Below are 72,089 nucleotides of genomic sequence, written 5' to 3'. Positions count from 1 at the left end.
CATAGAATACATAAACAACTTCCAGAAATCTTGCCTGTGCTATAATTGCAAAACATTCCGTGTGATAGTCCTATGCATTATGAAGATTGTCAAACTGAAACTGTCAATATCTACTCTCGCTGAATGTTTGTGCTGCAATCGCGCACATTTGCGATTCAGTGAGATATTCTCATGTCCGACGGTAATAAACCTCGCGGTTGTCGCGCTTGACTTTTTTTTTTTTTGCAAACTGAATTCATGTCGAGTTGTAACTCATCTGGCATTCTAACTCTGAGAACAACTGTCAAATCGCCGTGTGCCAGTGCTGTAGGTTCTAGATAGGCATATCCAGTAGCCTGGCTCTGCTGAGGGCTGCGCCTACTACGCGCAGAGCTCCTCCCTCTCTTAAAGGAGCCGCTGCTCCTTTTAACAGTCAGTGGCAGATTCTCTCTCTCTCTCTCTCTCTCTCTCTCTCTCTCCCCATTAGAAATGCTGAATTGTTGAGGTAATATTGTTTAAATAGCCTAAATGTTTGATAGATTTATCTGTATTTGCCTCTACAACTTATAGCGCTGTTCATTTTGAAATTTCAGTATGTTATAACTGTAAATGCTTCCTAACATATTGGACACACTTTACACATATTGCTGTGATTTTTTCATCTCCAAGTATCAACATGACCATTTTTTGAAGATGAGATGCATTTTTGAAAAAAAAAGATGAGCTCTTGTCTAATGCGCCATCTGTCTTAAGAAACCCCAAGGTTTTTTCGGCATTATTTCGCTATCGTGCCTATTCTGAATGAGCCATTTTGATATAGATTAATCATAATTACAGTGAGATTAATCTAGATTAAAAAAAATAATCTATGCCCACCCCTAATCATTATTCATTTTTGATGTGTAATTTGAATATATGGGTCCATTACTACAATTGGACCATTTCTCCATTCACTTCAATGCATTTTTTACGAGATCATAATTTCAACATTTTGCATTACATTTTCAAAATTGCAAGTAAAACCCGTTTCTTAAGGCAATATCTTTGTCTTGAAGTAAAACAACTTGTGTGTTTTGTTAAACGATCATCGTGGTATGCTTTGTAAGTTTCCCTATGGAGCAAATGCATTGATGTCTGACTTCCTGCCACCGCCGGATGGTGCTTATTTGTTTCATCAGATTTAGCACGATCTCTCTGCAACACTGTGTAAAAATATAAACTCTTCCTTGATTAATTGCACAAAGCAAGTGTTCAAATTAAAGGATGTAGAGTTATATTTCGGAAATTTGTACACAAACCTTATGCAATTTGACGAAATCTCAGCGTCGGTCAGGGAAACCGCTTCTACCCCATTTTCCTGTTTTTCGCCGAGCTGTGGTCAACTTGTTGTCGACCGCTGCTCTCTTGTGGCGGTTTCCGTGTACTGCAGGACGTTTGGAAATGACACGCAGGATGTTTTTGAGATGGATTTTTTTGTGTGTCAGCGTGGAGAGGGCTTTGAATTTGATGAGACATATATGATGCATCCGGCGCGATAGGGTTAATTCATCAAAGTCTTGATGTCTAAGCGGCCGGACATCTTGGAGCATGAAACATATTTCTGGTTGGGCTAAGGCAGGGGTGGGAAGCCTTTGTCATTCAAGGGGCCACTTCAAATTCAAATTTTATCAAATCCTCCAAGGGCCATACTATGAACACCAACCAGGATTCCCCCAGCACTTTAGGCCTTTATTGAAGGTGACCACCTTTACAACAGACCCCACCTTCACTATGTCCCCTGAAACTATGACTTAATTGTATTGCAATTGTAATTTCTAACATTCCTTAACAAAAAATGTCATATTTCATGTGAAACTGTGGAACATTAAAATCATGTCGGGGGCCGGATAAGAATGCACCAAGGACTGTAAACGGCCTTCGAGACATAGGTTCCCTACCCCTGGTCTAAGGGGAGGCTGGGAGTGTTTTGCCCAAGTAGGGCAGATACAACCCACACTTTCAGGGAATTACTGATGCCATTTTCTAGAATTGGCACCCTTTGCCAGAAGTAAGTGTGCCGTCAAGGGGAGAAAGGGCCGCTGGAAGGATGCTGATAACATCATTTGACATTTTGGGGGACCAAAATTAGAATTTTTCATCTGGCCCAACATTTTTAACGGCACCCTTTGCCAGAAGTAACTGATGATCTCCATCTCCATAAATTCTAAAAAAACACATGGAGACATTACATCTCATCAAATTTGAAATTCCATTGATTTCTATTGCCATAAATCTACACGAAACATGTTCCCAATCTTTACAATATAATAATTCAACACCACTGTTTATGTCTTGTACAATACCCAGCAGGGCTGCATTTGCAAAACTCTTTCTCTACCACTACTCTTATGTATAATTGTAATCTCACAGTAACATTTTGAAGTGACCCTTCGAATTAAAAAGGTTCATCACCCCTGCTTTTGAGGGAAAACATCAATGTGCTTGGCCACTCTGGTTTTTAAATGATTTTGAACTAAAGCAAGGCTTGTTCAAGGAAGTTCAAAATAGACAGTCTCTGTTTAAATTAGTTCTACACCAAGCCTTTAGGTGGCAGTAGAACTAATTCCCACAATGCAAATTCCACACACAAGCTACAAAGAAGCCATCAACCGCGGCCAACAACACCTTTCTGATTGAACAGAACCACACGCTGTCTGTGTGGTTTCACTGTCACAAGTTTTTTGGCGATATGGGGGGAAAGTTCCTCACATACCAACGGAAAATGGGCTTCACATACATGTAAGTACATTTTACTCAACTGTGGTTTAAAGTTTCAGTACTCAAGAGCGATTGAATAGCTCCTCTGAACACAGATCCGCCATTGCTAAGTTGTAGCACAGCCAGTTTACATAGCTGGTAGCTCAAGTCCCCTCAATAAATGTGAGTGACTACTCTAGTTGCTGCTGTACGCTAGTAAATTCTGATGACTTGCGAGCATCGTAATGACAAAATGCAGTGGTGAAACTGTGAATATGTTAAGTATACTTGTTGATGGTAAATTGTTTGACATTGCTCGTTCTCAGTTGCCTTTCCCCTGCCTAAAGATAGACAAAGGCTACCGTTAGCATGCTATTGCGTTAGCTCATCAACTAGATGCTGGGCACTGCTCATTTTTCACGTCTGCCCGGCATTTCGCTGATGAACTAACGCTTAGACGTCTTGCCAATGTATTTTACAGCGGCAAAAATGCATCTAGGCGACGTTGGCAAGACTGGTGTGCCGTCTGGGTATGTTGCTTTTCAGTGCTGGGCAGTAGCGAAGCGACTAGTTTAATTACATTCCCTAGTAGCTTGGTCGTAGCGTCACTACTATGTATCGACTAACGTCCCTGTAGTTAAGCTATTTTTCCTCAAGTAGCGACGTAGTCTACAAAAGCTACAATTTGTCCCGCATCGATGTTACTCAATGATTTTTGTTTTACTTTCTCTATCCTGAAACCTAGGCAGTCACAGGGGTTCCAAGACCCACCTGCGTGAAATCAAGTCAAAGGTGGGATATAATTTAGTTCCATGCTACTTTGAAACACCTTGCCCTTTCAGCAAACTGACCGATTCTTCCTTGTTACGTTCTATATTATGAAAGCTAACCGTGAGTAGTTCTGGCGGCAGCTCTCAGTAACGAGAGCTCAATGTATCAGCGCGAGCTCAATGTCGACCAGAGTGGTCAAGTTAATAGAGCACGCCACCCCGAAATCAATGTGAAATACCCTGGCATTTGCAACAGTAGGCAACCTGTCCTTAAAAAGTATGGGTCCTCAAAACAGCACTTGTTGCACAAATAAGTGTAGCTGGCCTCTTCAAGAAATTGAAATTATGCATGGTCACTTTTTCTTATTGTTTCACGTGGAGGTCTACTGACATTGTCTAAATAATGTAGGCTAGTTTATGTCCATGTATTATATTAGGACCCAAGGTTAATGGGTTATTCTATTTACCATGTTTACCATCATTTGAAAATGATTTCAAGTCCCACTTGGAATACAGTAAGGGCCAGGCCTAAAGTTCGAGAATCATTGATCTAGTCCATATACTTTCTAAAGGTCTACATACTCTAGATGTGATATAATATGCATTGGGACAACTCCCAATTTCCTACATTCCTCTACAACACATTTCTGTAATATACTTTGCATTACATTGCAATGCATTGGTTTTCATTCAAATCCATTGGACAATTATGAGTTCTAAACCTAAAATAGCAGCATACCTTATATTAGGCGATCAAACACATGTATTTTCTGATAGCACGGAGTCTCCAGATATGATATAGCAAAAGTTGCAATCCATCCCCCTGGGGTCTCCCAACTTCCTCTATCCGTACATAAGTTCTGTAAAGTACATTGTACTTTGAAATACATTGATTTTTAATGGACGGCCATGAGGTGTGGTATAAAATAACTGTTAAAAATAACTGTTAAAAATAATTTCTATTAAGCTATTCAATCCATTTATTTTCCGAGGTCTACACACTCTAGATGTGATATAATGTGCATTGTGACACCTCCCAACTTCCTACATTTCTCTATACCTTAGTTATGTAATGCGTTTGGGATTACATTGAAATGCATTGATTTCCATTGAAATCCATTAGACAGTTATGGGTTTTTGGCCTAAATTCGTTTATAATTTATATGAAACTAGCAAACCCATATATTTTCTGAAAGCCCACACTCTACAGATATGATATAGCAAGTATAAGGATTTGACCCACCCTCCAACAGGCTTCTGCATCAATCTAACCTTGTATTATATTGCTGAAAAAGTGTTTGACTGATATCTTTTGACCTATATAATTCGTAGGAAAGTACATTGTCCATCAAAACTGTATATTTTTAAAATCCATAAGATGTCTACATGTGATGTAACATCAATAAAAATATATCCCATCATCACAGACACTTGCATACGCCTACATCCATATATAGGCATGCATTGCAAAATGCACTGGGTGTCATTATAAAATTGAGAAAATGTTAAGAAATCTACCACTTCCAGAGGGCTATCATACCAAATAATGTCCCTCAGGCATGGAGGATTACAAAAAATATTGATAGACTTTCCCACCCCAGGTGATACCAACTTCTGCTCCGGCCCATGGACTAAAAGCCATATTCAGTCCAGATGGACTCTGATGAAGATGGCTTTCCATCTAAACGTATCAGATATATGTATGCTTTTAGAATCTTAACACATAATAAAAAGAGCTGAATACATGTGTTTCAAGGGGTCAGAAGAACTTTCAAAGTTGAATTCTCTGTTTTCTACTTCAAGAAGTCAATACATTCAGGTCTCAATATGCCCCTGGGACTACCTGCTGCCTGTTTAAAGATGAACCAGTCACATATACCAGCCAATACATAAAACACAACTGACCTCAATATCTCCAGTTTGCAGTTTGGGCTCAGAAGAGAAGACAAAAGCTTCTTTCCTGACTTCAGCAGGTTATTACCACTGAGGTCCAACTCTCTTAAGGGGGAGTTTGCAGCCTGCAGAGCTGAGGCCACAGTCTCACAAGACTTCTCTGTTAGTCCACAGTCAGCAAGGCTGTAGATTGGATATTTATTATCACATTGACACAAATGCATACANTTTCTCCTTTGATTACATTCCATTAATAATAATCAATTAATTAATATTATTTATAATTTATAAATATATTATTTTTATTAAATATTAATAATCAATGTTAAGCAGCAGTAATAGGGAAATAAACATACAATGAATACCCATTTTGTTAAAATGATGATGACCATCAGTATGTCATTTTCCAACTGTTTTCATGGCTAACTGAGATATTACGTCAAATCACATTAAGATAACATTATGTAGGCCTACTGTACAACTTTAAACAGTTATAAATTGCAGTTGTTGCAGACATTGCTTCTACTCACATTGCCTTTCTGCAACATCTGACAGCTGGGATCAGTCTTCTACGACCTTCTGGAGTAGTTTTGTATTTCTTCAGATCAAACTCATCCAGCACCTCATCAGACATCAGAAGAACATGGGCCAAGGCAGAGCAGTGGGCAAGTGAAAGCTGTTTGACTGAATACGTCTTTGTCTTGAGAAGAGCCTGGATTTCATCATGCACAGAGGAGTCATGCATTTCCACCAGGCAATGGGAAAGATTTATGTATCTCTCAGGGGAGATGTTTGGTCTTTGCATCACCTTCAGGTTCTTGATTGTTTTCTTCACACTCTCTGGGCTGCTGTGGATCTGTGGCAGGACGCTTAGAAGGAGTCTCTGATTTGACTCCAATGAAATGCCATGAAGGAAGCGCACAAACAAATCAAGGTGTCCATTCTTGCTTTCCAAGGCTTTGTTCACTGCACCCTTCAACAGCTCATCGAGAGGCACTTCTGAATCTGCTGTAACCTTGGCCTTTCTTTTCAAGAAATATCCTATCACCACCCTATTCTTGTTCAGATAGAGAGAGAACACGTGTAATGCAGCAAGAAATTCCTGGATGCTCAGATGGACAAAGCAATAGACTTTCCTGTGGCCAAATACGCGTTCCTCCTTAAAAATCTCTGTGCACATACCAGAGTACACTGATGCTTCACTGACATCAATGCCACACTTTCTCAGGTCATCTTCATAGAACATGAGGTTGCCATTCTCCAGATGTGTGAATGCCAGCTCTGCCAGTTTCAATATCACATCCTTGTGTAATTCCAGGTGCCCATCTCTCTCAACTTCCTCTTTATACTTCTGGTCCTTCCTTGTGGTCTGGATACGTAGGAAATGTATGAACATCTCTGTCAGAGTTTTGGGAGCTTTCTTCCCATCATCATGTTCCAGTATCATCTGAAGTACAGTGGCTGCAATCCAGCAGAAGACGGGCATGTGGCACATGATGTGGAGGCTCCTGGTTGTCGTGATGTGTGTGATGATTCTGTTGGCTATATTTGGGTCGCTGATCCTCTTCTTGAAGTACTCTTCCTTCTGAGGGTCATTGAACCCTCTAACTTCTGTCACCAGATTGACACAATGGGAAGGGATCTGATTGGCTGCAGCTGGTCTAGAGGTTATCCAGATTCGTGCAGATGTTAGCAAGGTTCCCTGAATCAGGCTCGTCATAAGCACATCCATTGATGCTGTGTGACTGACATCAGACAACTTCTGGTTCTTCTGGAAATGAAGTGGTAGCCGACTCTCATCCAGCCCATCAAAGATGAACACAATATTGCAGTCTCTATATTCAGCATTCTCTAATCGCCTAAGCTCAGGGTGGAAGTCAAGAAGGAGCCTGTGAAGACTGTACAGATCATGTTTAACCAGATTCAGCTCACGGAATGGAAGTACAAACATAAAGTCTACATCCTGATTAGCTTTCTCCTCTGCCCAGTCAAGGATGAACTTCTGCACTGAGACAGTTTTTCCAATGCCAGCAATCCCTTTGGTCATGACAGTTCTTATGTGTTCCTCCTGTCCAGGTAATGGCTTAAAGATGTCATTGCAGTTGATGGCTGTGTCGTCTGTAGTTTGTGGTCGGGATGCTGCTTCTACCTGCCAAACCTCATGTTCATTATTCACCCCTTCGCTTTCTCCCTCAGTGATGTAGAGCTCTGTGTAGATCTTGTTCAGGAGTGTTTGGGCACCTGGCCTTATGATGCCTTCGCATATGTTCTCAAATCTTTTCTTCATATTGGCTTTGTGGCTCTTCAGTACTTCATTCAAAATATTGTCATCTGTTTCATCACAAACAAATAAATAGATTGGTTTTAAATAAAGCTGACTTATGTTATTGAATCAATAATGATACATCCCCTCACTATCTGAATTGAAAATTGATACTGTATTGCCTGTTACATGCTATAAAACAAAGTAATATATTTCTCACCTGTTCGTTTGACTTTTTTGACTGGAGGGTCCTCTGAGTGGAGATGGTTGGTGCTTGCTGTGTGTTCAGTCTCTGCCATGGTTGTGTCAGGGTTGGTAATGGGTTGTGTTCTGGATCTTTTCCTGCACAGGGGGCAGCTGTAGTCTCCTGATGGACCAGACTGGCTCCAGTAGTTGCTGATGCACTCCCTGCAGAAACTGTGTCCACAGGTGATGCTGATTGGGAAACTTGGTAGCTGCTCACACACACCACATCTTTGATCCTGGGTCCTGCTGAAGGATGGCCACACTGTTAGTCATGTGTGTGTGTCTGTGCATATTTGTGTATGTGTATGTGAATGCAGTGTTTAAATTGGGGGAGCCTTCATTCGCTGTCAAAATAAGTTTTTCTACATTGTCCCTTCAGGCTAACAAATGTATTATATCAAGTTACTGCCTATAATTAATATGTTCCATCAATCAATGTGTCTGTTCACAAACACCACTTCTGGACAGATCATGGGTGGACCTACGCCTACACCAATGTGAAGACAACAGTATACCAACTACATTACCACAAAGCAAGATTTCCTTCTGAACACTGAAGGACAGTTGATCACACAAAGCATTTTCTCTTGCGTATAAAGGTTTGTTTTCATAATGCTGATCTTACTTTGAGTCTGGAGGTCCACAGCTGAAATTAGGACCATCCCCTTTGGATCTGTCACTCCTCATGGAGACACAGCTGGACACTGGAGAGCCTGCTCTGGATGGCCTGGGCCTGGTACATTGGGGAGACAAAGAGCAAAAACATGAGGGCATAACTTTCTCAAAGACAGATTTAAGTTTTTCTACAAACCGCATCCTCTGACTATTTATTACCTCCGCCAAGGAGGTTTTGTTTTTACCTCCGCCAAGGAGGTTATGTTTTCAGCTGTGTTGGTTTGTCTGTCTGCTTTTTTTGTTTGCCTGTCAGCAGGATAACTCAAAAAGTTATGAACGGATATGGATGAAATCTTGTTGGAAATGACCATAGGAACAAGTGATTACATTTTGGTGGTGATCCGGACCAGGATTTTTTTTAAAGATCCTTTACCATTGCGGGATGGGGCTAATTGTGACATTCCAGTTTCTAATTCCACCAAAAGAAGACAGAAAGACTTAGGGTGGAAAAATAGGGTGTAACATAGTCAAATGTTTGGTCAAACAGCTTCTTCGGCGGAGGTCTGCACTCTGAGTGCGTTTCTAGTTTGACTACTTATTTACTTCTCATTACTCCATAATGACAAGCATGGCACATAGTGTACCTTCAAACATGGGATTTTGATAAGGTTTTGCCAAATATAATGCACACTGTTACACCTTTATTGAACTAGTGAAGTTCATCTAAGCTCATCCAAAGCGCATAAAAAAAAATCATTTTCATACTGACATCCCTGATATGGATTTCTCCCCCTTGTATCATCCAGTTAATTCATGGAAAACTGACAAAGGTGTGTTACACTCATGTTTACTACTGAAGGTTGTTTGGCATTGCTGCACACTGGCTAAATGCAGTCAACTAACCATCAAGTGTACATTCTATTATCTTAACTCCCATCCCGACCTGTGCTTGTGGTCTTGTGCTTTGCAGATGCCCCGCCTCCATGGAGAAAACAACTAAGTTTCCCTGCTGTCAGCCCAGCCACAGCAACTTTTGGGGGACATTTCACCATTCAACATCCGAATGCAAATGAGACAATTACCTTTGAAATGCACTTTTTCGAGAAGTTGAATTAAGAGACAAAATTCTTTCTATTATGCTCATCCTTGGAATTGAGAATTAAAATATCGCCGCCTTTTTCCCTATTCCTGTTTCACCTGGTATTTATGTTTCACTCCCATATTTTAATCTTAAATGGGTTTGCAACAGCTACCAAATATTGTTTATGCAATAATTCGGTATTTTGACATCTCACATTCAAATTGTTATATTGACAAACGCCTAGGCATACTGTGATACCATGAGAGGCTGGTTATCAGCAGGGCAGTTCAAAGTAGTGCAAGGACACAGGTTTTCAAAATAATTGCAAGTTTTTAATGTGGTACTGGGAGAATTAACAATGGAAAGGGGGGGGGTCTCAGAGGCAAACGTTCAACTAAGATGGTCTTCTTATTAAACTTCAACATAAATCAAGGCCCGTGGCTCTAAAAAGGGAACTAAAAAGTCTTTTCATAATCAGGTGACTCTTCAACAGAAAGTCCTCTTCACATGAGTTTCAGCAAACAGTCACTCACACGTTTCGTCTTTGGGTAATGGTCTTCAAGTAAGTATTCCTTCCAAGGCTCTCCAGGTAAGTATTTTCCTCTCCAGGTAAGTATTTTCTGCAAGTCCAGAACAGATGAAGCACTCTTCAAACAATGCTCTCCTCTGAGAGAGTGCAGCCAGGAGCTCCCCAAACTCCAGACTGATTCTGAGTACGATACTCGCTCTCTCTAGCTCCTCAGCTGCTCAAGCCCTCATCAGGCACAGCTGTGGCCTAATCGGTGACTGCAGCTGTGGTGCTGTTAAGGAGTGCAGTTCCCGGTTCCGCCACCAGATGGAGCCATAGAGGGCAGTGTTTGCAGCCATCTTGAGGGAATGTAGCGCCCCTCCAGCACACAGCCTCTCGTGATGTCACACATCCCCCCCCTCGGGATCGACGTCCTCGTCGGGCTGAAGGACGCGAAGAGAGCATCTCGGCGGGAGAGGCCATCAGCGTTGCCGTGGCTCTTGCCAGCTCTGTGGGCGACAGAAAAGTTAAAGGCCTGCAAACTCAGAAACCATCTGGTGATTCTACTGTTAGTTTCTTTATTTCTGGCCATCCACTGTAGAGGTGCATGGTCAGAGACGACAGTGAAACGCCGGCCCAGGAGATAATAGCGCAGAGATTCCAGGGCCCAGGTAATGGCAAGGCATTCCTTCTCTACAGTTGAATAATTCTTCTCTCTTGGGAGCAATTTCCTGCTTAGATACAGAATAGGGTGTTCCTCACCTCGGTGCACTTGGGCAAGTACAGCTCCCAGACCCACCTCCGAAGCATCCGTCTGGACAATGAATTCTCGCTTGAAATCGGGCGCCACCAGGACTGGACTGGAACACAGGGCTTCCTTCAAGCCGATGAAGGCTGCCTCCGCCGCAGGGTTCCACCCCACCATTCTCGAGTGGCGCTTGGTAGTCAACTCTGTGAGGGGAGCAGCTATAGAAGCAAAATTGGAAATGAATCGTCTATAATAGCCGGCTAGGCCCAAGAATGCTCTCACCTGCTTCTTGGTGATGGGCCGTGGCCAATCCTGTATGGCCCGCAGTTTGGCTTCCTGGGGCTTGACCAGCCCCCGGCCAATGGTGTACCCCAGGTAGTTGGTCTCGCTGAAGGCTAGCCGACACTTCTTTGGGTTCGCCGTGAGACCAGCCTCCCTGAGGGAATTGAGCACAGCTTGCACACGGGGTAAGTGGCTATCCCAATCAGGACTCTGGATAACAACATCATCTAAAAATGCTGCTGCATACCTCTTATGTGGAGCGAGGACACGATCCATCAATCGCTGGAAAGTGGCTGGTGCCCCATGGAGACCAAAGGGGAGTCGGGTGTACTGGTAGAGCCCCCCTGGGGTGGCGAAGGCAGTCTTCTCTTTGGCCGCCGTGGTCAGAGGAACCTGCCAGTAGCCTTTTGTAAGGTCAAGAGTTGTTAGGAAGCGAGCCTGTCCTAAAGCATCCACCATGTCATCAACACGAGCCATTGGGTATGCATCAAACTCAGATACTTCATTCAATTTTCTGTAATCGTTGCAAAATCTCACCGACCCGTCAGGCTTGGGTACCAGTACAATGGGACTTGCCCATGCGCTTTTTGATTCCTCAATGACCCCCAACTCCAGCATTTTCTTTACCTCCTCCTCGATGATTGCTTTCCGAGCCTCTGGGACACGGTAGGGTCGCTGAGTTACCGTCCGACCAGGTATGGTTCGGATGTCATGTTGGACCACCTCTGTGTGTCCAGGGAGGGAGGAGAAGACGTCCCGGTTACGATCCACTAGCTCCAGGGTCATCTGCCGTTGATGTGGGGATAGGCTTGGACCCACTTGAACCTCTTCTCTGGCTGGTTCCATAGATTCTGTAGGGGGCAGACAACTAAACAGCGCCTCTCTGGCATGCCACTTTTTTAGTAGATTGACATGATATATTTGTTCAGGTTTTCTTTTGCCTGGTTGTCTCACCTTGTAGTTGACCGGTCCAACCTTTTCGATGACCTCATATGGACCTTGCCAGGTTGCCAAGAATTTGCACTCCACTGTTGGTACCAGAACCAGCACTCGGTCTCCAGGCTTGAACTCTCTGGGTTGGGCTGGTCGGTTATAGGCAGCTTGCTGTTGACGTTGAGCGTTTTCCATATGCTCACGTACAATAGGGTAGATGGCCTTCATCCTTTCTTTCATCGCCCCAACATGCTCTATTAAGGTTCTCTGTCTGCAGGGTTGCTCCTCCCAAGCCTCCTTGGCAATATCCAGCAGCCCTCTGGGTCTGTAGGAAAGCAGAAGCTCAAACGGAGAAAAGCCTGTAGAAGACTGGGGTACCTCTCTTATGGCGAACATTAGGTAGGGTATCAGCTGATCCCAGTTTCGCCCATCCTCTTCGATTGCCTTCCGCAGCATGGCTTTCAATGTCTTGTTAAAGCGCTCAACTAGGCCATCGGTCTGGGGGTGGTAGACCGATGTTCTCAGCTGTTTGATTTTCAACAGAGTGCAGAGCTCCTTCATCACTCTGGACATGAATGGGCTCCCTTGGTCTGTTAGGATCTCCTTTGGGAGGCCCAGGCTAGTGGAGAGCAAGAACAGCTCTTTTGCTATTTGTTTGGAGGTAGCCTTCCTCAGTGGAATGGCCTCCGGGTATCGGGTTGCATAATCCAGTATGACAAGGATGTACTGGTGCCCTCTGGAACTCCTTGGTAAAGGGCCCACTATATCTAGCCCAATTCTTTCGAAAGGTGTTTCAATGACTGGCAAGGGAATGAGTGGACTTCTATATGAGGGTTTGGGGGCCCTTAGCTGACATTCAGGGCAACTGCGACAATAGTTCTCTATCTCCTTGTGTATCCCGGGCCAATAGAACCGTTTCAAGATCCTCTCCTTTGTTTTCTCCACTCCTAAGTGGGCCCCAAGTGGATGGGTGTGGGCTAGGTTGAGCACTGTGTCACGATATGGCTGGGGCACAAGAAGCTGCTCATTGACTTCATTATTCTCTTCCACCATTTGATACAGTAGGCCGCGGTGAACCGCAAAATGGGGGAAGGTAGCATTTGTCCTATTCCCTAGCACTGTCCCTTCTAACATCTGCACATTTCGTAGCGCATTTGCAAGAGTAGGATCCTGCAATTGGGCCATGCCATACTGGCCTGTGAGCGGGGGAAGCTCTTCGGTGCCTTGGACTTCTTCGTCGTTGGGGCTCGGTGCACTCTGCAGGATCAAGTTTTCCTCTCCGGTGTCCGTGCCTGGCTCAGTGTCTACATGTGGGTCTGCCATTCCTGCGAGGGCAGAAGAATGCATGAGGGGTTCTAAGTGTTGCACTGGTGTGTCCATTGGAGGGGTCTTACCTCTCTTCCTCCGAGGAACCCGAGTTAGCCTCTCCTGTGTCTCTCTCCAGAGTGAGAGAAAGGCTGGGCAGTCCCGGCCTATTAGGACAGGCACGGGTAGGGACTCGACAACACCTGCCGTTATATGTATGGTTCCGCGGGTAGTGGTCACTGCAAGGTCAGTGGTGGGGTACTCTCGGGTCTCTCCATGGACACATGACACTGGAAGTACACCGGCAGTAGCGAGACATGAGGGATCTACCAAGTCTTTACGTATCAGTGTAATGCGGCTACCTGAATCCAGCAGGGCTTCCACGTCATGATGATTCACTGTTACTGGGCAGATTGGGGGCTTATCTGGAGTGCCATCTGTGTACCCGACAAGTGATGCGAATAGGTGGGCAGATGAGTGAGAGGAGGGTGCCGTCGGCATGGGTTCATCCAAGGGTTTCGTGCACTGCCAGGAGAAGTGCCCCACCTCACCACATCGGTAGCACCGCAGGATTTCACCATCTTGCCGGCCTCTTCCTAATCCAGACTGGCTTCTGGCTCCACCTGGAGTATGGCTAGGTTCTGTGGCAGCTGCATTGAAGGTCCTTGGGCGTTTGGGCCGGTTTCCACCAGTCTGCTGCGGGGGTGCAGCCCTGGAGTCTTTCCTGGAGGTACGGAGCATTTCGGTTGTGGCCTGGTGCTTTTCCACCGCCTCTACTGTGAGTTCGGCTGTGGTCAGGGCCAGTTGACTTATGAGGCGTTTTGCCTCATATGGCAGGGCTCGTAGGTAATTGTCCACAACAATAGCTTCAACTACCGCTGCAGCTGTATTTTTTTCTGGCTCTAGCCATTTTCTTGCAATCCGGGCCAGCTCATGCATCTGCGCACGAGGGGGCTGGTCAGGATTGAACGTCCAGCTGTGGAACCGCTGGGCCATACTAAATTTGGTGAGCCCGTGTCTGCTAAGTATTTCAGTTTTTAGGACATCATAGTCCGTCACCTTATCTGGAGGAAGGTCTCGGACTGCATTTAATGCTTCTCCGGTTAAAAAGGGGGCTAACAGTCCTACCCACTGTGCTTTGGGCCATGCCTCTCTGGTAGCTGTGGCTTCAAATGTATGTAAGTAGGCCTCCACATCATCAGTAGGTCCCATCTTGGATAGGAAATCACTGGCCTTAACCTGGGGCATATTACAGTTAGCCATTTGCTTTTGGAGCTTTATTTCCTCTGCCTTTAGGATATTGGCTTTCTTCTGCTCCTCTAGCAGTGCCGCGCTTGCTTGAATTTGGGCCTGTTGGCCTGCAATAATGGCTCTCAAAATGTCCTCCATTTCGTTGCGTGGTGAGCTTGGTCAATTGTCAAAAAGTGGAAAAAAAATACTGTGTCCTCTCAAATATGCACTATGAATGTTTGAACTGCCCGCGTCCTCCACCATATGTGATACCATGAGAGGCTGGTTATCAGCAGGGCAGTTCAAAGTAGTGCAAGGACACAGGTTTTCAAAATAATTGCAAGTTTTTAATGTGGTACTGGGAGAATTAACAATGGAAAGGGGGGGGGTCTCAGAGGCAAACGTTCAACTAAGATGGTCTTCTTATTAAACTTCAACATAAATCAAGGCCCGTGGCTCTTAACACATTCACTACCAAGTCACGTAAAAATACGTTTAGCCTCCCAAACGTTGGCTCCCAAACCGTAAAATTACGTTTTTACATTTTTTTTATTGGATTCTGAATCTACACATTCTAATGCACATTCTGTGTGATTTTCGTAATAATCTGATGAACAGAAATGACATAGATCATGAAAACTCCTACAAAGTCAAAACTCCTACAAAGTCAAAACTCCTACAAAGTCAGGATCTGGACTTTTCATCATCTGTGCATTTTATTACACACAGTATTTGAGTTTTATTATAGCCAGTCAAACCACTTCCTGATCACGTCACGTCATGTCTCGAGATACTTCCTGGGCTGGAGAATCAAAACACACTTGCCTTGCTAGCTAGCCTATTCCGAAACATATGGAAGGATTAGGAGTTTTGCTGCCATCAGGATAGGTGTAAAATGGAAGGTTGTAATGAAAAACAGCATGCAACACAGCAGGAAGTAACCTACTTTTGGGTGAGTACTTTGGCACGTCTACTTTTATCTACAGAACGAAAACTGCCAGTCAAGTGACATTAGCCAGCTAGCATTTCAGATGCTCTGAACTGCCTGACCAGGTGATTTTTGCACCAAAATAGTTTACTTGGAAGCTACTGGAGTTGTTCTTTGGCCGCGAAAATGCATTTAGACCCGCAATTTAAACTCGGAGAGTCAGAGCGCACCTGTCACAAAAAAGGCTTTGTCTCAGTTCGAATTTTCAAAATTGCTATTTTTACCTAAACCAGTGCTCACTTAAAAATAACTTCGGAATGGAACAAGCTAGAAACAAACCGTAAAAATATAGACAGCTGAGACCTTGGGCTTTCGAACAAGCCCTGACATGTGTCTGTGGGTTAAAGACAAAATATTCGGTGGTTATTCAAAAAATGACATAAAATGATGAAATTGGTTGGGAGTCTACGGCTGAATTCCAAAAAACGGCTGGTATTGAATGTGTTAAAAAGGGAACTAAAAAGTCTTTTCATAATCAGGTGCCTCTTCAACAGAAAGTCCTCTTCACATGAGTTTCAGCAAACAGTCACTCACACGTTTCGTCTTTGGGTAATGGTCTTCAAGTAAGTATTCCTTCCAAGGCTCTCCAGGTAAGTATTTTCCTCTCCAGGGGCCTCATGTACGAAGCTCACTTACGGACAAAAAAGCTACTTAAGTTGTTTTCCACGGCCACGGTCAGATGTACTAAAACAGACTAGACGTGGAAAACTGCGGATCTCCACGCGAATTTCAGGGCTGCTGTGGAAGTTTCCGTAAGCGTGGAAGTTGTCGTAAGTGGTGCATTGCGTCTTTTTGGCGGCACTCAGAGGCATGCAGCGCAACTACATGTGTTGTACGCGGTCGGAAATATTGCAGAGATGCAGCCAGTTAAACGTGGATTTTAATGTTGAGGCGCGTGATTTAAAAAATGAAGAAAACCACCTCAATCATATTATTGTTGAGGCAGCTGGTTAAAATGAAACGGACTCATGGAACTATCCTGGAATTACAACGAAATTGGATGCCCATCAGCAGTATTATTTCAAGTATTTGGCAGCTATTAGGTCCTAAACATTGAATATTTTCTGGATCTGCGTGTCTTCTTGCATTTGTTGGGAACGTCCTCACCGCAGTACTTGTCTTTATCTTTTAATAACACTAGGCCTACTGTAAAATTAGTCCATTAACAGGTGATTTTATAGGCTAACTGAGTATTGGCTGCAAGTTATTCATAGGCCTACATGTGGCGTAGCCTACATGTGTCATCTTTCATATTTATACCCGACATAAATGTTTATTTCTCTGAAGCCTTGGCGACTGCCTGTTTGATGTAGCCTAATGCCTTGTAAATATCAATTGTTGTATTGGGAAACCATTGTAGGCCTACTGCAGTAGGCCATAACATGACAGATTTTTCTGCAGTCCTCACATTAAGTATTAGGCTACCGATGCCTGATTTTATACACGCCAAAGTAATGTTGTAAGGCGCAGCCGTTTTCCTTTTAAATTGGCTACCTCCGACACAGCGCCTTCACCTCGCATGAAATATATTTCCCGCGTTCCCCTTCCCGCGTTCCCTTTCCAATTCTATCAACCAATGAATGCACATGAATGGGTCTGTTCATACTAATTAGAATATTCATATAGAATATTTAAGGGAGGAGGCAAGGCGGAGACTTGGGCCCGTGTGTGCTCGTGCATGTGCGCAAGATTTCACGTCAAAACCTGGTTACGCACTTATTGATACATCCGGATTTTTTTGTCCGTAAGTAACTTCCAAGATTTTCGCGTCCGCACTTTCTTGGTAGGAAATCCACGCACTTCTTTGTACATGAGGCCCCTGGTAAGTATTTTCTGCAAGTCCAGGGGCCTCATGTACAAAGAAGTGCGTGGATTTCCTACCAAGAAAGTGCGGGCGCAAAAATCTTGAAAGTTACTTACGGACAAAAAATCTGGATGTACCATTAAGTGCCTAACCAGGTTTTGCCATGAAATCTTGCGCAAAGGCACAAGCACAAGCGGCCCAAGTCTCCGCCTTGCCTCCTCCCTTAAATATTCTATATGAATATTCGGTAACACTTTACAATAATGGTGCATGAATTATAACGGAATAATGTTGGAAGTAATGTATGATTTATGGTGAATTAACACATGATTTATGTACATAGTGATATTTAATCTATCATTAGTTAATAAGGAGTCATGACATGAGTGATGAGGACTTACCATTAAGTAAATGTGGTAGATCAAAGGGAAATTCGTGGTGTGAATTACAAGGTTAACATATCATGTATTAACATGACTGATGAAAATCCTGTCAGATCAACCCAGTCATACATGAATCCAACCTTAGTTAATGTTGCCTTTCCAGCAATAATGGAATAATGTTGTAGTCATTAAATGACACTCAGGCTAAGCGGTTCCCAAACTTTTTCCCCGCGCACCCCCTTGTACATTTCATTGTGGCTCGCGCATCCCCTTAGCGAATATTTTGGTGTGCTGATGGCCACGCAAGTATGGATTCACTGTGCATTCATGCACATTATGCACAGTTTTGAATAATCCTCTTTTCCAAGTTCTGGAGTTAAACTGCACTTCAAATGGACCCTTCCAGCATACAATTAAAAACTACTTAAAGTTCATTGATGCTGTATAAAAAACTCTCACCATTGCTCTATTCAGCTCGCGCACCCCCTTATGGCAGGCTGCGCAACCCCAGGGGTGCACGGACCACAGTTTGGGAAACCCTGGCCTAGCAACCAGGCAATCTCAACCAGGCAATGGGCAACTTCAGAGAAGCTACAGAGCATTGTCAGGAACAGCGGCTGTGGCGTTCGACACTTCCTTCGTCACCTGCAGACTGCGCCTTGAAGCAACCTCCCCAGGCCATCATAGTAGCCTACACCCCCTCCCCGCAAACACAGGGAGTCACGTTTCATTCTTATTACCTGCTCCCGTCTTAATGTAACGTTTCGTTTCCCACCATAGCATTCTTTTAGCGGCTTATTTAAGGTGTCTCTCGTTCCGATGTGTGGTCATTAGCCAGCCATCACCAACGCCCTGAAGGGAGCCAGCCGAAGGAGTTTCTGTGGCGCTGCAGCGACGACTTCCACATTTAGTCAGTTTTTTTTTTCACGATTTCAATGACCTTACTTCTTTATAATGTATAAACGTATTTCAGTTCAAACCGTAACCAAATATAGGCTATTATATTAATAGGCTAGCTTACAATTAGAGAATGATAAGACCCTTAGGTAGGCCAAACGCCAAGTCACCACTTCTCAAAACTGATAATCATACTTAGACTACCCAGTGACGTGATTGTGCCCAATGAAACAGGAGGCCTCGATTCGTGCAGAAGATAAGGTACGTAACTGGGATATAAAATATGTATATGTTAGAAAACTATTTAACCTCATAGACTAACCTTGTATACGGTACATTCTAACAACATATTTCTTAAGTTTTGAGTCATTCACGTTCATTTGAAGCGTAATCCCCCCCCCTACTGTGGCTAGTTTGGATGAGACGACTTGACCCTAGCTAGCACAACATAAATGACAGCTAGCTCTACACTATTTCGGCCATTCGTTAACGATCAGTGTTCAGATAACTAGCGCAAACGTGCCAAGATATATTGTATTCTCAAAAAAACGCTTGTGTTGTGCCATGGCTTATACGGTGATGACGTTTGAGATTGTAAATTTACGGGCCACTCGTAAGGCCCATAAGCTTAGATGTGTCTATGGTAAGGCCGACCTGACGAGATAGCTGCCTACTGAGGTTTGATTGGATATGGACATTGTTTATTTCAGAAGGAAAATGTTTGGAGTGGAATTGTTTGGAAGACAATCTTGGGACAATTTTGCTCTTTGGGTCTTTGTGCCAACCATGCCAGCTATCGTAGGGTGCTCTGGGAACTTCTTAGATCTGTTTACTGTATGTACAGAAATACGCATTTTGTTTACATAAAATCCCTTGTCATTTCACCACTAGGTTTGAAACCCAGACAGCACGAAGCATCTTGCCGACGTCAAAATCAGATCAACAGACAGGGACATCAGCCTTCTCTTGGGAATAGGCCAGATATGCCAGAACAAGAAATGGTAAGTCTATCACTACATAAGATCCATAACAAAAATACTCCTAGTTAAATCTTAAATGTGACCTGGTGGCATTATTGCGTGAATGCTTATGTTGAACACTTAATAAATAAGATCCTCAAGTGTGTAGAGTTCGTTATTTATTTACATTTTCCTCAGCATAACTGTACAGCTGACACCACTGCCTTCTGTATCATAACAAAGCCTGTCACTTCCACGTTTCGTTCTTCTTATGTGACCGAAGTCACTGGCTACTGCACCAGAGAGGGTCTCTGCACTCATTGCTGGTCCTATGATGCCATCTATTGGCGAAAACGTGCAACAGCATAATTAAACTAAAAGACAACTTCTGACAGGACAACAAAAAGACAGGGAGTGAGAATAAGGGAATAACAAAAAGACAAAAATGGGGGGTCCACTACACTTGCATACCTGATTGTGATGCTGTCACTCATTTTCTAGTCTATATCTTGGACTGAAAAAGGATACTTTGCCCCTGCGGTTGTGAAGAGGATGCTGTGGAGGTGGCAGCATGAACGTGTCACACAGACATTGGCTAAACTACTCGGTAGGTACAACGAAATAAAATAAACCACCCCCTCAACCCTGTTTATGCTGCACTGTACCTATTATAACCAGTTTTTATATAGACCATTATTTGAAATACTACGAGAGCCTTGCTGTTAGGATACTGTACAGCAGGGATGGGCAACTGGAGGCTCGGGCGCAGGACAGTTTTTAACCCCCTATAAATCAATAGTGTAAGCATTCAGGTATAAATAAAGAAAAAGTGAAGTATCCTTTTGTAAATTCAAGTGCGTGGTGATGTGGCCCACTGATTGTGGTAATTAAAAATGTTGGCCCACCTTATAATGAAAGTTGCCCACCCCTGCTGTACAGCCTACATCACTTGTACATGTCCTTACCAAATAGGACACTAGCTAGCTAAATGTAACTAATATGGCATTGTGAAAGTTGTATGCCGAAATGTAAACCATAATATTAAATTGTGATGGACAGAATTCAACCAACATATTACATTGTGAATGTAGTTGCACAGTGATACTGAGACCGACTTATTCCTGTCTTTATTTGCCAGGCTTCTACACTTGCCCTCAGAGTTCACATATGGTGAAGTGCACAGGTGTCCAGTCAGGTTCAGACTGATGCTGGTAACAAGAGGAAAACATGCTAATTGGTAAGTGAGATCCCTGCTCAACAAAAATCCACACAGCACAACAAGTAAGCCTAGTTTGTGGTATCAAATGTAAAATGGAAGTTTCATCAAAAAGTTGTAGAACACATCTGAATAAATTGCAGGCCATCAAAGTTGTGAATGGGCAGGGAAAACACAACCAGTAGGCTTATGAATTACTTTGACTCAGCACAGCACAGCAGATGCGATGCTACCATTCCTTGGGAATATGACACAGAGGTCTACTATTCCATTGTAAATATTGACTGGAAATGTTCATGTTTCAACTGTTTTAAAAACATTGGACTCAGGGGGAAAAATCTCTAGGTGTATATAAGTGAAAGCCCACCTTTGCCATTGTGACACAGCACACAAGTATACACTGCACACAACGAAATTGCATTTTATGCCTCACCTGTGCAAGGGTGCAGCCTACATTGGCATCCCAAGGGAGCAGTATGTTGCAGTGTGGCGGGAAGGTACCATACTTGGGGTACCTCAGTCATGGAGGATGGTGGAGAGAGCACTGGTTAATTACTCCCTCCACCAACCTGGCGGGCTGGGAGATGAACCAGCAACCTTTGGGTTGTTCAGCCCTGGGCTACAGGACACCCTAACCGCTTACCAATGACTGCCCCACTTATCCTTGACTGTATAAAAAATACCACAGAGTAGCGAGTACACTTTTAAATTAAAAGGGTCAATATAGATGATAGACTTTTCATCCACAGGCAGGTAAGGCCTATATTGAAGGCAGCCAGCTTCAAAACAGACCCCACCTTCTCTTTGTCACCTGAATATAACTTAATTGTATTGCAAATGTCATTCCTAAGATTTATTTACAAAATGTGTTTTATTTCATGTGAAGCTGCATAACATTGAAATTATGTCGGGGGGGCCCGGTGTGTTGAAACGGCCCTTGAGACATAGGTTCCCCACCCCTGCTGTAGGAAGAGCCTGTAGACGGTGACACTTCAGACATTTGACTTTCTAGCTCTTGTCACAGGTCAGTCCATGAGCCCACGTCTTCAGGTCATGGGCCTGAGAAGAATCTACCGTTACAGGGGTCAGAAGAGATCCTCAAACTGTAAGTTAATCTCATGATGCTTTTTAACATAAACATTTGACACTCACTCTCACCACAGGTCAGTTCATGAGCCTCACTGGATACTTTTATAATATATGTGCAGCTGTGTGTCAATGGTTGGTATGCAGTGTCGCTGTTTTTTTTTTTTTTTTTTTTTTTTTTACATTTTATGTACTGTTTGTCTCTTGTTTCTGTGCTGTTTCAGATGCTGACATTACTACCCCTGTACTTCAACCCCTCTGCTGCCACTGGGTCCTCAACGAGAAAATAAACTGATTCCCTCCCCCCAATCCATTCCTTTTTCCACCGTCACATCACACCATGCCTATGCACATTAACACCACCAATGAGCCTAGAAAACTAGGACAACAGTGAGGATGAATTTAGAAACCGCTTCCACGTATTGTACTATTTCTGAAAAAGCATTGGTATTGGCCTTCTATCTCCACGTAGCCATATCAAAAAACCTGCCTAAAAAAAAAATCAATTTTGTCGTGTTTCCGCTTAAAAAGGAATTTAGAAACCGCTTCCACGTATTGTACTATTTCTGAAAAAGCATTGGTATTGGCCTTCTATCTCCATGTAGCCATATCAAAAAACCTGCCTCAAAAAAAAAAACTATTTTGTCGTGTTTCCGCTTAAAAAGGAGAACAAAATATCCACATGTAAAATTATCCTGCTACGTGGAAATGGCACCTTACTAAATAAATAACAACTGCATAGTTATTCTGTTCAATTTATGAGTAACTATGTAAATTATGATTAACTTTTTGGCTGATATGGGACACTGCATGAAAAGAGGAATTTGTGGATGAGTTTTGCACCTTAAATTGCCTCATACCTCAAGCCACAGCATTTGCGGCTCCCCCATGCCCCCCTCCCATCCCTTTCTTAGAAGAGCCTTTAATATGTAAATGCCAGTGATCAGGTCGGGAGCTGCCCCAGTCAATTTCAAGTGGGGTGGGGTGGGAGTGGGGGGTCGGCAGGCCTGTTTCTAGGATTTTGGAGTCCCTAGGCAACGGGATTGTTGGGGGCCCTAGGGCATTTTTTGGGCTTTTACTAAAATGTGTGTGTGTGTGTGTGTGTATGTTTTTTCACGCTGCCCAGTGGTGGTGTTTTTCAGAATCACTAACCATTAAACCAGGGGTAGGGAACCTATGTCTCGAGGGCCCTTGAGGCGGTTTTATCCGGCCCCTGATATCATTATAATGTTTTGCAACTTCACATGAAATAGGCCTATGACATATTTTGCAGGCCTAAAGGAATCTTAGCAATTACATTTCCAATGCAATTAAGTTATATTCAGGGGACCTAGGAAAGGTGGGGACTGTTTTAAAGGTGTCTACCTTTAAAGATGTCTATATGTCTATATAGGCCTAAAGGTGTCTATATAGGCCTAAATTTTATGGGGAAATCCTGATTTGTGTTCATAGTACGGCCCCCGGAGGATTTTATGACCATGGTAGGAATTTGAAGTGGCCCCTCGAATGAAAAAGGTTCCCCACCCCTGGACTAAACCTTTCTTTTGAGGAAAAACATCAATGTGCTTGGCCACTCTGTTTTTTTTTTTAAAATGGTATTCTGAACTAAAGCAAGGATTGTTCAAGTTAGTTGAAAATAGACCGTCTCTGGTTAAATTAGTTCTACACCGAGCCTTTAGGTGGCAGTAAAACTAATTGGCACAATGCGAATTCCACACACAAGCCACAAAGAAGCCATCAGCCGCGGTCAACATCACCTTCCTGATTGAACAGAACCACGCGTTGTCTGTGTGGTTTACAAGTTTCTTGGCGATATGGGGGGAAAGTTCCTCACATGCCAACGGAAAATGGGCGTCATATACATGTAAGCAGGGCTCTAAATTAGCACCAGCCAACCAGCCAAATGCTGGTGAAATTTAAGTTTGGCTGGTAGAAAATACCAACCTAGCCAGTTTGACTCATTAGTGAGTTTCTGTTTGGCTATCAAAATTAACATCTACTAGCCATTTTGGCTGGTGATGAAAAAAGTTAATTCAGAGCCCTGCATGTAAGTACATTTTACTCAACTGTGGTTTAAAGTTTCAGTACTCAAGAGCGATTGAATAGCTCCTCTGAACACAGATCCGCCATTGCTAAGTTATGGCACAGCCGTTTTACATAGCTGGTAGCTCAAGTCCCCTCAATGTGACTACACTAGTTGCTGCTGTACGCTAGTAAATTCTGATGACTTGCGAGCATCGTAATGACAAAATGCTGTGGTGAAACGGTGTGAATATGTTAAGTATACTTGTTGATGGTAAATTGTTTGACATTGCTCGTTCTCAGTTGCCTTTCCCCTGCCTAAAGATAGACAAAGGCTACCGTTAGCATGCTATTGCGTTAGCTCATCAACTAGATTCTGGGCACTGCTCATTTTTCACGTCTGCCCGGTAATTCGCTGATGAACTAACGCTTAGACGCCTTGCCAATGTATTTTACAGCGGCAAAAATGCATAGGCGACGTTGGAAAGACTGGTGTGCCGTCTGGGTATGTTGGTTTTCAGTGCTGGGCAGTAGCGAAGCGACTAATTTAATTACATTCTCTAGTAGCTTGGTCGTAGCGTCACTACTATGTATCGAGTAGCTAACATCCCTGTAGTAATGCTATTTTTCCTCAAGTAGCGACGTTTTTGTCCCCCATCGATTTTACTCAATGATTTTTGTTTTACTTTCTCTATCCTGAAACCTAGGCAGTCACACAGGGGTTCCAAGACCCACCGGCGTAAAATCAAGTCAAAGGTGGGATATAATTTAGTTCCATGCTACTTTGAAACGGTGGTAGATGGACACTCCCAACTGAGATCGCTCCCGGACGTGCAGTCCCAGGTGTTTCTATCACTCCCGGACGTGTAGTCCCACCCGATTATATTTCACGTATTATCATACACTGCCACATACAAGCAATTTAGGGTTAGGTTTAGGGTCAAGGTTAGGGTTAGGGTTAGAAACAAAAAAACTAACATCAAAAAGATAACTAGCTCCGTTATATGGCGGTGGGACCGATAGTCTGGCTAGTGGGAGCGAGCCGACAGGGGAGCGTCCTGCGTTGGGAGCGTCAATCAGGGAATCGTTCTCAGTAACGCGAGCCCAATGTATCAGCGCGAGCTCAATGTCGACCAGAGTGGTCAAGTTGAGCACGCCACCCCGAAATCAATGTGAAATACCCTGCCATTTGCAAACAGTAGGCAACCTGTCCTTAAAAAGTATGGGTCCTCAAAACAGCACTTGTTGCACAAATATGTGTAGATGGCCTCTTCAAGAAATTGAAATTATGTATGGTCACTTTTTCTTATTGTTTCACGTGGAGGTCTACTGACCTTGTCTAAATAATGTAGGCTAGTTTATGTCCATGTATTATATTAGGACCCAAGGTTAATGGGTTATTCTATTTACCATGTTTTCACAGGCTGCTGTCTCATAATATGGCGAAGACGAGTCACCTGAAGGCCTAACTCGCCATAGAAGACTGAAAGAATGTAAGATTAACTTCTTTGTGACCAATATGACTTGCTCATTGATACATGTCAATATGAGGTGCATGGCAAAGTATTTAATTTATTTGTCTCGCTTCTAGGAGCTGTAGAAACAGGGTGTTCTTTTTCAGGGTATTCTTTTTTATAGAACTGGACAGGTCATTTATTCGTTATCCTTGTTTTTGAAGTGTCCTGCAGGATGCTGTGTCCTGCAATCCTGTGTACTGTGCTACAGACGCATGTGGAGGTCAACCCAAAATGGGCACAGTCTCACCGCAGAAGAGTGAAAGAGGGTAAGCTTAACCTATAGCCTACGTCAGGGTCGGGGAACGTTTCTCATTCGAAGGGCCGCTTCAAATTCATCCGAGGGGCCGTAAAAGTCCTCCAAGGGCCGTACTATGAACACAAACCAGGATTTTCCCTTTCACTTTAGGCCTATATTGAAGGCAGCCACATTTAAACAAACACCACCTTCTTCAGGTTCCCTGAATATAACTTAATTGTATTGCAAATGTATTTTCTAAGATTCCATTACAAAATATGTCATATTTCATGTGAAGCTGAATAGCATTAAAATTATATCGGGGGGCCAGATAAAACTGCCTCAAGGGTCGCAAACGGCCCTAGAGACATAGGTTCCCCACCCCTGGCCTACATTGTCAATATGACTTGTGCTACTTTATAGATAAGTAATCAATGCTGTGCATTGCTATGTTTTGATTTATTTTCTTACATCCTACAGATCCTGGCAGGGAGACGGTAGTGTCCTGCAGAATGGTGATGGGCCAATCTTACAAGAGACCACAGAAAACTGATATAGTGTAAGATTATCCCTGTTGGGCTCAATAGGTCTTGCTTATTGACATATTTGCTATGTCAATATGAGGTGCATGGTTAAGTATTATTTGTCTCGCTTCTAGGAACTATAGAAACAACAGTGCCTGCTGCAGTATAATGAGGACACCCTGAGTAGAGAGCTCCAATAGACCCAGGTCCAGTGTCTTGGCAGGGTGAAATGGCACTGATATGGGTATGTACTAATGTCAGTTAAAATGAATGAATGAATTAATTCTCATATCTGAATAATGTGAACACTGGATTTACCACACACACACACCCTAGGCCTAGATGATTTGGACCCAAGGTTACTTTTACCACAGCTCTGGCACATCAATTTTCATTTGTTTAATAACTGGTCAGGTAATTTATTCATTCCCCTTGTTTGTTTTTTTGTTTTTTTTTGTAGTGTCCTGCAGGATGCTGTGTCCTGCAATCCTGTGTGCTGTGCTACAGACGCGTGTGGAGGTCAACCCAAAATGGGCACAGTCTCACCACAGAAGAGTGAAAGAGGGTAAGCTTAACCTATAGCCTACGTCAGTGGTGGGGAACCTTTCTCATTCGAAGGGCCAATTCAAATTCATCCGAGGGGCCGTAAAAGTTCTCCAAGGGCCGTACTATGAACACAAACCAGGATTTTCCCCTTCACTTTAGACCTATATTGAAGGCAGCCACATTTAAACAAACACCACCTTCTTCAGCTTCCCTGAATTGTTAATATGTAAGTGTTGAGTGTTAATGTTAAAGGAACAGTCCACCATTTTTCACATATATGGAGTATTTACATGCATGAATGTGCATTTCATTTTGGTCTGTGTTTTCATTATCTAGTTTAACAGTATAGTATAGCGTTTCTCGTCTCCAGTTGGCCACAGCAGCTCCCATATGGCTCAGTTCTGATTGGCCAATTGGAGATGAGAAACGCAGGCGGGGGCAATATCGCCCTATTTTACGCAACATTGCGTTGGGGGCTATATCAAAGCTATTGAAAGTATTGTGTCATGTTCTGTCTGTAATTGACAAAAAATGAGATTGGAATTGACGACTGTATCAGCTGTCAGGTCATGTCTCAGGATTGTGTATTTAGTAGCTCCTCTCTTTTTGCAGCTTTAAAACTTAAGGCCACCGCTATGGAGGGAGCGGCTGCAACCGCCACCAGCGCAGCAGCTGCCCAACAAGCTCGACCCTCCGATTCCTCCACCTCCAGCTCCTCCACCTCCTCTTCAAGTGACTCGGAGCCAGAGAGGAAGAGAAAGAAGAGGAACAAGAGAGACAGGAAAAAGAGAGAGAAGAGGAAGAAGGACAAGCACAGACAGACAGAAGGAGAGAACTTGCGAACACTTGCACCCTATTGCGGAGCTCGCCTTCAGGTGGGCACATGCAGAAAATTGAACAGCTTAATGATTAACAACGATTTTTAGAACCTGAACAAGGACTGCCTGCTTACCTTTTTTTTTTCATCTTTTTGAAATATCTAGCAGGTCCCCCTTTCTTTTCAGTTGCTGTATCTCCTGCATGTGCCCACCTGATTCACACTGTGTGGCACAGTCCTTGGTGAAGTTAAATAAACTATCACCAGGAAGATATGTCTCCCTAATTTCCATGTAATCATCAGGGCTGACCGTTGCAAGCTCCGCAATAGGGGCTTGGTTGCAGATGGTATTTCTGTCGATCGGAATTTTTTCGTACGCCGCCGTCTTGCTTAAACCCTTTCTCACCAGCCTGACCACCTCCATATAGCGGGGGGCTAGCGGGAGCTGTCTGTAAAATATCTGTATTTTGTTTGTATATTTTACAGTATCACCGCGGAAGGGCCTCTGCTACATGGCGAAGAAGAAAAAAATAGGTCTTTGGCATTTTAGGGATAAGAAACGAGCGGAGGTGTCCCATCCTGTGGCTGGTGAGGAGAAGAGGACGGGAGAATCTTATCCCAATTGTGGTCAAGCATGTGCGTCCAGGAGCCACCCTGATCAGTGATGAGTGGCGAGCATACAGAGGCGCATTAGCTGCCATTGGCTACACTCACTTCACTGTTAACCATTCAAGATGGTTTGTTGATCCAAACAGTGGGGCCCATACACAGCACCTTGAGAGGGGTTACTGCCACACTTATTGTGTGTGTGTGTGTGTGTGTGTGTGTGTGTGTTACAATATGTGAAGGCCTATGACTTGCTTTCATAATAATAAAAAGTTATTGCTCTCTGTCTGGTGCTTTGATTGTATTTAAAAGTTCAGAAAATACACTACATCAAAATAGGCCTATGTAATGAGTGTGTTATAATGCTGTGACTTCACTTGGCGGGGGAGTTAATGATTGGGAAGGTTGTTAATGATTGATTAGTTGACTGTATAGAAATGGTTGATTACACACTTGTTTTCAGTATAGTAATCATGTGTTAAGTTAACACATGATTACTATACTGAAAACAAGTGTGTTAACCTATCATAATGTCATGGCTTTACTTAAGGTGGCCAAGAAAACGTGAATGAATATTGTAGTAATCATGAGCACACATGATCATGTAATGACTTTACTTGGGGTGGCAAAGACAACATGAATTCATAGTATACTACGATGTCAATGATATGTAATATATTAGGCTAAACATTAGGCTGGTCATTGGCTGATATAACCAGAAGGTATCAGATGCATGTGTGGGCACAATCACGTCACTGGGTAGTCTAAGTATGATTATCAGTTTTGAGAAGTGGTGACTTGGCGTTTGGCCTACTACAAGGGCCTATTAATATAATAGCCTAGCCTATATTTGGTTATGGTTTGAACTGAAATACGTTTATACACATTATAAAAAAGTAAGGTCATTGAAATCGTGAAAAAAAAACTGACTAAATGTGGAAGTCGTCGCTGCAGCGCCACAGAAACTCCTTCGGCTGGCTCCCTTCAGGGCTTTGGTGATGGCTGGCTAATGACCACACATCGGAACGAGAGACCCTAAATAAGCCGCTAAAAGAATGCAGATAGTGGGAAACGAAACGTTACATTAAGACGGGAGCAGGTAATAAGAATGAAACGTGACTCCCTGTGTTTGCGGGAAGGGGGTGTAGGCTACTATGATGGCCTGGAGAGGTTGCTTCAAGTCCGCAGGTGACGAAGTGTCGAACCCCCAGCTACGAACGCCACAGCCGCTGTTCCTGACAATGCTCTGTAGCTTCTCTGAAGTTGCCCATTGCCATAAGGTCTGGTTGAGATGACTGGCTCCACACGGCGAGGATTGTTATGCACATTGGCAATGGGCTGATTATTTCGGCTGGTCATCATAGAAATCCACACTAGTAGCCTAAATGTAGGCTAGGCCAGGGTTTTCCAAACTGTGGTCCGTGCACCCCTGGGGTTGCGCAGCCTGCCATAAGGTGGTGCGCGAGCTGAATAGAGCAATGGTGAGAGTTTTTATACAGCATCAATGAACTTTAAGTAGTTTTTAATTGTACGGTGAATTGTATGCTGGAAGGGTCCATTTGAAGTGCAGTTTAACTCCAAGACTTGGAAAAGAGGATTATTCAAAACTGTGCATAATGTGCAGTGAATGTACAGTGAATCCATACTTGCGTGGCCATCAGCACACCAAAATATTCGCTAAGGGGGTGCGCGAGCCACAATGAAATGTACAAGGGGGTGCGCGGGGAAGTTTGGGAACCGCTGGCCTAGGCTACCACCTTTATCCTGAGTGTCATTTAATGACTACAACATTATTCCATTATTGCTGGAGAGGCAACATTAACTAAGGTTGGATTCATGTATGACTGGGTTGATCTGACAGGATTTTCATCAGTCATGTTAATACATGATATGTTAACCTTGTAATTCACACCACGAATTTCCCTTTGATCTACCACATTTACTTAATGGTAAGTCCTCATCACTCATGTCATGACTCCTTATTAACTAATGATAGATTAAATATCACTATGTACATAAATCATGTGTTAATTCACCATAAATCATACATTACTTCCAACATTATTCCGTTATAATTCATGCACCATTATTGTAAAGTGTTACCGTATATTCTAATTAGTATGAACAGACCCACTCATGTGCATTCATTGGTTGGAAGAACTGGAAGGGGAACGCGGGAAGGGGAACGCGGGAAATCATGATGCGAGGTGAAGGCGCTGTTTCGGAGGTGGCCAATTTAAAAGGAAAAAGGTTGCGCGCAATAGCCTAACAAAATTACTTTGGCGTGTATAAAATCAGGCATTGGTAATACTTAATGTGAGGACTGCAGAAAAAAAAAAAACTGTCATGTTATACTGCAGTAGGCCTACAATGCAGGTTTCCCAACAATTGATATTTAAAAGGCATTACAAAACACATTGCGATGAGGCAGTCGCCAAGGCTTCCGAGAAATAAACATTTATGTCGGTTATACCTCTGAAAGATGACACATGTACACATAGGCTACGCCACATGTATGAATAACTTACAGCCAACTCAGTTAGCCTATAAAAATCACCAGTCAATTGATGGACTAATTTTACAGTAGCCTTAAAGAGAAAGACAATCACTGCGGTGAGGACGTTCCCAACAAATGCGAGAAGACGCATCGCAGATCCAGGAAATAGGCTATTCAATGTTTAATAGTTGTCAAATAATACTGTTGATGGGCATCCAATTTCGTTGTAATTCCAGGATAGTTTCATGAGTCCGCTTCATTTTAACCAGCTGCCTCAACAATAATATGGTTGAGGTGGTTTTCTTCATCTTTTTTAAATCACGCGCCTCAACATTAAAATCCACGTTTAACTGGCTGCATCTCTGCAATATTTCCGACCGCGTACAACACATGTAGTTGTGCTGCATGCCTCTGTGTGCCGCCAAAAAGACGCAATGCACCACTTACGGGAACTTCCACGCTTACGGAAACTTCCACAGCAGCCCTGAAATTCGCGTGGAGATCCGCAGTTTTCCACGTCTAGTCTGTTTTAGTACATCTGACCGTGGCCGTGGAAAACAACTTAAGTAACTTTTTTGTCCGTAAGTGAGCTTCGTACATGAGGCCCCAGAACAGATGAAACACTCTTCAACCAATGCTCTCCTCTGAGAGAGTGCAGCCAGGAGCTCCCCAAACTCCAGACTGATCCTGAATGCGTTACTCTCTCTCTCTAGCTCCTCAGCTGCTCAAGCCCTCATCAGGCACAGCTGTGGCCTAATCGGTGACTGCAGCTGTGGTGTTGTTAAGGAGTGCAGTTCCCGGTTCCGCCACCAGATGGAGCCATAGCGGGCAGTGTTTGCAGCCATCTTGAGGGAATGTAGCGCCCCTCCAGCACACAGCCTCTCGTGATGTCACAATACCCACATATAAAATGGTGTAGAGAATTTTAGGTATACAGTATGTTAGAAGCGAGGGACAAAAATTACCTAAATCTACAAGAATTACTTAACCCATTTTGTCCTAAGCCCTTTTTGGGAAAGGGTGCCCTCTTCCTCTAACATACCCACATGTTTAATAAAACAGCTCATATCTCAAAATCCTGAATGCAGCGTATGTGTGTCTCCAGGACACAATGGGTTAATCCACATATTTCACCGGAACAATTTTCAGTGAAGCTGAATATATACGTGTATATGAAAAAACTAGAGAAAGTCTGCTTTACAAAAGCGGTCTTATTTTGTCAATAGCACAAAGGGCTGGGGTACAGTTACAATCACATTTTTATTTTATTTTTTGAAACTTTGAGAGGGTCACCCATGCTTTTGTTTCCTCCTGTCTGGATTACTGCAACGCCCTATATGCTGGCATAAATTCTTCATTCATTTTACGTCTGCAATTAGTCCAAAATGCTGCTGCCTGCCTTCTCGCCAAAACACAAAGGCGGGACGACATGACACCTGTGCTTGCAGCTCTTCATTGGCTCCCCATACGTTTTAGAATACATTTTAAGATTATGTTATTTGTTTTTTAAATCACTTTATGGCTTGGCACCCTCTTACCTGTCTGATCTCAAATGCACACCCCCTCTAGGGCCCTCCTAGTTCAAGTTTGCCTCAAGCTCAAGTTCGCCTAGTCGTGCCCCCTCCCTCCAGACTAGAAAAGTAGAGTCTTCGCAGTCATAGGCCCAAGACTCCGTAAGGAGCTAACACCCCACATATGTTTGGCCCAATCCCTATTGGTTTTTAAAGTCCGTCTTGAAACTCAATTTTAAGCCTTAGCTTTTAAGTCTTTATAACTTCTTATTTTGCTTATGTATTTATTTATTTCTTGCTTGATCTTCTTTTAATGTCATATGAGCACTCTGTAGTTTTAGCGTATTTATTCACATTTTAACTTGCCTTTCTTTATTTTTCCAGACACTTCTTGTATGTGCATCATTTGTTGTTTATTATATTGCTTCATTTGCATCATGTTTACTTGCTTTAAGATTACACTGTTCTAGTTGTATTTTGTTGTCTTTGTGTTTTAAGGGATCCTCAAGTCCTTTTATCTGCCCGTCTAGTACTTTGGGCAGTGATCTCTATTGTATTTTAAAGTGCTCTATAAATAAACTTTGACTTGACAATTTCAATTTGGAGATGCTTTTTCAGGCGTTTTAAATCACCAGGAATGTTAAGGGCTTAATTATGCGTCACAGTGACACACATGAAAACTCCACGATAAGCAAAAAGCATCTTGTGTCACGTATACATTTAAATTTTCATAATGCTGATCTTACTTTGGACAAAATTCTGGAGGTCCACAGCTGAAATTCGGACCATCCCCTTTGGATCTGTCACTCTTGATGGAGACACAGCTGGGCACTGGAGAGCCTGCTCTGGATGGTCTGGGCCTGGTACATTGGGAGACAAAGAGTGAAAACATGAAGGCACATGTGAGTAGTGAAAAAAAAACACACCTCAGAAATGCAAATTAATATTTTCCAACAACCCCCTGCCCTGAACTCTGCCTATTTTTTTTAATCACGTTTCCCTACGTCCTCTGTGCCTCTGTATGTGCACTGTCTGTGCTTCGTCCTCCGCCTGCACTTGACTTTGAATTTCGCCTCACCCCTGTGACCTGAATAAACAACACAATAGCCCAATTCTCACTGCAGGTCCACAAAATAACAGAATTTCACACAAGCAACTGAAAAATCGAAATGTATTTTGTTCTTCTGTTTGTCCTTTGGAATTGAGTAATAACTGCAATGAAGATTTTAACACAATGCTGTGCTGTAGTCTCCTTGATGAAAATGTCAACCTTGTGACTGGATAGACACTTTATCATGTTTACTTGAATTTATGATGGCCATAGGCAGGGTGCGATTTGCCGGGGGGGATGGGGGGGATTATCCCCCCTTCTGGTTTTTATCTTTGCTGGAAAAATATCCTCGCAAATAGGCCTATCAAAATAAACTAACAAAAATGTTGACATGACAGGCAACTTGTGACCCTTTTCTGCAGTCTACATTGCACTCACTTTCGAAATTGCCCGACGTGGTGGAAGCTTTGATGTTTACGAGGTCCCGGACTCAACAGCAAATAGGCTATGCAACAAAGTTGCATTAGGCCTATGTACGGGAATTAGTAACATATCGCTAATGCAAACGACCTGCGAAAATGAAACGCCAAACCAGCAGTTAGTCCTTTTTTGATAGACCATCAAATAGGAAACAACCTACCCAACTACTTGGCTAATGCCTACAAATAGGCGCGCAAAAGGGGCGCATTGCATTGCATTGCATTGCGCAGCGTCAGTGGGGGAGCTAACAAAGGAAATGTTTAAGACATTTGGTTTGAAATAGGCTACTTTGCTTCCACTCCCGACTGTTCTTGAGTGGCTATGCAAAAAGGCGCGCCGACAGTAGGCAGATGTTGCGAGAGTTGTCCTGATCACTTTCCTCAGGGTTTGTTAGACCGCAGAGGAGGTGCGCGTTGTGCCCTCTCGCTAATTGATGAGAATGCAGAATGCAAATGGCAAAAAAGCAGGTGCTCTCGGAAGGGAGGTGCTTTAAAATGGAGCAGAAAAGTTACTGAAATTGTCTATTTCTGTCTGCACATTAGGCTATGAAAGCGTTGTGCCTTAATCGTAAATCTAGCTAAGGCAGACGGAATGGGTGGAGTAGCGCCTTAACATGCAATGAATTTGTATGACCCGACTAAAAGTTTGTAGAAAGTTGCAACGCATGAGGACGACACGTTGAAAGCCCCCTCTGCCTACACTCGGTGGCTATTTCTAGGGTTAGTGCGCTTAGGATTGTGAGTGACTGAAGTGTCTTTGGCACACGAAATGTAGGCGACAGAATTCCCCCTTCGCGATTTCAGTTTAACATTTTTTGTGCAAGAGATGTCCAACTACATTAGGCGCAAAAAAAAACCTCTCAATGAAGACGCATTGTCTTAGTGTCCGTGTTGGGGGAAAAATACACTGCCACGTTGTTTTTGACTGAATTAAGTGTTATTAATTTGATATCATCCAATATTGAGCTGTTAGTCGCGTTAACTTCATTTTGTGATGTCACGTTTCATGGGGGAAAAAAACGTCCCCCCCTCTGTTTTTTTGACAAATCGCACCCTGGCCATAGGGCCAGATGCTTTGTCAATTACTCTGAATAGATCTCTCTGTACATTCCAAGACTTTATGAGCTTACAATGATGTTTTTTAAAACTTGAAAGTATATGGTAGTAGGTTTATGTAAATATTTTGTATATATATTTTGTAAATATGTTTGGATATTTGATAATGCCTGATGTATCGTAGTATAAATGTATTTGTAAATATTTGTGTATACTTTGGGAAGCACTGTATCGGTGTACCATCCAATCGGAACTTGACTGATGTATCATGGGATCCATTTTACCTTTAAGTATGACGTGTGTCTATCTTAAACTCAAGTCTAATGAAGAGCTACTAGCTCGAAAGTGCTCACTTGAAAACAAATTTTGGTAACACTTCCAAATAAGGGGCCATAATTAACAGTAAAGTAGCTACGACCTAATACTTAAGTAAGGGTTAATAATCATTATTTAATGCCACATTAGACACATATTAATTGTTATTAATGCATACAGTGCCCTCCATAATTATTGGCACCCCTGGTTGAGATGTGTTTTTTAGCTTCCAATTATTTTATTTTTTTTCTAAATAATATGGGACCTTAATGGAAAAAAAGAGAAAAATCCAACCTTCAATACAAGTGCATTTATTCAGTGGGGAAAAAATCCCACATAAAGAAATAATTATTTGACATCAAATAATGTGTGTCACAATTATTAGCACCCCTGGTGTTAATATTTTGTACAACCCCCTTTTTGCCAACAAAACGGCACCTAATCTTCTCCTATAATGTTTCACAAGATGGGAAAAGACAGAAAGAGGGATCTTCAGCCATTCCTCTTTGCAGAATCTCTCTAAATCATCCAGAGACCTGGGTCCTCTCCTCTGTACTCTCCTCTTCAGCTCACCCCACAGGTTCTCAATGGGGTTGAGGTCAGGGGACTGAGATGGCCATGGGAGGAGCTTGATTTTGTGTCTGGTGAACCATTTCTGTGTAGATTTGGCCATATGTTTAGGGTCATTGTCTTGCTGAAAGACCCAGTGACGACCCAGCTTCAGCTTTCGGGCAGAGGGCAACAGATTTTGATTTAAAATGTCCTGGTATTTCAAAGCATTCATGATGCCATGCACCCTAACAAGGTTCCCAGGGCCATTGGAAGCGAAACAGCCCCACAGCATCACTGACCCACCCCCATACTTCACAGTGGGTATGAGGTGCTTCTCAGCATGCGCATCTTTCGTGGTACGCCAGACCCACTTAGAGTGTTTATTGCCAAAAAGCTCAATCTTGGTCTCATCTGACCAAAGCACACGGTCCCAGTTGAAGCCCCAATACCGCTTGGCGAACTCCAGACGCTTGCGTTTATGATTGTGAGTGAGGAAAGGTTTTCTCCGTGCATGCCTCCCAAACAGCTTGTTGGTGTGTGTAGACAGCGCCTGATGGTTGATTTGGAGACTTTGTGACCCCAGGATGCTACCATTTGTTGTAATTCTGTAACAGTGAGCTTTGGAGATCTTTTGATTTCTCTTACCATCCTCCTCACTGTGCGTGGTGGCAAAATAAACTTGGGTCCTCGTCCAGGCTTGTTTACCACGGTTCCAGTTGTTTTGAACTTCTTAATTATTCCTCTCACAGTGGATATGGGCAGATGCAGTTGAGTGGCAATCTTCTTGTAGCCTCTGCCTGACCTGTGAAGGTCGACGCACATCTGCCTCACTTGTATGCTGTGTTCCTTTGTCTTTCCCATGTTTAAGAGTGGATAAGAGAAATGGCCTCTGTGTCACGTCATATTTATACCCCAGGGAAACAGGAAGTGATGAATTACTAATTAAATGTTCCTACATACTCTGGTAAACTTTGTAAACTACTGTAGAAATGACAGAAATGCTTCAATTATATTTATTTCTTGGGAATTGTTAAGGGTGCCAATAATTGTGGAACAGGTGATTTAATGGAAAATAATTATTTTTTAGTCAGGGATTTTTTTATTTTCTTACAATTCATTTGAGTTGAAGGCTACATTTTCCTACAATTTTCAGTGCGACAGTATTCTTCTGCAATAAACACTGAATTTATTTTAAGGCTTTTAACACATCTCAACCAGGGGTGCCAATAATTATGGAGGGCACTGTATGTTGCACATTAGTAAGCAGTTACTTAACTATTAGATAACTATTACCTTGTGTTACAAGTTAATAGCATATTATTATTTAACTAATAGATAAGTAAGGGCACAGTTAATAGTTAAGTAGCTATCAGGTCATACTTAACTAAGGACCAAAATTAACACTTACTTAATACAAAAGCAAGGCATAACTAATGGTTAATTAATACATAAATATTGGGTTTTGGGACCCTTGTATTAGAGTTGGCTGAGGATAACTAATGGTTAATTAATAGATAGATATTGATATTTGGGACCCTTATATTAGAGTTGGCTGCGGAAAACTAATGGTTAATTAATCGATAGATATTGGTGTTTGGGACCCTTATAATAGAGTTGGCTGAGCATACCTAATAGTCAAGTAATTAATCTACTGTGACATCTAGTTTTCACTCGTTCAAATCACTGTAATAGTGGCAACAGGAGCCATTATATAGCAAGGATTGGACGTACAGTTCTCAATGATGGTGGGGTGATGTGATGTATTTTTTTCATGTACCACTTATTAGTTTTAACGGTAAAAATCCTACAATAAATTCAGAACATTATGAAGAGTAATAGTTTTGAAGCGAAACTAAACCATTTCTTTGTGATAATTAGGTTAATGTTTGAGAATATTAGCTCCAAGAAGAGCAGTGCATGATGGGTACGCAATCTATAGACAACAATAATTCGGTATTATTTAATCATTAGATATGCCTTACTTTTGTATTAAGTAAGTGTTAATTAAGGTCCTTAGTTAAGTATGACCTAATAGCTACTTAACTATTAACTGTACCCTTACCTATCTATTAGTTAAATAATTATATGCTATTAACTTGAGACACATGGTAAGGGGCCATATATATAATTATAATTAACATAATTATCAGCAAATTAGCTATAACCTAATATTTAGTAACAGTTAATAATCACTACTTAATGCCACATTAGACACATATAAATTGTTATTAATTCACATGTTAAACATTAGTAAGCAGTTACTTAACTATTAGATAACTATTACCATGTGTCTCAAGTTCATAGCATATAATTATTTAACTAATAGATAGGTAAGGGTACAGTTAATAGTTAAGTAGCTATTAGGTCATACTTAACTAAGGACCTTAATTAACACTTACTTAATACAAAAGTAAGGCATATCTAATGATTAAATAATACCGAATTATTGTTGTCTATAGATTGCGTACCCATCATGCACTGCTCTTCTTTGAGCTAATATTCTCAAACATTAACCTAATTATCACAAAGGAATGGTTTAGTTTCGCTAACTATTACTCTTCATAATGTTCTGCATTTATTGTAGGGCTTTTGCCATTAAATTTAATAAGTGGTACATGAAAAAATTACATCTCATCATCCCACCATCATTGAGAAGTGTACGTCCAATCCTTGCTATATAATGGCTCCTGTTGCCACTATTACAGTGATTTGAACGAGTGAAAACTAGATGTCACGGTAGATTAATTACTTAACTATTAGGTATGCTCAGCCAACTCTATTATAAGGGTCCCAAACACCAATATCTATCGATTAATTAACCATTAGTTATCCGCAGCCAACTCTAATATAAGGGTCCCAAACACCAATATCTATCTATTAATTAACCATTAGTTATCCTCAGCCAACTCTAATATAAGAAACCCAAAACCCAATATTTATGTATTAATTAACAATTAGTTATGCCTTACTTTTGTATTAAGTAAGTGTTAATTTTGGTCCTTAGTTAAGTATGACCTGATAGCTACTTAACTATTAACTGTGCCTTTAATTATCTATTAGTTAAATAATAATATGCTATTAACTTGTAACACAAGGTAATAGTTATCTAATAGTTAAGTAACTGCTTACTAATGCATTGTCTAATGTGGCATTAAGTAATGATTATTAACCCTTACTTAAGTATTAGATTGTAGCTACTTTACTGTTAATTATGGCCCCTTATTTGGAAGTGTTACCAAATTTTGAAACAGGGGAGCGGTGTGCGGACATTCATCTTTATTTTCACTGCAGGTCCACGCCACTATCCCGTGGTGCTAACTGTTTTCTCACCTACACGGGCAAGGTGCAAAAGGGGGCTGATGGCCCAGGTTTTGGGACTAAGTGCCAGGAAGCTATGTTCATGCAAACGTCAGTTTTTGCAATAAAAAATAAGTAATAGAATATAGGTAACTACATCGATGAAAATTTGGTATGTTTCGTACAAGATATTTGTACCATATCACTTGTGCGCATGCATGCATCTGTGTGCATCCAAGCATGCACGCATAGCGAACTTTCGACCAACTTAACACCAGTTAAAAAAACACATAGGACCAGTGCAGCTCAGTTGGCAAGATGGAAACGCAATTATGGAGTTGTCAGTGAAAGCTCAGTGTGTGTGTGTGTGTGTGTGTGTGTGTGTGTGTGTGTGTGTGTGTGTGTGTGTTTGTGTCTCTGTTTGTGTGTGTGTGTCAGTGACGTGCGGTGGGATTTATGGCTGGTGAGGCAGTAACTTTTTCAATATCAGATTTTCAAATAAATAATTGCCAAATAGGCCTACCGACAAGTTCCATATGTCATAGCAGCTTTCTTAACATAAGGTAGGCCTACATATTTTGACATACTGCATTTCCGCAGAGAAAATGCTATTAGATCTCTCTCTCTCTCTCTCTCACACACACACACACACACACACACACACACACACACACACACACACACACACACACACACACACACACACACACACACACACACACACACACACACACACACACACACACACACACACACACACACACATACAGGATTCAAACAGTGGTCTCACATAAACCACACAGCACCAATGTGGACAGCAGAGCAGAGCAGAGGAGAGGAGAGTAGTGGAGAGGAGAGAAGAGGAGAGGAGAGGAGAGAAGGGGAGGGGAGAGGAGAGGAGGAGAGGAGATGAGAGAGGAGGAGAGGGGAGGAGAAGAGAGGAGAGGAGAGGAGAGGAGAGGAGATGAGAGGAGAAAGGAGGAGTGGAGAGGAGCTCAAGGAGAGGAGAGGAGAGGGAGAGGAGAAGAGAGAAGAGGAGAGGAGATGGGAAAAGAGAGGAGAGGAGAGGAGATGGGAAAAGAGAGGAGAGGGGGAGAGGAAAGGAGAGAAGAGAGGAGAGGGGGAGAGGAAAGGAGAGGAGAGGAGAGGAGGGGAGAGGAGAGGAGGGGAGAGTGTAAGCTCCTTCACAGCCCACTGCTCTCACACACACACACACACAGGATTCAAACAGTGATCTCACATAAACCACACAGCAGCACCAATGTGGACTGAGCATCACGGCGGATGCTCAATGAAAGACACACAGGATTCAAAACATGGTGTCATATAGACCGCTGAGCACCACGGCGAACAAACCGGTGTGATAGCTTTTGTGATACGCACTGGATTCTCGTGCAAATGTAGGCCTACATCTACTTGTACGAGGCTACGGCAAGCGATGTGGGACAAAGGTGTGGCAGGAAGCGAATGTCAACATAAACAGATATTACACAAGCTTCGATATGGTCACCAAATATTTTGGGACTGTCATTTCTGTTATGCCTACACTTTGGAATTAAATCAGAGTCTTGTAGTTACACGGGTATATTTGATTTACCTCAACGGTACCCTGTACTCAACTTTACAAACAGTTACAGGGCACATGAGAATCCGGTGCCTATCACAAAAGCTACCACACCGGACAGAATCACGGCGGATTCTCTCTCTCCCCACGGGTCTCACAAACACAGGCTTCACACACATAGGAAACACTGGTCTTGCCTTAACTCGTAAATCGGGTCCATGCGCCGTTCTTTCACGGTTCTCCATCACTTTGGCGTTGTGCATGCTAACGTTAGTTTAGCCGGTGCTGTTCATCCAAAACCACATCTATTCGAGACGCCCCAAACGTCTCCAAAGCAATTTGGCATTGAATATGAGTAGCCGCGAAAATTTGTGTTTCGTGAGGCTCCTTAGTGAATTGTTAAGTCGTAAAATCCCATGCGTATGGTCTTCCACACATTCTCGCCGGTTGCAAACAAGACACAGGGGAAACAAAAAATATTTTCTGTTGTAGGCCTACCACTCACTTTGAAATCTTCTGAAATCTTCTGACCGGTGTAGGCGTTATTACCCCTAAAGTTTAATTCATTTCCCCTCATTTTACAAATGTCCGCCATTTTGTAAAATACAGACACCATTTTGTTTCCTACTGTACCTGATCAAATTACATACGCGGCTCAGCCCCGCCCCGTATGTATAAAAACCCAGGTAAAGGTATGCATCAGCCCTCTTCCCCGAAGCCCACTTCATCCATCGAGATGTGAGACGTGCCAGGACACGTCTCCTTGGAGAGACGTCTATTTTAGAAATTATTGAAACTGTAAGTTATCTTGGCCAGGTTAACACTACAGTCGATATATTTCTTCCTTCAACCGGTTTTTGTTTGTATTGCATTTGACTTTTGCGGACACTGCTAGGAGAGCAGTGAGTCAGGACCCACGAGGAACTCACGCGCTATACACTGTGTGCAGAATTATTAGGCAAACATGTTTTTTGACCATATTGTCCATTATATGCATATTTTCCGCCACCAACCTCTATGGACATGAACACCTATTGGATTTAAGCATTCCAGGTCATGCATATTGGTATAATAAGAGACAGTGTGATCGGAGGGGCCCAATACCCTATATCAGGGCAAAATTAGTGTGCATAATTATTAGGCAACTTTGTTTTCCTCTGGGAAAATAGGCCACAAAGGAGATCTAAGAAACTCTGAAAAGTCTATAAATAATTTTGAAGTCTTCCAGAGGGATGTGGCTGTCTTGAAATTGCCCAGATATTGGTCATATCCGTCTAATGCACCGTTACGAAGTCATCAGTGTCACATGCATTGTGCTCACAAAGTAACTGCCGGATTGAGAAGAATTGAAGGTCAAACTATCTCAAAATGATTACCCTGCAGGGTTGTTATATCCCAGAACTGAAACCTACATCGTGTGTCCACAAGAACATTGTATTCAGCACTCAGAGACATGACCAAGGTAAAACAGATTGAAACCTGAAGACCACTCAACAAGAAATGCAGTCAAGACTGGGTCAAGAAAGGTCTTAAGACAATTTTGTCAATGGTTTTATGAACTTGTGAAAGTGACTGTTAATGGACCAGATCGATGAGCCCATGGCTAGATCGGTAATGTGCACACTCAGATGAGTTCCTGAGTTCTACTCAAATGCCAGCAGAATACTGCATAAATACCATTGTCTTCTTGAAAGTTGCAAACTTTTCCCTCACAGATCCAGCTATGGGCTCATCCACCCTGTCTGTCAATAGTCACTTTCACCAGTCCATAATACCTTTAAAAACTCTGTCCTAGGGTATTTCTTGACCCAGTCTTGACTTAATTAACTTGTTAAATGGTTGTCTGGTGTCATCCCTTCTTACCTTTGCTATGTCTCTGAGTGCTCAACAACCTATTCTTTTGGACACCTGATGTAAGTTTGCATTCTGGAATATGATAGCACTGCAGGGTAATAATTTTCTTGTAGTTTCACCTTAAATTCTTCAAATTTTTGGCAGTCACATTTCATGTGAGACTGATGACTTTGCAACGGTGCATTTGATACTTCTGTGCTAACGTTACCAACGTCTTGCCAATTTCAAGAGAGCCACATCCCTCTGGAAGACTTCAAAATTGTTTATAGACTTTTCAGAGTTTGTTAGATCTATTTTGTGGCCCATTTTCCCAGGAGAAAGCAAAGTTGCCTAATAATTATGCACACCAGATATTGGGTGTTGGGCTCCTTTGATCACACCCCCATCTTATTATACACATATGCATGATCTGGAATGCTTAAATCCAATAGGTTTTCATGTTCATAAAGGTTGGTGGCAGAAAATATGCATAAAATGGACAATATGGTCAAAAAACATGTTTGCCTAATAATTCTGCACACAGTGTAGGATAACTTTTGTACGGACAATTGTTAATCTTTTTACTAGTACCGAATTCAAGGACCTCGCCTAGAGTCGACGGAGACTCGGCTGAGCCTGATTGTCTGTCCCCCCCAAGAGAGTGGACAGCCGGTATAGTTACTACGCGTGGAGCGGACCTGCGTGCACCCCTTTCTCATTGGACCTTCAGGACGGCCCGCAAAGACAATCGGACTACACAACGAAATACCACTTTCCTTTTCCCCGTTCAACGAAGCAAGACCCTTCTTGGACACATTGCAGCCTCGCGCCGGAACCGCGTGGTATAGCTTGGAGAACAAAGGGACCTCGTGCGCACGAAGACGCACACACCCACCTCGCCTGAGGGATCAAAGGATTTCTCTCTCTTCCTACCAAGGATAACGCAGTAAGCACGGAGTTTGGGCAAAGATATTCAGTTAGAACTGTTACATAGCTTTGAGGAGTTGTGTTTAAATATCCACACTTGTAGAGTGTGATATATTTTATTTTGGGTTATTTTGTTCTATCTGTTCTTTCTTTTCTCTCTCTCTTTCTCCCCTCTCATCACCACAAATAGTCATATGCAATTCTTAGTTTACTGTAGTTGCAGGATTGGCATACTTGCACCCACATGTAAATTATCCACTCACAGAGATACACGTACCAGTGTTTTAACCCAGAGAGTTATCGAGTCGAGGACGTAAGCTATTGTCGGAAAAGAGCGCCAAACGCTCCCTTTTCCCTCCCCCCACACATACTGTAACGCCTTTAGACAAAGGACAGTATTCTCTGATTAGGTTGAATTCTATCTTGAAGATAAGTTCCCGCTTTATCAGCCGAAAGCTTAACGCCCCTCCTCGTATCTCATATTTCGGTCCTGCGCGCTGCGCAGAATCATTTGAGCCATAGTTCATAGAACATAGGCTACATCTCTCACTCTCTCTCTCTCCTCCCACCGCTCGGCACACGCGGTGTCAGATGTGCGCGGCGCCCACCGAGCGCGCCTCCTCCTTCTCTCTCTCTCTTTCTCTCTCTCGCATAGCGTACACACACACACACGCATCCTCTCATACCCCGTGTATATATTGTATATTTTACCTAAGTTCTTATGCCCTGCAAGTCACATTGGCTGTATCAGTGTTATGACCGGATGATGCTTTTACAATAAATGTACATTGTGGTGAACTGTGTTTGTCTTATTTGAACAATTTCTACGAAGTCAACCAGAAAAGAATTCACACAAAACCTTCAGATTATTAGTCAATAATGGTCATGATTTTATGAGACGGTCATGAACCGTGTTTTATGCAATCATTAATTAGACAATTGACGATTCCATAAGTACACACCTACACATTATTGATACCCAGCGCGAAGAGTTTAACACACTCTTCATGCATCATTTCTTATACTCTTATTCCTCACATATAGTAATAACACATTACATATTTGGAACTGTATAAGAATTGTATACTTATTAATGTAATTATAATTACATTACTGTACTTCCCTTACATTTAACGTCGTACCCATTAATTGTAGTTGACCCTACATATTTTGGTGCCCGTGTGTGAGGAAGAATAGTCCCCGTATCCAATAAATGTAGTTTTACCTACATATTTTGGTGCCCTTGCGTGAGGAAGAATATTCCTCACGTCCAATAGTGGGATTACCCCTACACCGGTCACCTGCAGTAGCAAACCCTTCAGCTCTGTCGGTCCTCCATTCTTTATCACATATATTCCCCTTGGAAATCCAACTTTGAGAATGCTCTTAGTTTCGTTATGAAATCCACTTGTAGCAGTCAAAGTGAACAAGCTAGCCAACAACACCGACTGACTGTATTGTGAACTTCAGATTCGCTATGACGTAACTGGCCAGCAAGACTCTCAACGCCAGAAGGAGTCTGCGGCCAGGCTACTGCTCGCCTCACCACTGTATCTTTCAGTGGGCGTTAAGCCAAAGCGTTCAGAGTAAAGAAATGATAATCACACGTAGATAATAGTAACAAAAATATCAGGAAATGAGGGCACACCATACATACTTCTATTAAGTGTATAAAAACGTTTAATACAATATTACCATGTTGCGTTCACAGAACGAGCAAAATGGCGCATGCTCTCAAGCTTGTTGACGAGGGATTGCGCAATCCGGGGTGAGGCAAGTTCAGAGTTGCCCCAAATTCAGCGTATTCGGAGCAATTTGACATGAAATGGGCAAATATTATGATTTTGGCCACGGAAATGATTGAAAATGAGTGAAACTGTTTAAATACTACTCAAATGGTAGTTATGGTGCAGATGCTCGAAAACAATTGCTGTTATTGTAACTATTATTCACATTTACTGCATCTCATCATTCTCATGTGGAGCTGGTGAGGCAGTGCCTCCCCTGCCGTATTGGAGTGCACGTGCCTGGTGTGTGTGTGTGCGTCGAGCGCACACGCTAGGGTGGCCATCGGTCTGTTTTTACGACCTGTTTGCGACGTCCGTGTGTCCCTCTCTTTGACTTTCCTCTCCTACTTGCCTTATGCTTACTGGCCTCGAGATGCGAGGCAACGTCATTGACACAAACTAGACTGACAGTCGCTCGTGTTTCCGATATCTGCGGCCGCCATGTTACTCCAGTTACTCCAGACTTTGAACAAAAAATTGACTATATTGCTTTAGCCTAATGTCGGGGAAATCTGCACGCGATTTGTGTTATTTGCGGTCCATAGTCTACGTGAAATAACTTACTTTGACTGAGTGTATGAAAGTGAAATAAGGTTGCTATATTATTATCTCCTACTGTTTGTTTCCCCCATTTTTCCCTGCACTGGCAACGCATGGTGCAAGTAAGTTTGTCCGCTGAATGCATTTACAACGAGGGCTCTCACAACTTTGCAAACAGGGCAAAAACAGAGTATTTCTGCATCTGCATCTGTATTTTGAGCTCGTGTTGTTGCTATGGTTATCCAAGCGTCCGTCTGCATGAAAAAAAAAGTTGACAGAAGCGGTCGCCTCTCGTTTTAAAACACCGCTGATAAAAACACTCCTGACCAACTTTGAGTAAAGTAAATCAAATAACTTGTTGGCTATTATAGGCCCACGCATGCATGACTACCCAAAATACATGAAAACATAGGCCTATTTATGAAATAGCCTAATAGATAACGGAAGGATTTGTCTGTCGTAACCTGCCGTCTCCGATACAACATTAAGTTAGTGGTAGCCTACTGATGACTCCTTTATTGGAGTGAGATATAATGACATGCGAAAATCCTTCCCAAGTTTTACAAGTAAAACTGTTGTTGGCAGCTGCGTTTGTCTGAGGTAAGATGGCAGTGCTGCTCCCTGATTTCTGCCTACAGTTTAGAATGCCGATTCACTGTTTTCTCCACGGAGGCGGTGAGGCGGCAACTCGAAGCAATGGGTACGGCGCGAGGACGCAAGGTTAGAAAGTTAAGGGGCGGGGTTGTCCGGCCGAAGTCCGGACAGCTGGTCACCCTAGCACACGCGTATACATGTGAGTGAGAGAGATAGAAAGAAGTCTGTGATGCATGTGTGTGACTGGTTGATTGATGGGACCCCCCAGCTAATAGCGAGCACAAAATATTTTGTTTCACGTATAAATGTTAATTTTCATAATGCTGATCTTACTTTATAAAAGAGTCTGGAGGTCCACAGCTGAAATTCGGACCATCCCCTTTGGATCTGTCACTCCTCATGGAGACACAGCTGGGCACTGGAGAGCCTGCTCTGGATGGCCTGGGCCTGGTACATTGGGAGACAAAGAGAGAAAACATGAAGGCACATTGTGAGTATACATACTTTCTCAGTGTTTTTGGTACAGTTTATGTTAAGGGGTTAGTAATGTGTCACAGTGACACACATGAAAACTCCAGGATAAGCAAAACGCGTCACGTATACATTTAAATAGTCATGATGTTGATCTTACTTTTGAGAAGATTCTGGAGGTCTACAGCTGAAATTAGGACCATCCCCTTTGGATCTGTCACTCCTCATGGAGACACAGCTGGGCACTGGAGAGCCTGCTCTGGATGGCCGAGGCCTGGTACATTGGGAGAGAAAGGAATAAGAGCGAAAACATGAAGGCACAAAACCCCGGATAAAAGGTTTTCTACAACCACCTACCCACACCCACACCCACATCCACACCCAAAGCAGCATGGGATTTCCCAAACTAAGGTAAAAGTAATCCACATTCAAAATTAAACTTCACACGCACAGACACACATGTGCGCAGATAAGCAAAGACATATAGTCAATTCCCCATGCTGGAATTATGTGGAAAAGTGGTCTCATTTGTCTTTGTACTATGTCTGGTTCAAAGGTTATGTGAATAGTCGAATGTCCAAATTGAACAAATCACTATTGCACAGTTTCCAAGATGACCTCTATCATTATAGGGTGCGCGTGGACCCCTTATAATGACTAGACTAATAGAGGTACAACTTAAAAGTAGAAGTCGAACTGTCCTCTTATTCATGGCAATCCTAGCTGCCATTATTTGTAGGTAGCAATATACTGTAAATGAATGGAGAAGGGTCCAACTTATTAATAAAGAAAGCCAAAACCTCAGCTCACCCTACTACTCCTTTACCTGAACTTCCCAATGCACCATTGTCTTTATTTTGCTAAATATGACACATTACTCTGGGTGTCTGATATCTGGAACACATGGAGATGTGTTGATGATGAGGATAAACATCCAAAGTGTCAATTATGTGTCAAAGTGACACACATGGAAATTCCTGCACAAAGAAAAAAACATTACGTCATGATGTTGATCTTACTTTTGAGAAGATTCTGGAGGTCCACAGCTGAAATTAGGACCATCCCCTTTGGATCTGTCACTCCTCATGGAGACACAGCTGGGCACTGGAGAGCCTGCTCTGGATGGCCTGGGCCTGGTGTACAAGGAGACAAAATACACAATGTTGCTGATAAATAATGGCAGGAAATGTGTTCTATCTGTCATGCACAAGATCATGGCTACTGTAACACCACACTACCTCACATGTGAGCTACCTATGCAACTTCTTGTTGGAAAGGTGGGGTTTTGTTACACCATGGCCATTTACTGGGCATTACAAATCATTAAGCTATGTTGCCCATAGCTAATCATGTAAGTTGTATTCTTATTCAAACTGCAAGCTTCTGTTTCCCAGGCTAATGCAAAAGTAATCCACATTCCAAATTACACCTCACACTCACAGACACACTCGCACACACAAACACAATGTATACTTGTACAAAGTAGTACTATCTTTGTGAGGACCTTCCATTCACAATGCATTTTACTAGCGCTCAAAATTAGTGAATGCTAAACTGTACCCTGACCAAAACAATACCTAACACTAACCTGTCAATAAAAATATGTTTTGGCACTTAGTTTTGTCATCAACAAAACAACATATTAAAAGACTGAGGACTGACAAGAATGTCCTCAAAACTACAAATGTGCTTTAAGGTGAAATGTCAGGTTGGTCCTCACAATAGTGGTATAACAAGCACACACAAATGCATACACATGCTCACACACACTGGCTAAATGCAGGCAATCAACCATTGAGTTATGTAACAGTCAGGAAACTGGCAAAGACATGGAGGTAGAGCATAAGAGTAGAAGTCGAACTCTCCACTTATTCTGGCAGCCATTATTTGTAGGTAGACCTGAGCGATGTGAATGGTGAATGGAGTGAAGTGAATGGAGAAAGGACTGATTACATTAGATCAAACAATACACATTGCATTCAAAAATGAGGAAAAAGGAGAGTGCTGCGTTGTTTCAATTGTTTGTGAAAGAATCAGGTGCTCTTCAGAAAGGACAAGATAACTTCATTAAATGGCTTGTGACTATCTCCAAAGAAATTTTAATGGATAACGCCTACGCGTTTCGACTACAATCAGTCTTCATCAGGGCAAACTTTGTTGCTTCTTGCAAAGATGTTTTTAAAATGGATTCCATGTCATGTGACAAAGAGACACAGCCAATCAAAATCAGTGCAGTGTGACATACATTTTAACATAAAAATCCCATCACCAGTGCATTTGCAAAGTAAACAATAGACAGGGACAAACAATAACAAAGAAGTCTTCAAGGGCCCAGTTAAGTTCTTAGTTAAAACAGGGGCCTAGATGCAGACATCTATAGGTGCATAGGCAGAGGTAAATTCAGAAGACTATAGCATTTTCACTGGCCATATAAGGCAATCTACAACACAACATAATTAAAAAATACGATAAGGGGCAAACATGGGGTACTTCATAAAAAAGGAGAAAAGTCAATTTCTTCATTTAGACCAGGGTAGGATGTGGCCCTCAATGTATGGATCCAAAATGTTTCTCTCTGTAAGAGCCGTTTCAGTCTGTCACCCCCTCTGGTGCTTTTTGGAATGGTTTCAATGACCATGGCTTTTAGAGTCATGTGGTTCGTATGACCAGCCTTTTTGTAGTGTTGAGCCATTGGGTAGTTGGGGTTCACTGTTTTGATGGCATTCTTATGTTCAGCCAGTCTTTGCCGAAGTTTTCGTTTGGTGCGGCCCACATAAAAACATCCACATTCACATTCCAATCTGTAAACCACAAATGTTGAATTGCAATTTGCAAATTCACGACAATAGAAGAGTCTCTGTGTAAAAACATCCACAAACTTGTCCTCCCTCTTAATATTGTCACAGTGATTACAGGCACCACATCTGTAAGTCCCCTTTTGCTTAGGGAAGTGCAGCTTGGGTTTGTCAGCTGGTAAGTGGCTTTTGACCAAACTGTCTTTGAGTGTTGGGGCCCTTCGAAAGGAGACAGTTGGAGGTGCTGAAAACAATGAGGAAAGCGTGTCATCGCTCAATAATATGTCCCAGTTTCGTGTGATTGCATTTTTACTTTGTAGGCCATGTTGCTGTATTGTGTAGAAAAAAATATTCTTGTGTGTTGTGGCTTCATTCGTGTTCTCTTAGACATCAATTGTTTTCTGTTTAGAGTTGTTGTTTTAGTCAAGGCAGTCTCCAAAACTTTATTTTCATAGCCTCTTTGTTTGAATCTGTGAAACATATCATCGGCCTGGTGCTCAAATTCCCCGTCATCATCACAGATCCTTCTCAGTCTTTGAAACTGCCCGTATGGGATGTTAGTGATCAAACTTTTGGGATGGAAACTATCAGCCCTCAAAATGGTGTTCCTGTCAGTGCTTTTTCTGTATATTGTAGTATGAAGTATACCCTCTGTGTCAATGCTGATTGTCAAATCAAGAAAGTTAATTTTTGTGGCACTGTATTCCAGGCTGAGTCTGATGTTGGGGTTTGTGGAGTTTAGGTACTGGTGGAATGCAACAAGTTCATCTTCAGGCCCAGAAAAGAGAAAACAAAGGTCGTCAATGTATCTCCCATAGTATTTTATTCGATGTTTGAAGGGATTTGAATGGCTGTATATATACCTCTCTTCCCACAGACCCAAGTACAGTCCAGCATAATTGGGTGCATAGGCCGCGCCCATTGCAGTGCCTTTGATTTGCCGGTCCAGTTTGTTAGGTCCACTAAGAAATCTTTCTTATATAATATTTCTTATATAATATTTCTTAGTGGACCTAACAAACTGGACTTTAAGAAATAACATCTTTCTCTTCCAGGACAAGCTTTACCGGCAAATCAAAGGCACTGCAATGGGCGCGGCCTATGCACCCAATTATGCTGGACTGTACTTGGGTCTGTGGGAAGAGAGGTATATATACAGCCATTCAAATCCCTTCAAACATCGAATAAAATACTATGGGAGATACATTGACGACCTTTGTTTTCTCTTTTCTGGGCCTGAAGATGAACTTGTTGCATTCCACCAGTACCTAAACTCCACAAACCCCAACATCAGACTCAGCCTGGAATACAGTGCCACAAAAATTAACTTTCTTGATTTGACAATCAGCATTGACACAGAGGGTATACTTCATACTACAATATACAGAAAAAGCACTGACAGGAACACCATTTTGAGGGCTGATAGTTTCCATCCCAAAAGTTTGATCACTAACATCCCATACGGGCAGTTTCAAAGACTGAGAAGGATCTGTGATGATGACGGGGAATTTGAGCACCAGGCCGATGATATGTTTCACAGATTCAAACAAAGAGGCTATGAAAATAAAGTTTTGGAGACTGCCTTGACTAAAACAACAACTCTAAACAGAAAACAATTGATGTCTAAGAGAACACGAATGAAGCCACAACACACAAGAATATTTTTTTCTACACAATACAGCAACATGGCCTACAAAGTAAAAAATGCAATCACACGAAACTGGGACATATTATTGAGCGATGACACGCTTTCCTCATTGTTTTCAGCACCTCCAACTGTCTCCTTTCGAAGGGCCCCAACACTCAAAGACAGTTTGGTCAAAAGCCACTTACCAGCTGACAAACCCAAGCTGCACTTCCCTAAGCCAAAGGGCACTTACAGATGTGGTGCCTGTAATCACTGTGACAATATTAAGAGGGAGGACAAGTTTGTGGATGTTTTTACACAGAGACTCTTCTATTGTCGTGAATTTGCAAATTGCAATTCAACATTTGTGGTTTACAGATTGGAATGTGAATGTGGATGTTTTTATGTGGGCCGCACCAAACGAAAACTTCGGCAAAGACTGGCTGAACATAAGAATGCCATCAAAACAGTGAACCCCAACTACCCAATGGCTCAACACTACAAAAAGGCTGGTCATACGAACCACATGACTCTAAAAGCCATGGTCATTGAAACCATTCCAAAAAGCACCAGAGGGGGTGACAGACTGAAACGGCTCTTACAGAGAGAAACATTTTGGATCCATACATTGAGGGCCACATCCTACCCTGGTCTTAATGAAGAAATAGACTTTTCTCCTTTTTTATGAAGTACCCCATGTTTGCCCCTTATCGTATTTTTTAATTATGTTGTGTTGTAGATTGCCTTATATGGCCAGTGAAAATGCTATAGTCTTCTGAATTTACCTCTGCCTATGCACCTATAGATGTCTGCATCTAGGCCCCTGTTTTAACTAAGAACTTAACTGGGCCCTTGAAGACTTCTTTGTTATTGTTTGTCCCTGTCTATTGTTTACTTTGCAAATGCACTGGTGATGGGATTTTTATGTTAAAATGTATGTCACACTGCACTGATTTTGATTGGCTGTGTCTCTTTGTCACATGACATGGAATCCATTTTAAAAACATCTTTGCAAGAAGCAACAAAGTTTGCCCTGATGAAGACTGATTGTAGTCGAAACGCGTAGGCGTTATCCATTAAAATAAAGGATTTTTAACTTTTTTCACTAAGATCAGTGTGCCTCGGATCATTCTTCTGACTACCACTTTCAACAAGGAACTTTTTTTGGACCTTCACACTTTGGAGATAGTCACAAGCCATTTAATGTAATACACATTGCATTATTTATCTTGATTTGTTGTATCCATAATTTTTTACCTGTGAGTGTAAAGCACATTTCTTTATAGGAATGAAGATAAACACTGTTGAAGTTACCACATACAGTAGCCACATAAGCACGCACACGCACACACACGGTAAAACATCATCTGAAAGACAATGTTCATTAAATTGCAGTCAATATAGGAGATACTATATTCATTTTGTCTGGTGCGGTACATGCTAAAGGGTTAAAGGGTTAGGCCATGCATATTCACAGTGGCCTCTCTGTCTAACCAAGAAATTAATAGTGATAGCAACTCTGTTAACTGTAGTGAAAACTGTAACTTACTGTGGATCAGGATGATACATTGCATCAGGTGGTTGTGTGTTGGAGTAGACAGACTTATCCATGGAGCTCTTCAGCCTTCACACAAACACTTCTGGACACCTGACATCATCCTCCTGCTGCATGCTGCACTGGATATAAGACACATCATTACATTAGCCCTTGGCCATCTAATACCTCCACCCCATGTCATCTCTCTCCACTTAATAGGTCAGGTATCACCAAAGGTATCACCTGTTTACGAAGAGGTGAAACTATGACATTGCCCATCCTGGTCTATCTATAGTTCGGAGTTCACATAGGCTACATCACCACCAAAAAACAACCATTAGTTCAATCAAAAAACTACCTGCATGCCATGGTTTCAACAAACTGAATTGAAATTGGATGAACGCTTCAAAATGTCATTGTATTGATACTAGATTCAAGATTATACCGTCATTACACGTGACAACATTACAGTACATTACATTATTACATTAGTACATACATTACATTATTGCCTTTGAATTCCCCTTTGAGATGACTTAATAAATGACAGTCCACTTGAGGACACTGTCACTGTGACAACACTATGCTGAGTGATTTTTTTTATTTGTACCACACTCGTGCAAGGATGAACCTGTAGAAGTATATGCTTAGAGCAGAGTGGCATTATGGTACCATGCTATCTCAGTCATGGTGGAGGATGGGGAGGTGGGACGATACCATGTTGAAGGCATCTCAGACATGGAGGCGGGCAGTGGGGGTGGAGGCGGGCGGATGAGAAGGCCGAAGGTCAGAGTAGTTTTGAAAACGGAACAGTGTTGTAATTTTAAACGACTGGCTGGCAACTGCACTGTAAAAGATTGTTGTGATTTCACATTAGAATTCTACATCAAGAAGATATATACCAGTTTACTATTCACTGCTGTAATGTGCAATGCATTGCTGTAATGTGCAATGCATTGTGGGATATCATATAGAGTACAATTCACAATTGTAAATGTACAGCAGCACATAGTACTTTTTACAACATACTGTTGTAAAGATCTGTTTTGTCAGGGCTGCTGTCCTAATGCAAATGTATGCAAAGCCACATGAAGAAATTATGGAGCTCAGGTCACATTCTGATTGGATGCTTTTAAAACATGCATACAGGTCTGATAGAGGTGGAGAGGATTTGAACTGATTTGAACTCTTTAATTGCACACACCTGGTCATGAGCAAGGAGGTAGACATAGGAGGGTTTACAGACATCATCGGAGCGTAGTACGGAATGATAGCAAGGGGAGTCCAATTTTCTTCTTCCATGGTCAAATTGGAAGCATGGTAAAGTGTGGAACAGGTCATAGGATACAGTGAATGTTTGTCACCTGTCCTTAATTATTCCCCGCAATTAATGCTGACCGACAGCTGCAGTAAATTTGGCCACAAACTGAGCACTGACAACCGGATATCCTCTTTCGACCGAATTTGTGGAGTACAAATTTTGTCCATCATGGCATCGCACACACTGACCATGTGCACCATGTCATTAAGCATAAATGTATTAGTTCTATGGCATTAAAGCAACACCCTCATACTACGAAGCCAATTGGAGCCAATTTGGATTGGAGTACGTAGCATGGGCTGCCTGCTGAGTGGCGCCCGGGGAGCTGTGTGGGGGTTAGGTGCCTTGCTCAAGGGCACTTCAGCTGCGGTCTGGTCGGGTATTGAACCGGGAACTCTTGGGTTGCCAACCCAGTGCTCTAACCACTGAGCCACGACTGCCCCAACTACTACACTGTGGCCAATGCATTTTCCATTGAGTGATACTGCTTATCCAATCTACCTTCTTTGGTCATGAGCCAGCTGATTGTAAATGACATCCAGGTGCGCTAATTTCAGCTCAGTGCAATTCAAAACGGACTTCTCTCTGCTAAAAGGGCATGGGAGAGGCCAATGATGGTTTGTCCATTTATACAGACGATGGGCAGGTCATAGAGCATAAACGATGCTCAGGTGTGGCAGCCCCCCTGTGGTTCAATTTGGCTTTTTGATGGCTTCGGCAACAGAATATATCTCAAAATCCCATGAGAAGGAATGGAAGCAGAGGCCCAGGACCATTATTTTCAAAGGCTGTATGTTGTGAAGTTTCCAGTATTTGCGTTGGAAGAACGCAACAATAAGCTGGCAACTTGTTGCTAGCAATTTGTTGTAATTTTACAACAATTAGCTGGCAACTTTTTATTGCCAGCAATTTGCTTTAATTTTACTTCAATTAGCTGGCAACTTTTCACCAGCAATTTGCTTTAATTTCACAACAATGAGCTGGCAACTTTTTTGCCAGCAAATTTGTTGTAATTTTACAACAATTAGCTGGTAACTTTTCACCAGCAATTCAACTCAACTTCCCCTTACTGGTGCAATGTGCAATTAATGAAGATTGGCCAACAGGCTGGCCAACTTGAGCCATGAAACTTCCCACACATTAAAAGGACAGGTGTTTCAGTTATTTCGTCCAACCACTGTGTAGACAATTCCACATATATGTGGAATGTTTACTTATAAACATGGATCAGAATGAAAACTTTTTGGAACTGAAGTTTTGATATGTGCATTAAACAAGGGCCAAAACCAATCCAAAAGGACAGGTGTTTCAGTTATTTCGTCCAACCACTGTGTAGACAATTCCACATAGGCCTATATGTGGAATGTTTACTTATAAACATGGATCAGAATGAAAACTTTTTGGAACTGAAGTTTTGATATGTGCATTAAACAAGGGCCAAAACCAATCCATTTAAGAATATCCTTATACTTTTTTAAACACTATCTTAGAAGGAGCCCAGTCTGTTTTTAAACTGTAGTTCTAGAGCAGGAGCATCAATGATTGGAACATTCTAGGAACTTGTTAGCTTTTTGATAAAGATCTCTCTTGTTACTCTGTTGTCACACTCTATACCTAACCAATCTGTCAATTAGTGCCTTGCCTCACTTTATTACTAATCACTTTCATGCCGTGATTCAATGATTGCCAGCACCTGCCCAATGCCTGATTACTCTGGTCACATGGTTCACTTTCCCCACTATATAAACCTGGACTGTCACACTGCTTTGGTTGCTTGTCTGAATGGCACAGCATAGCGCCTGACTCACTGGCGCTCACTGGTACTGGCAATCAATTGATTAGCCGACTAGATGAGTGGTTGGTTTGTTGACAGGGTGGCTGACAGCATAGTGCCAGTTGACCAGCTAGCTGCCTGGCAGGTTGACTGGCAGCCTGTCCGCCTGGTCAGTTGACTGGCTTGCTGCCTTGCTTGTTGACTGGCCAGCTGTCTGTCCGGTTGACTGGCTGCCTGGCTGGTTTAGCCAGGCAGCCAGTCAACCAGCCAGTGAATCGGACAGGCAGCTGGTCAGTCAACCAGCCAGTCTGTCAAGGCCAGTTGGCTACCTGGCCGGTTAACTGGTTGGCTGCCTGACAGGTTAACTGGTTGGGTTGTTTCATCTTTTGAGAGCCATGTTTTTTTTTGCATAATATTGAATTTAGACCACTTGATTGGTTTGACAAATGCATTTCCACACAGTCCTTATTGTGACTGCTTTTTAATTCCCCTTTGAGACGACTTGATAAATGAATGTCCTCTTGAGGAAACTATCACTGTCACTGTGACAACACTATGCTGAGTGATTTATTATTTGTGCCTCACCCATGCAAGGCTGAACTTGTAGAAGTATATGCTTAGGGCAGAGTGGCATTATGGTACCATGCTATCTCAGTCATGGTGGAGGATGGGGACGATACCATGTTGAAGGCATCTCAGACATGGAGGCGGGCTGCGGGGGTGGAGGCGGGAGGAGGCGGGCGGATGAGGGGGCAGGACGTGCCATATTCAGAGTAGTTTTGAAAACGGAACAGTGTTGTAATTTTAAACGACTTGCTGGCAACTGTTTTTTTTCTGCAATTTGTTGTAAATTTAAAACAATTTGCTGGCAATTATTCCCCTTCAATTAGCTGTAAATTTCAGTTTGAAATCTTTTACAGTGTGTTTTTGTCTGCAATTTGTTGTAAATTTACAACAATTTGCTGGCAATTATTCCCCATCAATTAGCTGTAAATTTCAGTCTGAAATATTTTACAGTGTACCACTGCACTAGGTCTTGGCTGCCCAAATCAGAGGTGAAACCATGACCTTGACCAACCAGGTATCTGTGTATTTCGACATAACAGACATCACCACCAATAAAACAACAATTAGTTGAATAAAAAAGTACCTGCCTGCCATGGAGTGATTCGATTCTAATGCTGCCTTTTCAGATGGTTTCAACAAAATGAAATAAAAAGACCCGATGGACTCAGGCTACCAATACATTGTAAGATTACACTGTCATTACACAAGTCATTGCACTGTCATTACACATGTTTAAACACAGGATGACAACATGAGGTTTAGCGTAATCAGAAGCAACACAGTAGTCTAAGCACAGTACTATCATACTCTGTAGCTCTGTACACTGCCTGTTCAGATTAGTCTGGGAAATCCCACGTTGTTTTGCACAATCGTTCCAACATCTGACTACTTGACAAACAGAAGCTTGCCGTTTGTTTGAATAGATAGATGGGCTAGTATCCCAAATTATACATTCGTAACGGCCAATAAATGGTCATGGGCATAATCTACACCTGAAATGTCCGAAGAAGGCCTACAACAAATTGTATAGGTAGCCTCCAGATTATCGCAGTTGTGAGATAGTCAGGTCTTAAAGAGGCAAAGTTCAGATGGTTTCTACAAAGTGAAATGAAACTGGATGATGGCCTCAGACTAAGAGGAATATCATTACATTACATTACATTCAACATTACACTGTCATTAACACAAGAGGCCTATGACAACATGGGCTTTAGCATTTAGTCAGGAGGCCTGGTAGCAGCACAATAGGCAGTGTAGGCCTAGTGTGTACTATATTATCATACTACACCATCGTAGTACAGTACCCTGCCAGTTCAGATGGTTTCTATAAAGTCAAATGAAACGGCTTGTCACACTGTCATTACACATGAACAGGATGAAAAAATAGTGTATAATCAGAAGTAGGAATACAGTAAACACTGTACAATATAGAGAAGCACAGAGCGTAAATTGGCATTATCTGTACAATTATAGGCTACTCTACTCCACTTGATGAAGGTAGACATAGGATTTTTTCTAATCCGGAAGGAAAATAAGAGGGTACATACCACATTCATGGAAGCAATTACACAACTACCAAGGCATCCATGGCTGTAAAGGTCTAAAGCAGACCAATGGGTATATTTTCATTAATGTGGAGAGCTTTTATAAACGCCTGTTGGTGAAAGGACGTGAAACTGGAATAATGATTCAAAATTTGCATAAATTAATGGTCACATTGGATTATGACACTAATGGCCACTAAAGGCCAAAAGAAATAGAAAATATATTCCTAAAGCCTGACTAGTGTGCATGCTGGAGGAAGAGCCTCAGCCTAGACTGCACCTGCTGAAGTGTACTGTACACAATGACGCATGCCGCACCTCGACATCCGCATTCCCGAGACTGGACTTCTCGGTTTGTAATTTAACATCGCACCACCTCCATAACTCGACATCATGTGTCATGCGACAGGCCCGCCGTGATAGCCCGTAGGCTATGTGAAATAAGTTTTGAAATCGCTATGTCGCCATATTTAACCAAGAGCCATAGAGAAAGCCATAGGCCCTGATTTAACCCATCAAAAAATGTGTGTAATCACACAGCGTGTGCCCGCAATAGCGCTTAGCCTAGTTGTCACATTGTCAAATATCCCGTTACGCAGATTATCACACGACATGAAGTAATGAGACCTGGCCCCAATCAACTCAGGCTCCAATGCCAAATTAACAATGGTGTACTTTGTAATAACATTCAGAGAAAAAAGCAGGAATAACAGCAGCAACTCAACATCATCAAGAATGAAGGCCCCTGCTGTAGAGATGTCATCTAATCCACACCGCAAAGTAACACACGAGGTTTTTCATTATGCCAGAGATAAATTAACCTTTGCCTCAGCACATAAACAACTGTTGAGAGAAATGTTTTGCAAACAAATTATAGACTAGTACTTCTACTCACAATGCGATTTTCCATTGTAAAACCGTCGTCTTTCTACCACACTGGATCACACCAACTTTCCACCGACGATCAGCTTAAGTACTTTCAATTTCACAAGTAGAGCTGTTATAAAACCCGGACGATCCGGTTGGAGAGCCGGCTCAAGACCTCATCCGGACAGATCGGATGGCTGTCGTGCATTGATCTGCCTAAGGCGGGTCAGACGGCATTTCATTAATATGTCAACAAAATGGCAATCACAGCGCGAGAAATTGTGAAACCGGAATATCCTCTTTAGTTGACACAACAGCCATTCTCTAATCTCTCTAGTATGCTGTTCAGTCACGAACACTCACTGAGTAAAACTGAACCAACAACTCCCGCCTCGTCATTCTAGGAGCCTGTTTGGTCCGTCCTGCCTGTTGTGGCCAATTGACTTGCGGATTCCCACTCTCTATGTGTGTGCTTCTGACTCTGTTGAGGTCTACATTTCTAAATGTTAACAGCGCTCTGCCAGTGCCAACGCTTTTACATCTCAGTCTGTAGGCTACTCTTAGTAGAGTCACGTCTGTAGACTATAATTTCCCTATCAACCACTGCATTACAGTGTACAGGCTTTAAGCACCTCTATTCACAAGTGGAGTGCTTTCCTCGACCCAAGCTCCGCCCTCGCGGTGACGCAACACATTCGGCTCAGCTACACAGGTATTTGATTTTTCTGGATTGAGGTTGAGCATGTGTGTTGTGTGAGGTCTTGGCATGTTTCTTTAACCATGAAAGATATTTTACTTTTCTTTGAAAGAGAGGATTTGTGTGAACCATATTTTCAATTTGTTTATAGTCATGGGAAAATACCATATACACAAATGCAAATGGGGAGGAAGAAAACCATCCTTTGTTACTTTCAAAAAAGAACATTTATTTTAACTCCCTTGAAGGACTGAACAGCCGAAAATCCAAAAGACTATTGCCTTAATGTCTATTGATGTTTTTTTTCCTCTAATGGTTAATTTGTGTCCTGTACCCCGCCCTTTCCATGTTTGTCTCTGATATGTACTTACAAGCCATTACACAATTCTATCAAGGCATCCATGGCTGTAAAGGTCTAAAGCAGACCAATGGGTATATTTTCATTAATGTGGAGAGCTTTTCATTAGGCAGTCATTTAAACACCTGTTGGTGAAAGGAGGTGAAACTGGAATAATGTTTCAAAAATTGCAGAAATAAGTAGTGGTCACATTGGATTATGACACTAATGTGGACACTAAAGGCCAAAAGAAATAGAAAATATATTCCTAAAGCCTGACTAGTGCGCATGCTGGAGATAAGAGCCGAGACTGCACCTGCTGAAGTGTACTGTACACAATGACGCATGCCGCACCTCGACATCCGCATTCCCGAGACTGGACTTCTCGGTTTGTAATTTAACATCGCACCACCTCCATAACTCGACATCATGTGTCATGCGACAGGCCCGCCGTGATAGCCCGTAGGCTATGTGAAATAAGTTTTGAAATCGCTATGTCGCCATATTTAACCAAGAGCCATAGAGAAAGCCATAGGCCCTGATTTAACCCATCAAAAAATGTGTGTAATCACACAGCGTGTCCCCGTAGAGTGAAATACCAACCGGTTACACCCGCAATAGCGCTTAGTCTAGTTGTCACATTGTCAAATATCCGGTTACGCACAATCTAGGTTATCACACGACATGAAGTAATGAGACCTGGCCCCAATCAACTCAGGCTCCAATGCCGAATTAACAATGGTGTAATAACATTCAGAGAAAAAAAGGCAGCAATAACAGCAGCAACTCAACATCATCAAGAATGAAGGCCCCTGCTGTAGAGATGTCATCTAATCCACACCGCAAAGTAACACACAAGGTTTTTCATTATGCCAGAGATAAATTAACCTTTGTCTCAGCATATAAACAATAGACAGAAATGTTTTGCAAACAAAAGATAGACTAGTACTTCTACTCACAATGCGATTTCCCATTGTAAAACCGTCGTCTTTCTACCACACAGGTTGACACCAACCTTCCACCGACGATCAACTTAATTACTTTCGATTTCACAAGTAGAGCTGTTATAAAACCCGGACGATCCGTTTGGAGAGCCGGATCAAGACCTCATCCGGACAGACCGGATGGCTGTCATGCATTGATCCGCCACAGGCGGGTCAGACGGCATTTCATTAATATGTCAACAAAATGGCAATTACAGCGCGAGAAATTGTGAAATCGGAATATATCCTCTTTAGTTGACTACAACAGCCATTCTCTAATATCTCTAGTATGCTGTTCAGTCACGAACACTCACTGAGTAAAACGGAACCAACTCCCGCCTCGTCATTCTAGGAGCATGTTTGGTCCGTCCTGCCTGTTGTGGCCAATTGAGTAGCAGATCCCCACCCCCTATGTGTGTGCTTCTGACTCTGTTGAGGTCTACATTTCTAAATGTTAACAGTGCTCTGCCAACGCTTTTACATCTCAGTCTGTAGGCTACACTGTAAAAGATTGTCGTGATTTCACATTATAATTCTACATCAAGAAGATGTATATACCAGTTTACTATTCACTGGTGTAATGTGCAATGCATTGTGGGATATCATATAGAGCACAATTCACAATTGTAAATTAGGGCTGTAACGGTTACCGGTTTTCACGGTAACCGCGCTTAAATATGATGACGGTGAAGATAACCGTCTGAATTTTAAAATACGGTGTTATCTCGGTGGGTTACCTTACCGCACACCGTTACACCGGGATATCTTTCATCCCAGACACTCCTAAATAGTTTGACGGTGACGAGACGTGAGTGACAATATCTGCATTTCCATAACTCACCTAACCGTACAGAATGTTAACAGTGGAATCCGCTTATAGTGGTCACGTTTGTCCGAGGAGCCAATTTGAACACTGTAAGCGGTTGATTACTAAAACCGAATTTGTATTATTTCACCTCTTTTTTGTCTCTACCTGTCTGCCAAAAATGAGCGCTGAGAAAGACGAGGCTTATATGCATTTCGAAGCATAGACCACGCACGGGTCGTCATCTCTTATGATATCAAATACGTTTGTAAAGTTCCCATTCGACAAACGTCTTCTGGCGAGTTTCTGCACAGTGTGATTCAGGTTATGCATGCAAAACGCGGCTAGACATGGGCACTTGAAATTGCTACACCGATAAATAACACACTGTTGCATAGCCTGCTGTAGCCTACAGTAGTAGCCTAGCCTACAACGTGATTTTTTGACACAGTTTTAAAAAGCCACTCTAACTGCTTGGAATTGGGAAAGTCGCGCTGGGCTTGCTGGCATAGGAGAGATGAGAAGGGCGAGGGGGAGTGGGAGGGACTCGTGGGGAGACGCAGCCTGGAGCAGTTTAAACACAAGGTAGCCTCCTGGGGAATGCCAAGCTTCGCCGAAACATCTCGTTGGCTCGTTTTTGGTAATTTTTCATACGTGTCGAAGAGCCAATGTTTTTCGTTCCCAGAATATGAGAGCCATGATTCAAGTGCTTGCTGCCCGGTGTCAAAGGCTACGTTGGCTAGCGAGACAGAGGCATGTGTGCACAGCCTCATCACTAGAGAGGTTCTGTGTAAACAGGTTGCGTTGCGTCCCCACTCACTAGTCGAGCCATGCCTGCAGTTCACTGCGGTGCTGTCGGGAGAGCACAACCCATTCACTGTATGGAGTTAGCACAGCCCGCATATCTGAAGTTACCGTGACCATCTGTTTTCTTATTTCGGGGAAAAACACATATCTAGTTTCTGTATGGCGCATGGCCATATGTGTTTACTAACTGTAAAGGGGTCACGTGAAAAGGCGTTGGTCATATGGAGGTAGTCCATTCGAAAATGCAAAAGCACCAGGGGAGGGAAAAATCTGCGATCGTAACACAGTAAACTGGTTTAGTTATAGTCGGGTTGCACATGTGGTTGAAATACAGTGAAAAAACTACATATGCTCTAACCCCATGGATGCTAGAGGAGCATTTTGACACCATGCATGCTAGGATTTATCCACGTTTTCGATGTCTACTCATAGAAAGGTATGGAGACGCCGTGAAAGTGGGGGCTTGGGGTGAAATTTGAAACGCGACATTTTGTAATAAATTAACAACAATAACGCACAAACAATATGTTCAAATATCTGTAAAGTAGTGCTAAAACATTCTTCAGGGTCTAAGCTTTCAAATACTGTTCCTGTGTTTATTAGGCTACACGAGGATTAGGCTATAAATGATTGCGCAATGTAAGGTTTTTGTTCGAGGTTTGCGGTACCATGTCGCCTTTAGTGTCGGCATTAAAAAAAAAAAAAAAAACGCGATAATACCGTAAACCGTGGTAATTTTGGCCACAATAACCGTGAGCCTAAAATTTCACACCGTTACAGCCCTATTGTAAATGTACAGCAGCACATAGTACGTTTTACAACATACTGTTGTAAAGACCTGATTTGTCAGGGCTGCTGTCCTAATGCAAATGTATGCAAAGCCACATGCAGAAATTATGGAGCTCAGGTCACATTCTGATTGGATGCTTTTTAAACATGCATACAGGCCTGATAGAGGTGGAGAGGATTTGAACTGATTTGAACTCTTCAATCGCACACACCTGGTCATGAGGAAGGAGGTAGAGATAGAAGGGTTTACAGACATCATCGGAGCATAGTACGGAATGATATCAAGGGCAGTCCAATTTTATTCTTCCGTGGTCAAATTGGAAGCATGGTAAAGTGTGGAACAGGTCATAGGATACAATAGTGAATGTTTGTCACCTGTCCTTAATTATCCCCCACAATTAATGCTGACCGACAGCTGCAGTAAATTTGGCCACAAACTGAGCACTGACAACCGGATATTCTCTTTCGACCAAATTTGTGGAGTACAAATTTTGTCCATCATGGCATCGCACACACTGACCATGTGCACCATGTCATTAAGCATACATGTATTAGTTCTATGGCATTAAAGCAACACCTTATACTACGAAGACAATAGGAGCCAATTTGGATTGGAGCCAATTTTGGTCCCCTAGGGGAAATTCTTTCTCTGCATTTATCCCATTTGGGCAAGTGAATCACATTGAAGTACACACACTAGTCCGTAGCAGTGGGCTGCCTGCTGAGTGGCGCCCGGGGAGCTGTGTGGGGGTTAGGTGCCTTGCTCAAGGGTACTTCAGCTGCGGTCCGGTCGGGCATTGAACCGGGAACCCTTGGGTTGCCAACCCAGTGCTCTAACCACTGAGCCACGACTGCCCCCAACTATTACACTATGCCAATGCATTTTCCATTGAGTGATACTGCTTACCCAATCTACCTTCTTTGGTCATGAGCCAGCTGATTGTAAATGACGTCCAGGTGCGCTAATTTCAGCTCAGTGCAATTCAAAACGGGCTTCTCTCTGCTAAAAGGGCATGGGAGAAGCCAATGATGGTTTGTCCATTTATACAGACGATGGGCAGGTCAGAGCATAAACGATGCTCAGGTGTGGCAGCCCCCCTGTGGTCCAATTTGGCTTTTTGATGGCTTCGGCAACAGAATATATCTCAAAATCCCATGAGAAGGAATGGAATGGCCCAGGACCATTATTTTCAAAGACTGAATGTTGTGAAGTTTCCAGTGTTTGCGTTGGAAGAACGCAACAATTAGCTGGCAACTTGTTGCTAGCATTTTGGTGTAATTTTACAACAATTAGCTGGCAACTTTTTATTGCCAGCAATTTGCTTTAATTTTACTTCAATGAGCTGGCAACTTTTAACCAGCAATTTAATTCAATTTCACAGCAATGAGCTGGCAACTTTTTTTGCCAGCAAATTTGTTGTAATTTTACAACAATTAGCTGGCAACATTTTATTGCCAGCAATTTGCTTTAATTTTACTTCAATGAGCTGTCAACTTTTCACCAGCAATTTAATTTAATTTCACACCAATGAGCTGGCAACTTTTTTTGTCAGCAATTTGTTGTAATTGTACAGCAATTAGATGGTAACTTTTCACCAGCACTTCAACTCAACTTCACCTTACTGGTGCAATGTGCAATTAATGAAGATTGGCCACCAGGCTGGCCCACCTGAGCCATGAAACTTCCAACACATTAAAAGGACAGGTGTTTCAGTTATTTTGTCCAACCACTGTGTAGACAATTCCACATATATATGGAATGTTTACTTATAAACATGGATCAGAATGAAAACTTTTTGGAACTGAAGTTTTGATATGTGCATTAAACAAGGGCCAAAACCAATCCATTTAAGAATATCCTTATACTTTTTTAAACACTATCTTAGAAGGAGCCCAGTCTGTTTTTAAACTGTAGTTCTAGAGCAGGAGCATCAATGAATGGAACATTCTAGGAACTTGTTAGCTTTTTGATACAGATCTCTCTTGTTACTCTGTTGACACACTCTATACCTAACCAATCTGTCAATTAGTGCCTTGCCTCACTTTATTACTAATCACTTTCATGCCGTGATTCAATGATTGCCAGCACCTGCCCAATGCCTGATTACTCTGGTCACATGGTTCACTTGCCCCACTATATAAACCTGGACTGTCACACTGCTTTGGTTGCTTGTCTGAATGGCACAGCATAGCGCCTGACTCACTGGCGCTCACTGGTACTGGCAATCAATTGATTAGCCGACTAGATGAGTGGTTGGTTTGTTGACAGGGTGGCTGACAGCATAGTGCCAGTTGACCAGCTAGCTGCCTGGCAGGTTGACTGGCAGCCTGTCCGCCTGGTCAGTTGACTGGCTTGCTGCCTTGCTTGTTGACTGGCCAGCTGTCTGTCCGGTTGACTGGCTGCCTGGCTGGTTTAGCCAGGCAGCCAGTCAACCAGCCAGTGAATCGGACAGGCAGCTGGTCAGTCAACCAGCCAGTCTGTCAAGGCCAGTTGGCTACCTGGCCGGTTAACTGGTTGGCTGCCTGACAGGTTAACTGGTTGGGTTGTTTCATCTTTTGAGAGCCATCTTGTAGCATAGCATGTTTAATGCTGCTTTTTGCATAATATTAAATTTAGGCCACTTGATTGGATTGACAATTGCATATCCATACAGTCATATTGTGACTGTTTTTGAACCCCCCTTTGAGATGACTTGATAAATGAAAGTCCACTTGAGGAAACTATCACTGTCACTGTGACAGCACTATGCTGAGTGATTTATCATTTGTACCTCACCCATGCTAGGCTGAACTTGAAGACGTATATGCTTAGAGCAGAGTGGCATTATGGTACCATGCTATCTCAGTCATGGTGGAGGATGGGGACGATACTATGTTGAAGGCATCTCAGACATGGAGGCGGGCAGCGGGGGTGGAGGCGGGAGGAGGCGGGCGGATAAGGGGGCAGGACATGTGCCATGGTCAGAGTAGTTTTGAAAACGGAACAGTGTTGTAATTTTAAACGACTTGCTGGCAACTGTTTTTTTCTGCAATTTGTTGTAAATTTAAAACAATTTGCTGGCAATTATTCCCCATCAATTAGCTGTAAATTTCAGCTTGAAATCTTTTACAGTGTACTCTTAGGGAAATTATAGTCTACAGACATCACTCTACTATCACTCACTGCGTTACGGCGTACAGGAATTAAGCACCTCTATTCAGAAGTGGAGTGCTTTCCTCGACCCAAGCTCCGCCCTCGCGGTGACGCAACACATTCGGCTCAGCTACACAGGTAGCCTATTTGGTTTTTCTGGGTTGAGGTTGAGCGTCTGTGTTGTGTGAGGTCATGTCATGTTTCTTTAACCATGAAAGATATTTTACTTTTCTTTGAAAGAGAGGATTTGTGTGAACCATATGTTTTTATTTTGAATTTGTTTATAGTCATGGGAAAATACCGTATGGCCTACACAAATGCAAATGGGGAGGAATTAAGAAACCCATCCTTTGTTACTTTCAAAAAATAACTAAAATTGTATTTTAACTCCCTTGAAGGACTGGACAGTCGAAAATCCAAAAGACTATTGCCTTAATGTCTATTGATGTTTTTTTTCCTCTAATGGTTAATTTGTACTGTACCCCGCCCTTTCCATGTTTGTCTCTGATGTGTACTTACAAGCCACTACACTATTCTATCAAGGCATCCATGGCTGTAAAGATCTAAGGCAGACCAATGGGTATATTTTCATTAATGTGGAGAGCTTTTCATTAGGCAGTCATTTAAACGCCTGTTGGTGAAAGGAGGTGAAACTGGAATAATGTTTCAAAAATTGCAGAAATAAGTAGTGGTCACATTGGATTATGACACTAATGTGGACACTAAAGGCCAAAAGAAATAGAAAATATATTCCTAAAGCCTGACTAGTGCGCATGCTGGAGGAAGAGCCTCAGCCTAGACTGCACCTGCTGAAGTGTAGGCACAATGACGCATGCCGCACCTCGACATCCGCATTCCCGAGACTGGACTTCTCGGTTTGTAATTTAACATCGCACCACCTCCATAACTCGACATCATGTGTCATGCGACAGGCCCGCCGTGATAGCCCGTAGGCTATGTGAAATAAGTTTTGAAATTGCTATGTCGCCATATTTAACCAAGAGCCATAGAGAAAGCCATAGGCCCTGATTTAACCCATCAAAAAATGTGTGTAATCACACAGCGTGTGCCCGTAGAGTGAAATACCAACCGGTTACACCCGCAATAGCGCTTAGTCTAGTTGTCATATTGTCAAATATCCCGTTACGCAGATTATCACACGACATGAAGTAATGAGACCTGGCCCCAATCAACTCAGGCTCCAATGCCGAATTAACAATGGTGTAATAACATTCAGAGAAAAAAAGGCAGCAATAACAGCAGCAACTCAACATCATCAAGAATGAAGGCCCCTGCTGTAGAGATGTCATCTAATCCACACGGCAAAGTTACACACGAGGTTTTTCATTGTGCCAGAGATAAATTAACCTTTGTCTCAGCACATAAACAACTGTTGAGAGAAATGTTTTGCAAACAAATTATAGACTAGTACTTCTACTCACAATGCGATCTTCCATTGTAAAACCGTCGTCTTTCTACCACACTGGATCACACCAACTTTCCACCGACGATCAACTTAAGTACTTTCAATTTCACAAGTAGAGCTGTTATAAAACCCGGACGATCCGGTTGGAGAGCCGGATCAAGACCTCATCCGGACAGACCGGATGGCTGTCGTGCATTGATCTGCCTAAGGCGGGTCAGACGGCATTTCATTAATATGTCAACAAAATGGCAATCACAGCGCGAGAAATTGTGAAACCGGAATATCCTCTTTAGTTGACACAACAGCCATTCTCTAATCTCTCTAGTATGCTGTTCAGTCACGAACACTCACTGAGTAAAACTGATCCAACAACTCCCGCCTCGTCATTCTAGGAGCCTGTTTGATCCGTCCTGCCTGTTGTGGCCAATTGAGTCGCGGATCCCCACTCCCTATGTGTGTGCTTCTGACTCTGTTGAGGTCTACATTTCTAAATGTTAACAGTGCTCTGCCAACGCTTTTGCATCTCAGTCTGTAGGCTACTCTTAGTAGAGTCACGTCTGTAGACTATAATTTCCCTATCATTACATTACATTACATTACATTGCATTTGGCAGACGCTTTATAACCAAAGCGACTTTCAGAAGAGGACATAATCAAGCCAACATCACAAGCAAATACAAAGTGCACAGGAGATATACAGAACAACAAGTGCAATTACAAAGAGGGGTTATTTTTTTTAATTTTATTTTTTTTATTTTTTTTTATAAAGAGGAAGTAATGAGAACACACACACACAAACACACACTCACAAACTAAACTAAACTAAACATAATGTCAGGATTCTGCCCTGGGGCAAGGCCAGTTCAATCATTAGTCTAGTAGATTCTCTCGAAAGAGGAATGTCTTTAGTTGTTTCTTGAAGGCTGCAAGAGAGGTGCTTAGTCTTGCTGCCTCTGGGAGACTGTTCCACCACTTGGGAACCACCACGGAGAACAATCTTGACTGGGAGTACCTAGAGCGACTGGATGGCAGAGCCAGACGGCTTGTGCTGGATGAGCGCAGATCTCTTCCAGTAACATAAGGCGTTAGTAGGTCCTTCAGATAAGCTATCACTCACTGCGTTACAGCGTACAGACTTTAAGCAGCGTACAGACTTTAAGCACCTCTATTCACAAGTGGAGTGCCTTCCTCGACCCAGGCTCCGCCCTCGCTGTGACGCAACACATTCGGCTCAGCTACACAGGTAGCGTATTTGATTTTTCTGGGTTGAGGTTGAGCGTCTGTGTTGTGTGAGGTCTTGGCATGTTTCTTTAACCATGAAAGATATTTTACTTTTCTTTGAAAGAGAGGATTTGTGTGAACCATATTTTCAATTTGTTTATAGTCATGGGAAAATACCATATACACAAATGCAAATGGGGAGGAAGAAAACCATCCTTTGTTACTTTCAAAAAAGAACTGAACATTTTTTTTAACTCCCTTGAAGGACTGGACAGTCGAAAATCCAAAAGGACTATTGGCTTAATGGCTATTTATGTTTTTTTTTTCCTCTATTGGTTAATTTGTGTCCTGTACCCCGCCCTTTCCATGTTTGTCTCTGATATGTACTTACAAGCCATTACACAATTCTATCAAGGCATCCATGGCTGTAAAGGTCTAAAGCAGACCAATGGGTATATTTTCATTAATGTGGAGAGCTTTTCATTAGGCAGTCATTTAAACACCTGTTGGTGAAAGGAGGTGAAACTGGAATAATGATTCAAAATTTGCATAAATTAATGGTCACATTGGATTATGACACTAATGTGGACACTAAAGGCCAAAAGAAATAGAAAATATATTCCTAAAGCCTGACTAGTGCGCATGCTGGAGTAAGAGCCTCAGCCTAGACTGCACCTGCTGAAGTGTAGGCCTACACAATGACGCATGCCGCACCTCGACATCCGCATTCCCGAGACTGGAATTCTCGGTTTGTAATTTCCATCGCACCACCTCCATGACTCGACATCATGTGTCATGCGACAGGCCCGCCGTGATAGCCCGTAGGCTATGTGAAATAAGTTTTGAAATCGCTATGTCGCCATATTTAACCAAGAGCCATAGAGAAAGCCATAGGCCCTGATTTAACCCATCAAAAAATGTGTGTAATCACACAGCGTGTCCCCGTAGAGTGAAATACCAACCGGTTACACCCGCAATAGCGCTTAGCCTAGTTGTCTCATTGTCAAATATCCGGTTACGCAGATTATCACACGACATGAAGTAATGAGACCTGGCCCCAATCAACTCAGGCTCCAATGCCGAATTAACAATGGTGTAATAACATTCAGAGAAAAAAAGGCAGCAATAACAGCAGCAACTCAACATCATCAAGAATGCCCCTGCCGTCGAGGTGATGCCATCCAGTCCACACGGCAAAGTTACACACGAGGTTTTTCATTGTGCCAGAGTCAGAGATAGGCTTAACCTTTGTCTCAGCATATAAACAATAGACAGAAATGTTTTGCAAACAAAAGATAGACTAGTACTTCTACTCACAATGCGATTTCCCATTGTAAAACCGTCGTCTTTCTACCACCCTGGTTCACACCAACCTTCCACCGACGATTAACTTAAGTACTTTCAATTTCACAAGTAGAGCTGATATAAAACCCGGACGATCCGGTTGGAGAGCTGGCTCAAGACCTCATCCGGACAGATCGGATGGCTGTCGTGCATTGATCTGCCTAAACCTAGATTTATGCTTCGGACGCATAGAATCTGCGTCCGTCCGTTTTCTGTCTATGCGAGTCCACGCCCCCCTCTCAGAGGCTCTGCGCCCGTCGTCGAGCGCCTCGAAAAAAATCTAACTATCCGTCGGACGGACGCGGAGTACGCAGACAAAAAGGCACTATGATTGGTCGTCTCGCTACTTCCTTGTTCTTGTGGCAGCGCAATGCCAGTAGTTTGCGAGAGCAGAGCTGTATTCTGCTAAAAACGTTATTAATGCCTTGTGTGTAAATGTGTGTAAATACACGAAGCTACAAGCCAAGTAACAAACAATGCATCAGTTGAACACTCGTGGCACAATGCATGCGGTTTTATACCGTTCCTAAACACACATTGGCAGAATCAACTGTCTTTACATGCTTGCATTTTCTGCTTGTGAAAACAGACTGGGTATGTCAAATAATGATACCAGTGCATTGCCTTTGCAATTTGTGTGAAAATACCAAGCTAACCGTGATAGAAAGCAACATTGCTTAATAATGACAATGTAGTGAAAGTAGTCTAATCGCACAATTTCAAATGTGGCTCGCGACGAGACCTCGGACCTCGCAGAACTCGCAGATGCATGAATACAATGTTGGTTCGTGGCCACTCCCACGCGAGTTTTGACGAGCGCAGTTGCAGAAGTCTAATCTGACCTTAAGGCGGGTCAGACGGCATTTCATTAATATGTCAACAAAATGGCAATTACAGCGCGAGAAATTGTGAAACCGGAATATCCTCTTTAGTTGACACAACAGCCATTCTCTAATCTCTCTAGTATGCTGTTCAGTCACGAACACTCACTGAGTAAAACTGAACCAACAACTCCCGCCTCGTCATTCATCGAGCCTGTTTGATCCGTCCAGCCTGTTGTGGCCAATTGAGTCACGGATCTCCACTCCCTATGTGTGTGCTTCTGACTCTGTTGAGGTCTACATTACTAAATGTTAAAGGTGCTCTGCCAACGCTTTTACATCTCAGTCTGCAGTCTTGGGGAAATTATAGCCTACAGACATGACCACTACACTGTGTTACAGCGTACAGACTTTAAGCACCTCTATTCACAAGTGGAGTGCTTTCTTCTACCCAGGCTCCGCCCTCGCAGTGACGCAACACATTCGGCTCAGCTACACAGGTATTTGATTTTTCTGGATTGAGGTTGAGCATGTGTGTTGTGTGAGGTCTTGGCATGTTTCTTTAACCATGAAAGATATTTTACTTTTCTTTGAAAGAGAGGATTTGTGTGAACCATATTTTCAATTTGTTTATAGTCATGGGAAAATACCATATACACAAATGCAAATGGGGAGGAACACAGCAAATATGGGAATGTTAAATATTCAGTGTCGGTGTTAAAACAGAGTGTGTTGGTGTATTTTAACACCATATTGATTTAAAACAACACTGAGTGTGGTGTTGTTGTTAAATTAAGGATGTTAAATCAGGGTGTTGTTGATGCTGGTGTTAAAACAAAGCAGATTGGTGTTGATGAAATCATGTCCTGATATCCTTAAGTCCTTACGCAAGAATTCTATAATGTTTTAAGAATTTGAAGAAAACAACCGCAAAACAACCACACAAGGTAAATGAAACTGAAAACACACAGCACACTAACATGTTTTTCTCATAGCCTACTGATGAATATTGAAAATATTTCTCTTGGATT

General features: G+C 42.5%; 3 protein-coding genes and 2 long non-coding RNA genes across 8 annotated transcripts; 2 read left to right on the top strand and 3 right to left on the bottom strand.

The window, feature by feature from the left end:
• Positions 1 to 5,904: 5,904 nt before the first annotated feature.
• Positions 5,905 to 7,924, bottom strand: LOC134453342 (NLR family CARD domain-containing protein 3-like). The gene is made up of 2 exons (XM_063204224.1): positions 7,862 to 7,924; positions 5,905 to 7,709 (listed from the first exon to the last, which is right to left on the bottom strand). Exon 2 carries the CDS (start codon positions 7,663 to 7,665, stop codon positions 5,905 to 5,907), a length of 1,761 nt encoding a protein of 586 aa, XP_063060294.1. The 5' UTR covers positions 7,666 to 7,709; positions 7,862 to 7,924.
• Positions 7,925 to 9,856: 1,932 nt separating this feature from the next.
• LOC134453222 (uncharacterized) lies at positions 9,857 to 14,969 on the bottom strand. The gene is made up of 2 exons (XM_063204061.1): positions 10,854 to 14,969; positions 9,857 to 10,600 (listed from the first exon to the last, which is right to left on the bottom strand). Exons 1-2 carry the CDS (start codon positions 14,746 to 14,748, stop codon positions 10,359 to 10,361), a joined length of 4,137 nt encoding a protein of 1,378 aa, XP_063060131.1. The 5' UTR covers positions 14,749 to 14,969; the 3' UTR covers positions 9,857 to 10,358.
• Positions 14,970 to 20,145: 5,176 nt separating this feature from the next.
• On the top strand, positions 20,146 to 22,876 carry LOC134453480 (uncharacterized). The gene is made up of 4 exons (XR_010035621.1): positions 20,146 to 20,227; positions 20,759 to 20,857; positions 21,861 to 21,941; positions 22,147 to 22,876. It is a non-coding gene; the product is annotated as an uncharacterized LOC134453480 (long non-coding RNA).
• An 886-nt stretch (positions 22,877 to 23,762) lies between these two features.
• Positions 23,763 to 28,504, top strand: LOC134453447 (uncharacterized). 4 transcript variants are annotated; one of them, XR_010035611.1, is made up of 8 exons: positions 23,763 to 23,786; positions 24,652 to 24,700; positions 25,368 to 25,437; positions 25,623 to 25,727; positions 26,177 to 26,255; positions 26,355 to 26,464; positions 26,681 to 26,785; positions 27,379 to 28,504. It is a non-coding gene; the product is annotated as an uncharacterized LOC134453447 (long non-coding RNA). The 4 variants fall into 4 exon arrangements; XR_010035612.1 differs by lacking the exon at positions 23,763 to 23,786 and having other exon boundaries at positions 24,351 to 24,700; positions 27,379 to 27,641; positions 28,070 to 28,498; XR_010035613.1 differs by lacking the exon at positions 24,652 to 24,700 and having other exon boundaries at positions 23,764 to 23,786; positions 27,379 to 28,503.
• Positions 28,505 to 32,939: 4,435 nt separating this feature from the next.
• LOC134457697 (uncharacterized) lies at positions 32,940 to 60,716 on the bottom strand. Its single transcript, XM_063209682.1, has 6 exons — positions 60,689 to 60,716; positions 52,635 to 52,762; positions 47,683 to 47,796; positions 46,824 to 46,937; positions 46,526 to 46,639; positions 32,940 to 33,057 (listed from the first exon to the last, which is right to left on the bottom strand). Exons 2-6 carry the CDS (start codon positions 52,694 to 52,696, stop codon positions 32,940 to 32,942), a joined length of 522 nt encoding a protein of 173 aa, XP_063065752.1. The 5' UTR covers positions 52,697 to 52,762; positions 60,689 to 60,716.
• Positions 60,717 to 72,089: the final 11,373 nt, after the last annotated feature.

The sequence above is a fragment of the Engraulis encrasicolus genome, chromosome 1, assembly GCF_034702125.1.
Source record: "Engraulis encrasicolus isolate BLACKSEA-1 chromosome 1, IST_EnEncr_1.0, whole genome shotgun sequence".
NCBI lineage: Eukaryota > Metazoa > Chordata > Actinopteri > Clupeiformes > Engraulidae > Engraulis > Engraulis encrasicolus.
Note: the sequence above shows the minus strand (reverse complement) of the source record. Positions and strands in the feature narration are given on the sequence as shown.

Bases quoted from the DNA above. Each gene is read 5' to 3' on its own strand.
- LOC134453342 (XM_063204224.1), bottom strand. From the start codon at position 7,665: ATGAAGAAAAGATTTGAGAACATATGCGAAGGCATCATAAGGCCAGGT.
- LOC134453222 (XM_063204061.1), bottom strand. From the start codon at position 14,748: ATGGAGGACATTTTGAGAGCCATTATTGCAGGCCAACAGGCCCAAATT. The intron at 10,601-10,853 runs GTGAGGAACACC...TGTCGCCCACAG, and splicing joins ACTTGCCCAAGTGCACCGAG to AGCTGGCAAGAGCCACGGCA.
- LOC134457697 (XM_063209682.1), bottom strand. From the start codon at position 52,696: ATGGATAAGTCTGTCTACTCCAACACACAACCACCTGATGCAATGTAT. The intron at 47,797-52,634 runs GTAAGTTACAGT...CTTGTACACCAG, and splicing joins ATGTATCATCCTGATCCACA to GCCCAGGCCATCCAGAGCAG. The intron at 46,640-46,823 runs GTAAGATCAACA...CCAATGTACCAG, and splicing joins CCTCCAGAATCTTCTCAAAA to GCCCAGGCCATCCAGAGCAG.